Raw genomic sequence first — 72,089 nt, 5'->3', positions numbered from 1 at the left:
GTATAAGTACTTCTACATTTATTACTACACTTATTAAAAGCCATGTTTATTTACAACAGAATCTAGCATATTTTATGGTTTTTAGATATTAATAATTACATAGTGGGAAATTGCCAGGGGAAGGGGGTAAGATTGGCAGTAGTGGGAAACTGCCAGGCAAGAGGGGGTGCACACCTCATCAACAAGGGTAACTGCATAATGAACATTTGTATACCTAATCCTGAATTATGTCCCACATCTTTAAAATAAAAATTTTAAATTACATAGTTGCTTTTGTTTCTTAAATTGATACTTATAAAATGTTATATGTACTCAGTACTTAGTCATCTATCCTTTCCACCTAAGAAAAAATATAAATAAATTGAAACATATAAGCAGACCTTTTTTAGTAAAAATTCACACACACACACCTATATATTGCTTCCTTAAAACTAGAGACACTATTTTATTATTCCTAGGACCTATTACAGTACCTGCCCACTTAGGTTTGTTTTAAATAAATAACACCCATATTATGATGAGGAGGGTTTTCTCACACTGTGTCCTTCTCAGTTCCTCTGAAGATACCCTACTGGTACACAGGAGCCCAGTGATCTAGAGTTCACAGCACTAACTTAGAGGTTTTGAAGATACTGTAAACCTAAAACAAGGCAAAGAGTGGGTGGGGGTTTCCATTCTCTTTTTCCAAAGAGTTTTACTTGGTCTATCCATTGGGTGAAGGCAGGAAAAATAACACATCCAGAGCTGTCATCTATTTCTCCTGCCACCAACTTCCTCTGACACAAGGGATAAGGAAATGTTGGGGTAAGGAGCAAAGAAATAATGGGGAAAATATTCACAAATCCAATTATCCAGGTCCATCACAATAAGCTATGAAGTCAAGTGCCTGTAGGTGTCCTTTGCCCTGGGACAGGTAGAACTAGGACTACTCACTGTGAAATGGCATCTGTCTATATAATCTAGACCAGCTATGGCACCTAGCTGTTTCCTTGGCAGGGGCCTAGGAAAAAAAATAATTAGGAGGTGTTCAGATCAAGTTTTTCGTGCAGAACAATCTGAGAACTCGCTGGCGGATCTGCTGTGTCTTCACCCCATAGACTAGAGGATTGAGCACAGGAGGCACAAGGAGATAGAGTGTGGCCAGAAGAACATGGACATGATGGGGTACATGGTGGCCAAACCGGTGAGTGAGGAAGGAGAATAGTCCAGGGACATAGAAGACCAGGATAACACAAACATGAGACCCACATGTGCTAAAGGCCTTAAGTCGGGCCTCACCCCCTGGTACCTTCAGCACCGCCCGGAGGATGTGGGCATAGGAAATAGCAATGGCCATAACATCCAATCCAATCACAAGCAGTGCCACAGCCAGCCCATAAGTTCGGTTCACTGTGGTTTCTGAGCAGGAGAGTTTTACCACAGCCATATGTTCACAATAGGTATGGCCTATGACCATGACCTGACAGAAGATAAGGTTTTGCAACAGGATAGGGAAGGGGACAAGAAGGAGTATTCCCCGCACAAACACTGTCATTCCAATACGTCCTATGACCCCTGGATGCAAGATGGTGGAATGCTGTAGGGGGTAACAAATGGCTACATAGCGATCCAGAGCCATGGCCACAAGTACACCTGACTCCATGGAGGAGAATGCATGGATGAAGAACATCTGGATCAGACAGACAGTGTACCCAATTTCATGGGCATTATCCAGGAGCACTGCAAGGGCTTTGGGTGCAGTGGAAGTGGCCAGGACCAGGTCAATGGCAGCTAGCATGGCCAGGAAGAAGTACATAGGCTGGTGCAAGGATGGATCCATACAGATGATGATGAGAATAGTAACATTGCCCACTAGAGCAAGGAGGTAAAGGATACCCAGGGGCAATGCTATCCAGTGCTGACTTTCCTCTAAACCTGGAATACCTACCAGGAAAAAAGAAGCCTGGGGTAGCCTCCAGCTGGAATTGCTAAGCGCCATCATCAATGATTGAAAAGGAAAAACAGAAAGGAAATCAAAGGCATGATTTCTCCATTCCTGGTATTTCATCACGTTGTCCAGATCTGTCTACCATCTCCATGAGACGAATAAAGAGAATTGAACTGCAACACAAGGGAATAAAGTTAGATTAGATAGATAGATGGTAGAAAAGAGAAAGAGAGAGAGAGAGAGAAAGAGAGAGAGAGAGGAGTTGGGGTCTTGTTCTGTCAACAGGCTGAGGGGCAATGGCATGATCACAGCTCACCACAGCCTTGACCTCCTGCACTCAAGTGATTCTACCACCTTACCCTCCTGAGTAACTGGGACTACATGTGCCACCAAGCCCGGCTAGTTTTTTTAAAAATCTTTTGTAGAGATGAGGTCTTGCTATATTGCCCAGGGTGATCTCAAATTCCTGGGCTCAAGCAATTCTTTCATACCATGGCCTCCCAAAGTGCTGGGATTACAGGTTGAGCCACTGTGCCCGGCTTGGATAAATTTTTTACAGGTGTTTGATCCTGTGGTTTTTTATCCACATGTTTGAATTAATATTGGTTTAATATATTTAGAGATAAGAGTGAACATGCTGCTTTTGGAGAGATGCTTAACTCTAGCATTCAATTACTTATGTTTGGAACTATCAACTTAAAAGAATTCTCTTTATTGAACTCTTGGCATACTGAACACTATAAACCAATCTGTTGTTTTCGAAATTAGTTTCCCTTGGTTTCCATGACATAGTCTTCTGCAGTTGTTCCTCCTGTAGCCCTAGTCCCACCATTTTCTCCATCTCATTATGTTGTTGATTCTAGGGTTTCATCCTCTCCTCTTCTCTCCATTTTTTACATTATCTTATAATTGAATTTATCCATTCCCATGGTTATAACTATTTATATAATTTTATTCCTTCCAATCCAAGTTGCTTTGTCAAATGCATTTCTAAAACACAAATCCATTTTTCCACTTATTTCCTGAACATCTATACCACACCCTCAGCATATTCAAATCTGCATTAATTTACTTATCCTTTGCAAATGTGCTCCACCTACTTTTGGCAATATTTTTGTAAATTATATCACTATCTACCTACCCAATCCAATCTAGAATCTTAGAAGCTCTCCTTATTCATTATCTCTTATCCCTTTTATCCATTACCAATTCCAACTGACTTATTTTTCAACCTGTCTTATAACCACTCTTTTTTTTCCCAGCCCCCAATGCCATTGCCTTAGTCATACTCCTACCTTCTCTCACCTGGACTGTTTCATGACATCTCCAAGTCTTTGCTATAGACTATTCCCAATTCACTCTTAATTCTGAAGTTAGAGGGAGTTTTGTTGTGGTTGTTTCAACTTTGTGAGACCTCATCTCTACAATAAATCACAAAAACTAGCCAGATGTGGTTGCGTGAATCTGTAGTTCCAGTTACTTGGAAGGCTGAGGCAGAAGGTCCGCCTAAGCCCAGCAGGTCTAGGCTGCGATGGTCATGATCATGCTACTGCACTCCAGCCTGGGCAATAAGAGTGAGATTCTAACTTAAAAATATATGTATACAGATGCCATCATGTCACTCCTATGTTTAAAATCCTTCAGTGACTCTATTGCATGAAATAAAATCATTCTCTTAATGCTGGCATAAAAGACCTTCAAAGATTATATTTTGTGGATTACTTTTTTCTTACAGGTAACACGTTTCTACATGTAAATGTTACTTTAACCATTCCAACATTCCTGGAATAATATGAGTTTACCATCCTATATCACCTTTTATGTATTCTTACTTACTCTTCTTTTATTTGAATTGGTTCTTCTCATCCTTCAAGATTCAGAGTTCACCATCTCCCCTTGAGAGCACTCATCGGGTCAACACTGATTATATTAGGAGTACTTTATGCTCTTCCTCTGTTCCTCCATAACTTTCTGAATTATCTCTATCATAGAAATCTTGTCAGTGTCTTAATGGTTTGTTTTTTTAAAAAAGGAACCAATCTAGTTAAACTTCCTAATTATAAGCTAATACAGTGAATGTTTCACAACGTAGTGTGATAAATACAAGCTATGGAGACAGACAGACTTGGTTTAATTGCTGTCCATTTCATACTTTAGGAACAAAACCTTGAAGACTACTAAAAGTTTTGAAGTCTTAATTTCTTAATCTGATAGTAGAATAAATAATATCAAGCTTACAGGGTTTTTTTTGATAAATACTAATTAAATGATATGTGTTAGGTCTTGATATATAGATTATTTTATAAACTATAGTGATTGTTATTTTTAACATTAATAAAAAAGATGACTGAGTATATGATCATAAACCTCTTTCCTTTTTTCTTCGTCTCCATGACACTGCTTCTCTGTTTAGAATTTTTGGTATGGCTATTTTTATCATGACGATGCAATAATTTAATATCTGTGATACTCACATGTTACCATAAAGTACCAAATAAATAGGTGCTCTTTTTAACCTTCTCTATGAGCCTCACACATCAGGTGTTAAAAGAAAAAAATTCGAAACTGAATCTATTTGTATCTACATGTTTGTTATAAAACATAGATACGGTCCAAAATAATTGTATTTTTCTATGTGGTATTGGTGGTACAAATGTATGTAAAAATGAAGAGTCAAGAATGACTCAATTTTTGTAAATAAGGCATCTATAGATCATTAGCAGTACCTTTTTTTATAAACTTAAGTGTGACTATAATATTGCTCCAAAACTCTGAATATGAGAGCTATAAAGACTGAAATGCCTGATGAACACGTATCTCCCAGTCTTGCTTTTCTTCCAGAGTCAACTTAAAATAACAGTGACATTTTTATTGAGGACTTCAGGGGGCTCTCATAATCTTACAAAAATTTACCTTTCAGGGTTTGATATTCCACATAGTGAGAAAGTTGATTCTCTTTTTAGCTACACCCCTTCTGTTGCAAAGTTTCAGCCTATTTCTCATTGTTTAGTTGAGAAGTCAGAGAGCAGCTGTGCATTTGTGGACAACACCCACAGCTTCAATAAGAACAGCATCAGTGGGGCATTGAGGCTGTATCCCACGTATCTATTTTTTAAAAAGAAAGAAACAGAAGAGCAGACACACATGCTTGAGGACAACATACCTCTTCTATGTGCTGCATAACCAGTCAGCCTAGAGCAAAAGCCTGGAGCTGCTTGTTAAGTAGTTACCTAAGTAAATAGGAAATCCCACTGTGATTCTTAGAGGAAAAGCAGAAGAGACTTTATTCCCTGGAACCTGAAGATGAAGCTGCATTTAGTTCTCTTACCATGAAATAGAAGACAATTAGCAAGGAACTGATGTTAACTCCTACTTAATCAAGTAAATTCAATCCAAGCAACCAATCCTGTGTGAATCTATGCTTGAATGCTGTAAGGCAACCTATCCTGTCTCCTTTTCTTCTCTAACATAATGCCTTTAATATCTTGCTCTTTGCATTGATGACCTTGTACTCAGTGGCTCAAGCCTGTAATCCCAGCACTTTGGGAAGCCAAGGCAAGAGGATTGCCTGAGCCCAGGGGTTCAAGGCCAACCTGGGCAATTTGGTAAGCCCTCATCTCTATGGTATATTAAAAAATTAACCAGGTGTGGTAGTGCATGCCTATAGTTCTGGCTACTTGGAAGGCTAAGGCAGAGGAATCGCCTGAGCCCAGCAGGTTGACACTGGGGTGGCTGTGAGTGTGCCACTGCACTCCAGCCTGGGTGACAGAGTGGGACTCACTCAAAAAAAAGAAACCAAACAAACAAAAAAGAATAGGGACTGTGCTTTGCTTATCGCAGCAGCCCCAGGACCAGCTCCAGAAGACCTGGCATCTGGTCAGTACTCAGTAATGTTGGCTGAATAAATAAACATCTGTAAGATTAAATAAGACAATAGATAAATTTGTGTTTGAGTGTCTGTAAAAATAGGGAATTGTGAGAACTTGACAAGGCAGAGATTGAATTTAAGGATAGGAATAACGTAGCAGAGAGTAGAGTGTCTTTTGAGGGGGCTACTGATGAACCTCAATAGTCCTCCTCGTAAGTGATGTGCTGAGCACTGCATGGCAAAAATAGCCCTGCTGAATCTCTTGCCATAAGAAACAAATTCTAGATGTATGTCAGAAATAAAGGGATTCCTATGGTCCTAAGTAGACACTTGTGCCACTGCCTTTAGTGGGCAGGGAAGCTTCTTTGTGGGATATGACTTGTCTCTCTCTCTCTCTCTCGCTTTAGTCTTCTTTTTAACAGTGACCTGGACTCTATGATAGTGGGGTGTGGGGAAGGGGAATGAGAGGCAAAAACTGAGACAGAGAAAGGGTAGGAGAAGTCACAGAAATAGTGGGTCCATGATAATGACCTAATAAAAGACAAAGATACAGACATCAAACACTCAGAGGAAGAGCTCCAGTCAACAGATCTGAGACTCATAGATCAACAACAAAATAATTCTAACTGTTCTTCTGGTCTCTGTGCTGTCTTTGAGGATACACACTTTCAAGTCTTGTCAGCTCTGAGGGAGACTCAGCCACAGATAGAGAACTAGGCAAAAGAGATATTCCCAGACTCAAGAACGTTCCATGGCAGCCCTCCCTGCTCAGCTCCAGGAACACCCTGAGTCTCCAGTTCAACCTCCACAATGACTTTCAGCCCTGACTTGGCAATAACAATGAAGGGAATTTTTTCCTTGGAAGAGCTATACAGCAGTCTCTGAATGCCAAAGAGGAAAACAAATGTATCACTTGAGATCTGTGCAGTTATTTTCCAAAGATATGAAGCATGGATACCAACTCTGGTAAGACTTGAGTTAGGGAGGTCAATCAGCTATATCCACATGCACTATATGTGATGGCAAGAATGCAACCACCTAGGACCATACAAAATGCCCCATGTGAATGCTTCAGGTTGACCATGAAGGTTTAATCAGATTGGTAGATGTCTGCAAACTTGCAGGTTAACTTGCAGCAATATGTCCTCCCCTAATCTCTGTTTGTTTATGTTTTTTATCTCTCTCCTATTCTCACTACCATACAATCCAAGTCACTGTCAAGAAAGACTAGCTGGGCATGGTGGCTCACACCTGTAACCCTAGCACTTTGGGAGGATAAATCAAGAGGATTGCTTGAGCCCAGGAGTTTTAGATCAGGTAATCAACATAATGAGATCTTGTTTCTACAAAAATAAAGAAAATTAGCTGGCACACCCTTGTAGTCCCAGCTACTTGGGAGGCTTAGACAGAAGAATCTCCTAGCCCAGGAGTTTGAGGCTATAGTGAACCATGATTGTGCCACTGTATTGCAGCCTGGGTGACAGAGTGAGACCCTGACTCAAAAAAAAAAAAGGAAGAGAGAGAGAGAGATCACAGCCCACAGCACATGGGAGACCCCTCCCTGTCCACTAGGAAATAAATGATAGAAGCTAGAAAGAGAGAGTTGGTTTTGAGGAGTCAGATCTGGAGAAAACAACTACTCTTGACTTGGGGAGAAACAAACTAAAGACTACTGTCAGACCACAAGTATTGGGAGACTCAGAGCCATACTAACCAAGCCAAGAAATTACCATCTCACAAGAGCTATGGGAAAGACAGAAGTCAGTTGTCAACAGTCTTCCCCCAACCACAAGCCCCAAACCTGACCTCATTTTCCACTGCTGAATTTTTGTGCACTAACTCATCTCTGGTTCTTTGTGAAAGTTCATTCTTGATATTTTCCCATAGAGGGATGGTGCCTGTGAACAAGGCACTGGGCAGGCAAAATGTTATAAACAATTGGCAAATCCCAGAGGACTCACAGACACCTGAACAAAGCCAGAGTTAGCCTCCAGGTCGGCAGGCGGCACCCAGAGTTAATGATCCAGCCCACAAGGGTGGATGTTGGGCAGAGAGGCAGAACAGGGAGTGGCACCTACACCTAACCAGTTGGCCCCATGTCTGTACAGTGTTAGCCTTTACTCCCAACACGCACATCATGGTGGTGTGCTAGGAAACAATGCTATGAGCTGGGAAATTTCACATTGCTCTGTGAGTTCAAACTCCTCGTTCTCACAACAACAATCTTGGATCTCAGTAAACTCTTCAGTGGTTGCTGCAATTAAATGTGCTTATCTCTCCAGGTGCTATAATTGTTGGCTGCTAGACGTTCATAACTCTCCTTTGGCCAAAAAGAGCATCCTCATCCAAGGTTACTTTTCCTTCTCCAATTCACACACATTGGTGACATAAAAATACTAACACCTAGTCCCCTTTCTTCTATCTTAAACAACACTGAAAGGTCATACCAGATCAGGAGGTCCCTGTGGGCTAGCTGAGGCATCTGAGACAACTGGATCATAGTATATCTTCTCCTTCTGCCCCATGTTATTTTTCTCACTCCCTGACAGTCCTGTGTATAATTCACAATGCATTTCCTGCATGCAAATCCCTGCTACCTACCTCAGGTGAGTTGAGTGTTTTGCATCTCCTCTGCAGAATTGTGACAGACCCAAGGACTTCAACCCCATTGCAATGGCAATTATGAGACAAGTCGAACTTTAGGCAGTCTAGTCTGTGAAGTTCCCAATGAGACGTACTGAGTCCTCCTTTATCATACTTTTCCATCACAAGCAGACCCTTCCCTTTGTCCCATCTCTTACCAAGTAGCTGCCCGCTCCACTCAGAAATCACAGTCTTCTCTTGTATGCTTCAAGCATACAGCCCTTTCATTCATCCATTCAACAAGCATTTCATTCAAAGTTGGTGAGAAGCCCCTTTTATTTATTTATTTAATAAATAAGAAATACATACTAATTCCACATATTCTATCTACTAGATGTTGGAAAAAAACAAACAGTATGATGAATTGGTCCTCATGGGTCACAGGATGATATATGTTAGGTAAATGATCACAAGTAATTAATGACAGTTATAAGTGTTATATCAATTAAAACTGCAGTGTTTTAAAGTGTATAACAAAAGGACTTTTCCAGACTGGAGAATTCAGGAAAATCCTCCCTAATTCAAGTTAATGACTGGAAGAATCAGTTAAAAGTAAAGGAAGGTGTGGCAGTAGGCTAAAGGTACAAAATCTATGAGGCAGGAGGGAAGGGAAATTGGTATTTTCAAAGACTTTTTAAAAGGTTTAAAATTCAGCATTGTAGTATTCAGGAACTAAACCTAGGGTATAAGCAGAAACCTGAGAATGTAGGATCTTTTACACCATGTTAAAGGACCATAAAAAACCATAAAAACTTTGAAGGGGAGGATTGAGACATGATAAAAATCTCATTAGCAAAATATTATCCTAGAAGAATAGACAGGGAGGGACTAAACATAGCTGATGTGAGATCTCTTGGGAAGCAAATGCAGTAATCTCTAGAGAAGCTTAAGGATATGTCATGGGGATGGGTAGATGAGGTAAGTATTTTCGGGGATAAATAAATCAAGAATATGGAAAACCAGAGTATTCAATAGGTTACTGACATGAATACTGATGTCTCCCACCAGGATCATGGGTGGTTAAAAAAAAAAAAATTAACACAATTTTGACTATGTCATCACTTAATGAAGAAGAATAAAGAGAAAAGATAATATTTACTGGGAGTGGTACAGAATGATATATGTGAATGGCATGAATCTCAAAGAAGCACCTGTCTGTGCTTGTTTTTATAGGAAAGAACTGCAACTTGTATTTGAGAACAAAGAAACTAATCTCACCACCAAGTCAAAGGTAGTGGGAGTATTGAAAAAATAAGTGGTCCTCATTTAGTGGAAAGTATAACATTTTATCAGACATAAAAATTAGAATATCAATAGTACCAGGTTCATTTGCATTTGGGAGCATTAAATGAAAGTGTGTGTGCAAAGTTTTTATTTCAAAGACTCAAGGTACTATGGAGTAAAAGTTGAACACACAACAGCTGGCCTTGTTTCAAGAGTTCTCATTAATACAACACATTCAGGGTAGGATTCTTCAAAACGAGTTTGCCCATAACACTTAGAGATCTCTAAGCCCTCATAGCAGTGAATCTGTCTTGTGACAGTAATCATGTCCTTCATTTTGGACACTCTGCACAGTGTTCAAAATACCACCATTTGAAATTACAACCTTTGAAAAGACTAAATTTTGATTATATTAGTTATGATGATTGGTAGTCAAGAAGCTGTCATGAAAATTTATGTATTCATTTATTCAAAAACACACATATATTAATATAGCCAACGGAGAAGTATGCTAATAGTCACACAGTTCATTAAAATAATGAGATTTATTTATTAAGCAAGCATTGTGAACATATCACATGCCAAGAACCATGCTAAAAATACAATAGAAATCACAATCTAGTAGGGATAGGGAACAGATTTCATTCTTCAAATAAAAAAGTTTGTGTATAATTATAAATAATAATAAATAATACAATAAACACCACACAGTACTTTGAGACTTAAAAAAATGATTTGGTATAGTTAGAAGAATATTTAAAAAATGATTTGGTGTAGTTAAATCTCTGAGGAGTGGAGGTTTGAACTGAGTTTCAAGAGTAGTAACAATAATGACAAGAACAGGGAAATGCACTCCCTTTAGGAGGAGCCTGGACAACCCTGGCTGGAGGAAACATACACATTTAAGGAGCTAAAGGAGAACATTTATGTATATTAGGAATCTATAACATTCAAACAACAATACATATATTTTAAGGATTGTGAATATGTAAGAACTATCACAAACACATTAAATGGTAGGAACTGGAAAAGGAACGGGCAAGAGAGTTAGAAATGACAAAAAATAAACAAACAGAACAAGAATCAGAACACTGGTTATTGAATACAATAAGCTTATGGTATGATTAACTCAGATCTCTGCGGCTGAAACTAAATATGAAGAAATAATATTACAGGAGTCCTAGAGGGTCATTCATCTCAAAAATAGATGGGAAAAGTACATAGAATAAAGAAAACAAGCTTTATCTGCAATTCTGGAGTCAGATGGAATATAAATATTTTAGAGTTTCTTTCATAAACGAACTCTAATTTATCTCCAGCTTGCCAACACGTCCCCCCCACCCACCCTCACCACCCCCAACAGCCTTTCTCTGAAGCTGAAATTTCTCTGGTAGAGAGGCCTACACACTTCCATGGACTGGCTGTGCATGAGTGCTGTGGTGTTTAAAATATTTTTTTCATATTTTAAAACAGGTATACAGTTTACCTCTCCCTGAACTCTCAAATCACTTGAATTCAGTTTCATCAAAGTCCTATTTTTTCTTAGTTACTTGATGCATTTATCTTATCAACACAAATAAACTTTTAGAAGAAAGTGGTATCAAAAAAATATTTGCTGATTGATCTATTGAGATATTCTGGTCTTTCCTGTTCTTCTATCCCCAAATCTAAACACCATAAGGCCTCATAAAAGAGCCCTCAATGTACAAACACCCAAGATAACTTCATTTGCTTTGTCTTCACTGTCCCCTCCAGGTAAATGATCTGGGACGTGGTGCTTCCACACCATGAGGGAAGGCCACCCTAACCCCTGAGGTCTAGTTGATAAGAACTATACTCAGATGGGCTCAATCCTCTTGGGGCTCAGAATTGTAAATAGCCGCTCCCGGATCTGCTTGGTCTTGACACCATAGACAATAGGATCTAGTGCAGGGGGAAACAGCAAATAGAGATTTGCAAGGATGACCTTGGCAGCAGGGGCTGTGGGTGGCCCAAAACGCTGCATAACCACAGAAAGAAAGCCTGGTCCGTAGAAGAAGAGGATGACACAGACATGAGCCGTACATGTGCTGCCAGCTTTAGCACGTGCCTCAGGTGAAGGAAAATGCATCACAGTCCTCACAATTTGCCCATAGGAGTAGGCAATAAAGGCCACATCTCCCACACCAAGAAAGATTGCCACTGCAAAGGCATAGAGGTTGTCCACAGTGGTGGCCCTGCAGGCCAGCTTCACCACAGCCATATGCTCACAGTAGGTATAGGCAATCGTGTGTGAGGCGCAGTAGGGCAACCGATGAGCCAGGGTTGGAAAGAAGATGGTCAATCCCACGCCTCGCAGCACTACCAGGCCTCCAATCTTGGCAACAATGGCAGGGGTAAGGATGGTTGAATAACGAAGTGGGTTACATATGGCCACAAAGCGGTCCAGGGCCATAGCCACTAGCACTCCCGACTCCATGGCAGAGAATGCATGAATGAAGAACATCTGGGAAAGACAGGAGTGGGAGCTGATGGCTGTAGCACCAAACCAGAAAATGGCCAGCATCTTGGGCAGTGTGGAAAGGGAGAGGACCAGGTCGACAAAGGAAAGCATGGCAAGAAAGAAAAACATGGGCTGGTGAAGGCTGTGATGTGTCCTGATGAGAAAAAGCAGGACACCATTCCCAGTCAGTGCCAGGAAAAACATAAAGCAAAAAGGAAGTGAGATCCAAATGTGGGCAGTAGTCAATCCCGGGATGCCAGCCAAGAAGAAAGTACGTGGGAAGAGATGAGAATTATTGGAAAGAATCACGGTTATCATCTCACATGAAAGAACAAAGTGACACTGCAAAGAAAGGCAGGCAGGTGAAATTCAATGATAGGGGAGTGGAGAGCTTAGGATATGTGCTTTCACTAACATCATCACCACATCATGCTCCCCCATGGTTCTCAGAAAAGAGTCAAAAATAATTTTCAGTTTAGTCAACATTTATGCAAGGTCTTTAAACATAGGACAGGCAAGTCAGTAGGAAATACATTGGATGAGATTTGTCCAGTGGGCAACGCATTACACAAGAAGTTCAGAAACCAAGTTCCAGGATTTGATATCCTACAGTATGTGTGACTTGGAGCAATTCACATAACCAGATTTAAGTAGATCCCCAGGAATTGTTATTGATTAAAAATTTTTCCTATTGAGCTCATATTCCCATGTTCCAAATTATGGATTTAGTTAGTACTGACCTCAGACAGTCCTCTATTCTTATTCCACTATCCTTCATCTGAAACTGCCAAAAATCTTAACACCTAGGAAATCCCTTAATTTGGAGACAGCCCTCTCTTCCAAGCATCATTTGACTGTCACTGTTATAGAATAATATGTGATCCCTGATGACTCAAACATTGATCAGGCTCTTCCTTCTACTTCGCTTACTTCTTTACCCAATATCTCCATGGCTGTATGATTTTGCCACCTCCTGTATTTCCCTCTCCTTCAAGGTGGTGTTATCCAGGAGTAGACAAAAAGTTCATAATTGTGGTGGCCTGGTATAAACGGAAGCTCTTGGCAGTAACAATTATGTGAAGCCAGGTAGATCTTATAACCTTAATGATATCTATAAGAATTCTCTAAGCATGAAGAAAAAGAAAAGTCTGCCCAGAACATAGCCCAAGAAAGATGAAACAATCAAAAAAGGTTTTGCCTTTCTTTCCATGAGAATCATGTAATTATTGCCCATGCCTTCAATTGGAAAGAGACTATATCATGACAACAGAAGGTGTGAGCACTGAGAAGATGAAAAATATAAGTGAACCTATAGTTCTGTTGTCATGGAATAAACTCTAAACCAGGAGTAAGAATCTTGGTTTGGGGTACTATTTCTGCCATAATGTCTTCTGTGTGACCTTCAGCAAATCATCTAACCATTTTCAAGCCTTAATTTCCTCATGTGTAAAATGAGTTTACTAAAATCTACTTTATAGGATCATTGGGAGAATTGAATGAGTTATGTAAAAATTATTGTCAAATGCTAAAAATTTTATTGTTATTTTCACTGAATTATAAATAATAAATGGTACATTGGGAACAGTCTAATTAAGAGCAATAGACTTTTGAAACTGAGAGACAATGCACTTGATTTGGAAAAGATGACTATATAAATACATTCCATGAATGGATGATGCATGGTAGTCAACTTCAGCAACCCAGACAAAAACATTATATCCTTCCCTACGTTTCTCCCTTCTTTCTTCCCAATACATATTATTTCCCTCAGCAATCCCAGAGTGTGGTGTTGGGAAGAGGATGGAAGTGTCAAGAAATGTGGCTCTGATCACCTAAGCATCTGCTTCAAGTTACCCTCAAGGCTACCCATCCTTAAATCTCTATCTTCAGAAAACTCGAAGAAATAATTACACCTGATGTCCCAACTACCCTCTAAGGACCCAGAAAGTGTTCCTTAATTATATCCCTGTTCCTCAAAAAAAATTCAGAGCCAGTAAGTTCAGTTCTTTTGCCTCCAGCAGGGAAGCAGGTAAAGGGAGGCAATGGATTCAGGTTCCAGAGGAATCAAGAACTCAGATTTCGAGGTGTTCATAAATGTTTTCTTATGATGACTCACCCCATGGGCTTCAAAGAGGCACAAAGTTCCAAACTGCCTGCCACTAATCCAGAACCAGAGGAGCTTTTCTTCTTTGGAGTGAGGAATTCCCACATACTCATTCCACTTTTGCAGGTTTCATACAATACCAAAAGTTAAGAAAAGCTTCTGACAGTGTATACAGTATTATTTGTATTTTTTTCCCTAGTGATATTGAGATCATGCAGTTCCACCCCAAAGAGACTATCAAATTGTCCCGATCTGGGAAGGTTGGAGAAAAGTTAATATATGGTTGTAGCCTATATGTATCTCTCCTCCTTGGCTCTACCTTTAGCCATTACTCACCAAACAGCTGTACTGATTGACCTAGAGAGGGATGAGAAGTTAAGCTACCAGTTGAGTCTCAAGAACAGGGTATTTAATGGGCATCTTTTCAAGCATTGCCTGTAGGGATCCAAGGTGACGCTCCTACCACCTAGAAACCAATTAGTACTTCTTCCTCCTCTTCAAATAAAGTTCTAACAAGATTTCTTCCTCTTATCGGGGCCTTAGGGAACAACTCCAGCAGGGGATATTTTGAACAGCATACTCTAGGTTGCCTTGTCAAGAGGAAACCAAGGCCCTGAAGCCAGAAGCAAGGAAAGGCTTCCATGGGGAATGGAAGGAAAGGCTTCCATGGGGAATGGAACCAACTAGCTTGATAGCCTGTAAAGATCTGATCTAGGGAGGGTGAGTAGGAAGGTAGGGAGATGGAGAGAGGGGCACACCAGACCCCTTCTTCCCACAGGACAAGCATAGAACATTACCTAGAAGACTCCCACTGGTATAGGTAGGACCATGAGAAAAACAGGTGAATTAATAAATGGGAGACTTAAGCCGGGCTCGGTAGTTCAACCTGCAATCCCACGCCTTTGGGAGGCTGAGGTGAGTGGATTGCCTGAGTCCACGGGTTCAAGACCCGCCTGGGCAGCGAGACCTCATCTCTACAATAAATCAAAAAATCAGCCGGGCATTGTAGCACATGCCTGTAATTCTGGCTACTTGGAAGGCTGAGGCGGAAGGATCACTGGAGCCCAGCAGGTCAAGCCTGCGGTGGCCAGGAGCGGCCACTGCACTCCAGTCTGGGTGATAGAGTGAGACTCCAACTCAAAAAAATTAAAAATTAAAAATAAATGGGAGACTTTATAAGAAGGAAGAACCTGACCAGAAAATAAGACTGAAGAAAATGGCAAATGTTCCCCATGCCTAGACTTGAAATGGTAGGTACAAGGACAGACCAAGTCTTGTAAGTGTTACTCAACAACTTTAATCCTTTTTAATGAGTCTTCCTACATTTGACTCTCCTCTCAGTCACCAAAATCACTCCTGAAAATAGTGTCAGATTAATCTATGGAAGGGTATAAAGGATTTGGACATTATATTGGGTAGACAGAAATTGGAGGCTTGAGTATATTTAGCTTACATAGGAGAACTCTTCTAGTACCATGCATGATTCTTCATATAATCTTCAAATCCAGCAAGAAATTCCTGTTGGAGAAAAATTTATGTTGTATGAAGTCAAAGGAAAAAACAAAAGCAAATACATAAAAGTGTGCATGCATATATATATGTGCATGTGTGTGTGTGTGTGTGTGTGTGTGTGTGTGTGTGTGTGTGTGTGTGTATTCAAGACTCAACCAGACCTATGTGTCATCAGATTGATAATTCCTTATTAGAAAATCAGAGATCAACACAGGCTATACTGAAAGAGAACAGTACAGCATTCATTGGGAATGGTCAGTACTCACAATCAGGTCATACATTTAGGAAAACCATGTTATAAGGGTACTGACTCAGTTTCAGAAGGAATGAGAAGACATAGCAGGTGTTATTTCAAGTAGAAGCAAGATTATAAACCCTAACATGAAATATCCAGTTTTCTGACAAAGAAGTCAGGATTTGTAGCAGTGAATTTATACAGATGATGCTATGACACCACTGAGACAACAGGAGATATATATTATGAAGTAGCAAAATACCAACCCAGAAACCCGGTAGAGAAAGAAGGAATAGGCAGAACAACTAACAACTAACAAGTACAAACACAAAGACAGCCCAAGAGGAACTGAGGATATAGACAAGAACTGAGGTCCAGAAAATAAGGGAAAGTCTTAGAACAGGGATATTAGTGTGAATGTAAACCTCACGACTGAAACTCTTAATCTTCTCTGAAAGTCAGACAATATGTAAAACATAAAGCTATCAGGACAAGGCTGAAGGTCTAAACATTGTCAAGAGTCCTTGGATTAATAACATAGATCAAAAAAATATTTCCTGATTTCCTTCTCTTGCCTAATCGCTCTAGCAAGGACTTGCAGCACTATGTTGAACAGGTGGGTTGAGAATGGGTAACCTTGTCTTGTTCCCATTTTCAGGGGGAATGCTTCTAACTTCTGTCCATTGAGCAATATGTTGGCTATAGGTTAATCATAGATGGCTCTTACTGTTTTGAGAAATGTTCCTTCCATGCCTAGGTGTTCAAGAGTTTTTTTCAGGAAGGGATGCTGGGTTTTATTAAAAGGTTTTTCTGTGTCTAATGATATAATCATGTGGTTCTTGTTTTTACATCTGTTAGTATATTGAATTATGTTTATGGTCTCACAAATGTTAAACTAGCCCTGCATTGTGGGAATAAATCCTACATGGTCATGGTGGATGATTCTTGAACTGTTTTGCTGGCTCTGATTTGCTAGGATCTTATTGAGAATTTTTGCGTCTATGTTCATCAAGGAGACTGGCCTGTAATTCTCTTTCCTTGTCAGGTCTTTGCCAGATTTTAGTAGCAGAGTGATGTTTGCTTCATAAATGATTTGGGGAAAGTTCAATATTTCTCATTTGCCAGAAATAATTTTGATAAGATTGGTATCAGCTTATCCTTGTATGTTTTGCAGAATTCATCTGGAAAGCCATCTGGTCCAGGACTTTTTTTTTGTAGGTAGACTTTTTTATAACAAAGTCGATTTCCCAGATTGTTACTGGTTGGTAGAGCTTTCAACTTCTTCTTGTTTCAACCTTGGAAGATTGTGTGATGTCAGAAAGTTCTCCATTTCCTTCAGGTTTTCTTTTCTTTTCTTTTCTTCATTAAATTTCTTTTTTCCCCCCTCTCTTTTAATTTTTATTTTGAAATTGTGGGGTACAATTCAGGGTTAGGTATACAAATGTTCCTTGTGCAGGTAACCTTATTGATGAGGTGTGCCCCCCCTTCCCCAGGCGGATATCTACTACAGTCAATGCCAGTTCCCCATCCCCCCACCTCCCCTCCCGCAGTTGCCTGCTACTTTCAACCCCTTTTCTACAGTAATACAGTAGTTGTTCAAGGTCCACTTATGAGTGAGAACATATGGCACTCAGCTCTTTGTTTCTGTGAGAGATCACTCAGTATTATAAACTCTAATTCTTTCCAGGTTGCTGCGAATTTCATGATTTTGTTCTTCTTTATGGCTGCATAATATTCCATTGTATATATGTACCACATTTTTTTTATCCAGTCCTCTTTTGATGGGCAGCAAAGTTGGTTCCATGTTCTTGTTATTGTGAACAATGCTATGATAAACATACATATGCAGGTATCTTTTTTATAGAGTAACCCGAGTTCTTCTGGGTATATTCCCAGTAGGGGGATTGTGGGGTCATATAGAAGGTCAATTTTTAGAATTTTTAGGACTTGCCACACTGATTTCCACAGAGGCTGTACTAGTTTACACTCCCACCAACAGTGTAGAAGTGTTCCCTTTTCATCACATCCTTTCCAGCATCTGTTATTTTTTGAGTTATTGATGATGGCCATTCTGACTGGAGTTAGGTGGTATCTCAGTGTAGTTTTAATTTGCATCTCCTTGATGACTAGTGAGGCTGAACATTTTTTCATGTGTCTGTTGGCTGCTTGTATGTCTTCTTTTGAGAAGTGTCTATTCATATCTTTAGTCCACTTTGTTTGTTTGCTGTTTGTTTTTTCTTTTCAGCATATTTGAGTTCCTTATAGATCCTTGATATTAGGCCTTTGTCAGACACGGAGTTGGCAAATACTTTTTCCCAGTCTGTAGACTGTCTCTCTGCTCTCTTGATGGTTTCTTTGGCTTTGCAGAAGCTTGTCAGTTTAATGAGGTCCCACTTGTCTATCTTATCTCTTATGGCCTGGGCCATACAGATATGTAATTTCCATACAGGTGTTCATAGTAATCTGATAATTTTTAAAATTTCTACCGGGTAGGTTGTGACATCGTCTTTTGCATTTCTAATTGTATTTATTTGGATTTTCTCCTTCTCTTTTTCTTAGTCAATCTGGCAAGGGGTTCATCAATCTTATTTATCCTCTCAATGAACTAGCTTTTTGTCTTGTTGGTTTTTTCTAATGTAGTTTTGTCTTCTATGCCCTGCAGTTGCAATTTTATTTTGGTGACCCAAATCCTTCTGTTGAAGTTAGGATTTTGGTGGTCTTGCCTTTCTATCTCCTTTAGGTGTGATGTTAGATTGTATACTTGTGATCTTTCAGTTTTCTTGATGCGTGTGTGTAGAGCTATAAATTTTCCTATTAATACTGCTTTTGTGGCATACTAGAGAATCTAATAAAATGTCTTTGTTTTCATTTGTTTCCAGTAATTTTTAAATTTCTGTCTTGATTTCCATGTTGACCCAGGAGTCATTCAGCAGTATGTTGTTTAGTGTCCATATCTTTGTATAATTTGAAGTGATCTTATTGGTGGCAATTTTTATTTTTATTCCACTGTGATCTGAGAAGATGCATGGTATTATTTCAACTTTTTGAAATTTGTCTGTGCTTGATTTATGTCCAAGGGTGTGGTTGATCTTGGAGTATGTTCCATGTGCTAACAAGTAGAATGTATACTCTGTAGTTGCTGGGTGAAGTGTTCTGTAGATGTCTATTAAGTTCAATTGGTCTAGTGTCAAGTTGAGGCTTCAGATCTGCTTATTGATTTTTTGCCTCAATGTTCTATCTAGGGTTGTTAGTGGGGTATTTAAGTCTCCAGTTATGATTGTATGTGAGTCAAATGTCCTCTTTTAGTTTACTTAGTAGTTGATTTATAAAATCTGGTGTATCTGTGTTGAGTGCATATATGTTAAGGATGGATATTTCTTACTGGTGGATTGAATCTTTTATAATTATATAGTGCCCTTCTGTATCCTTTTTAATTTTTGATAACTTGAAAGTTGTTTTATCTGATATTAGAAAAGCTATTCCTGCTTTCTTCTGTTTTCCATTCACCTGAAAGTTCATTATCCAGCCTCCAATATTGAGTCTACGGGTTTCCTTTGTAGTGAGATAGTTTTCCTGAAGGCAGTAGAGATTATTGGATTGTGGGGTTTTTGCCCAATTTTCCACCCTGTGTCTTTTCAGCGGTGCATTTTAGTCTATTCACATTCAGGATGATTATTTAAATGTGAGTTGATCCCTGTCATAGGACTCTTAGGGTGATATTTTGGGTTTTTTAACTTTTGCATTATATACGTGTGCTTTTTTATTTTTGTAGGTGCACTGTATGCTCTGTTGACTCTGTGCTTGCTTGTACTCCTATGAAGTCCATGGTAGTTCTTTTTTTTTTCTGTACTCAATTCCTTCTTAAGCATCTCCTGTAGAGTTGGTCTGGCAGCAGCATATTCTCTTAAAGACTGGGTGCCTGAGAAGGATTTTAATTCTCCATCACTGATTTCAAAGGAAGTGTGGTCCTAGAAATCCTGAACTTGTTCTAAAAAATTTTTTAAAGTAAATAAATGGAAGGAAGTTTGGAACAGAGTGTGAGAGGTCTAAAGTGCTCTTCCAAAGAGCACTACATGTTAAATAAGAGGTCAAGGAAAGCAACAAAGCAGGTAAAGTTGTTTAAGTAGGGCAGAGACATTACTATGTTAGTGCTTTAATAGATTTCTTTCGTTGTATTCTAGGCATAGGAATAAGGAGGTGCTATTAAGGGGAAAGTTTTGGGAATATTCTGGAATAAAGCAGTAGCAATGGGATGAAAAGCATTGAGAATTTACTGATAAATTCCATCAAATATTTAAGAAATAAATAATAAAAATGATATGCACATTTTTAAAAAATAGGGGTTAAAAAAACACATCCCAATGCATTTTAGGAGGCCATTATTAATCTTATAACAAAATCAGATAAAGACATTAAAGATAGAAAAACTCTGCCTGATATCCCTCATGAACAGAGACTTAAAAATTCTTAACAAATTATTTGCAAATCAAATTCAGCAATATATAAAAGGATAATATATCAGAAGTTAGTGGGGCTTGTACCAAGAATGCAAGACAACGTATCATTCAAAAGTAAATCAATTTAATTTACCATATTAACAACATGAAGGAGAAATCCCGTACATCTTATTCAATAGAGGCAAGAAAACCCATACTTCTTACTCAATAGAGGCAAAAGTAAAGCATTATACAAAAGTCAGCATTCAAGATTTAAAACAAAACAAAACTCTTAGCATATAATAGAGAACTTTCCAAACATGATAAAGAGCATCTATGTGAAACAGGCAGCCAACATTATATATATAATGGTAAGACTGAAGACTTTCCCCCCTAAATCAGGATTAAGGCAAGGATACGCATCCTCATCACTTCATTCAACATGGTACCAGAGATTCTAATCACTGAAACAAGACAAGAAAAAATAAAATCATACAGATTGAGAAAAAAAAGTAAATGGTTACCATTTGCAGAAAACATGTTTGTATGTACAAAAGCCTAAAATATGACTAATAAGTGGAATTAGTACAGGCACGGGATACAAAGTCAAAACAAAATTAATTGTATTTCTACTTTCTAGCCAAATGGAAAATTCAATTTATAAATGTATTATTTATGCAATAGTATAAAAATAAATAAAATATGCCAGGCACAGTGGATTGCACCTGCAATCCTAGCACTTTGGGATGCTGAGACAGGAGGATTGCTTGAACCAAAAGTTTGAGACCAACCTGAGCAACACAGTGAGATCTCGTCTACACAAAAAAAAATCAACAAATCATCTGGGCATGGTGGCACACATCTGCAATCCCAGCTACTCAGGAGGCTGAGGCAGAAGAATCACCTGAGCCCAGAAGGCCAAAGCTGCTGTGAGTCCTGGTCATGCCACTGCATTTCAGACTAAGTGACAGAGTGAGAGCCTGACTCAAAATATGTATATAAATATAGATATGTAGATATATAAGTATATAAAATATAGATATATAGATATATAGATATATAATATAGACATTTTATATATGATATATGATAAAATATAGATGTATCAACATATATATGTAATACTCAGGGGTCGTTTGATAAAATATATGTGTCCCCACTCTGAAAATTTAAAAGCATCACTGAGAGAGATTACAGAAGATTTAAATTAATTGAAAGAAATGCTATGTTCAAGTATTGGAAAACTCAATATTATTGAGACGTCAAGTCTTCTCAAATTGATCTATAGATTTGATGCAATCTCACTTAAAATCCCAGAAAATTCTAAAATTTAATTAGCTCTAAAATTTGTATATAATGCATAGATTCTAAAACAGCCAAAACAATTTGGAAATAACAAAATCTGGGGGACTTACATTATCTGATTTTCATACTTACTATAAATCAGTAATAATCAAGACAGCATAATATTGACATAAAGATAGATATATATTTGGAACAGAAGAGAGTTCAGAAATATATGCACACATATAGAGTTCAGTGATTTTTTTTGTATTACTAAAGTCTCAAAGTAAAATGGGAAAAAGATACATTATTTAATAAGTAGTGCTGAAATAATTTGATATCCATATACAAAAAACAAACTCTTACCTATGCCACACAAAAATTGATTTGAAATGGATCTTAGACCTAATGTAAAAGCTAGAACTATAAACTTTAAGGAAAAAAGTCGAATAAAATCTTTGCAAAGATTTGGCAGAGATTTCCACAGTAAAACACAAAAAGTATGAACCATAAAATAAAAAATGTTTAATTAAAGTTCACCAATTTTTTAAAGTATGATCTTCAAAAGACACCATTAAGAGAATGAAAAGGCATGCTGCAGACTGGGTAAAAATACTTGCACATGTCTGAGAAAAGACTTGATCTAGATTATATAAAGAACTTTTGTAAAACAATATGAGAAACACTCCAGCTAAAAATGGTAAAAATATTTGAAAAGACATTTATCAAGGGAATATATTTGAGTGGCCGACAAACCAAAAGGCATGCAAAAAGATGCTCAATATCATTAGTCATCAAATAAATGCAAATGAAAACCACAATTATTTACAGTAACAGACAAATCAGAATGGTTAAAATTAATAACACTCACAATACCAAGTGCTGATGAGGATGCAAAGCAACTAGAAATCTCATGCATTTCATGTGGAAATGTAAAATTCTACAACCACTCTGGAAGGCAATTTGGCAGATTTGTTTTAATAAAACTACTACTATAGATCCAGCAACTTCATACCTGGGTGTTTACCCAAAAGAAATGAAAGTTTTTAATTGAAAAATAACTGGCCAGGCACAGTAGTTCATGCCTGTAATCCTACCACTTTAGGAGACCAAGGCAAGAGGATCACTTGAACCCAGGAGTTCAAGACTAGCTTAGACAATATAGGGTAAAATTGTCTCCACAAAAATTAAAAATTAGCCAGTTGTGGTGGCTCACATCTGTAGTCCCAGCTACTCAGTAGGCTAAGGTGGGAGGATCACTTAAGTCCAAGAGTTCGTGACTGCAGTGAGCTATAATGGTGCCACTGCACTCCAGCCTGGGTGACAGAGTGAGATCCTAACTCAACAACAGCAAAAAAATCCAGTTATCAATACTTTCTTTTTATATTTAATTCTTTTTTATGTCTTATTTAAGAAAGTTTTGTCAACCTCACAGTCATGAAAATATTCTCCTATGCTAACATATAGAAGCTTTATTGTTTTTAACCTTCCACATACAGTTTCAAAAAGATTTTTGTGTATGTGTGAGGGATCAAGATTCCTTTTTTCCATGTGGTTAGCCTACTGGCCTAGTAACTTTTACCAAAAAGACCATCTTTCCTCCCACTGCTCTGTGGTTTTGTTTGTCATAAGTCAAGTGTCCATACACATGTAGGTTTATCTTTTGACTACTCATTTGCATTAATCTTTATTCAGTTTTTGTCAATGTCACACTGTATTACTATAGCCTCATAATATATCTTACTTGCATGGTGTAAATTCTTCAGTCTTGTTTTTCTTCAGGTATTTTTCTTAAGAAAATAGATTTAGGAGTACCAACTTTAAAGATTAGATCAAGTACTATATCAGAATATACAGAAAAATTATTTTTCCTGGTTGTTCTATGTCATCAAAGACTCATGGATTCCAATAAACAAAAGTATAGTGTAGTAATCACCAAGAAGGGTCAACATTTTTAGTCTATGATAACAAGTCTTGAAAACACGACCCAACTGACTACATCAGAAGGTCCAGAAAAAGCAATGAAGAGACTAGCTACCATGAGAGTGTTTTCTCATTACTATGCACTAATGACCACAATGTATTTTGTTAAGCAGACCTCTTCCTTAATAGAGGAAAAATCACTAGACGTATAACACCATATAGCCATATAGCACTTTTATTGTAGGATAGGGCAAATAAATAATTATTATCAGGGAAAAGGAGATTAAGTAAACTCTGACAAAGGAAGAATTATCAGTATCTTGCTTGAAAGTTTGGCCTAGGTGGGCATGGTGGCATGCACCTGTAATCCCAGCTACTCAAGATGCGGAGAGGAAGGGTCACTAGAGCTCAGTAGTTCAAGGTTGCATTGAGCTATGATCGCACCACTGCACTCCAGCCTGGGAGATGGTGAGGGACTCCATCTCTTAAAAGAAAAAAAAGATGTAAGCTATTGACTCTGTTTAAATGTGTCCAAAACTATACTTTGCTTGAAGGGCAAATTATAACACTAGATGGGTTCAGATGAACTATTTCCTCATCTAGATCAGTGACCCTGTGACATATTGCTCAGGCTTACTGCCTGGTGAAGTAAGGTAGAATTCCCTTAAAGCAGTGCCCTTAAAGCAAAACCTCCTTAAAACAACCAATTAGCAACAGACTTTAGATAAGATCTAAGAAGCATCAGCTTAAAGTTTTTGAGAACCAAAGTACAGCATGGCAACTGTAGTCAACAATATTATATTGTTCAATTGAAATTTGCTGAGAGAATAAAACTTGTGTCCTCAAAAAACACACATACAAATAAATTGTAACTATATGTGATGATGGATGTGTTAATTAGACTATAGGAATCATTTTGCAATGTATATATATGTCAAATTATCATGCTGTATACCTTGAAAATACAAAATTTTTATTTGTCAATTATACCTCAGTAAAGCAGAAAAATATAATTTTTAGTTTGATCCATGTAGTCATGGGACTTCGAGTATGGACCAACAGTCTGGCAAGTAAAAAGTGTGCCATCAATATCTGTGTCTATGAAAATGACATAATTCATGTATCAGATTTTGCTAAGTATGTGAGGCTGATATATTCCGACAGTAATATGCATGGTACCAGTCTTAAGGCTGCACACTTGACAGCAGTATTGTAGTTAAGTTGACTTGGAATCTTAACAAAGTTCAACTGGTATCTTCCTTTGATGAACTTAAATGTGAATCCAGTCATCAGGCTGTATATAATAGGACTGCTTTTCCAGACACATCAGTAGGGTTTTTCAACTTGTGAACTAAATGTCTTGCAATAATTTCATTAAAAATTATAAAATTTATGAAACTTTGCTGGTGGAGATAATTTATGGCACATTCTTTCAGGATTTATGTCACATTCTTAATCTCCACCATCCAGTCTGGGTTTGGAATCTCAAATGCCCTTAACACCCACATATGTATAAGTTTTAGTAGCTGATTTCCAGTCTCAGGAAACAAATTTGAGCCCTTCAAAGAACAAATAAGCAAGCCCACTTTTTGATAAAAGAGCGAGAGTACAAAGCAAACTGGTGTACACATACATCTCCAAAAAATTTTTAAATTATGATTTTTGGTTGATGTCCAGTGGCAAAACCATTGTAGTGGATATTACCCAAGAAAATAATGTGGACTGAGAAGAGATAAGGTTGAACAAAAAACATTGGGTGGCACTAGCATTTAAGAGATGACTAGAAAACAAAATAATTAAGGACCCTAAAAATATGCAGCACTCAATTTGGTAGTATTAATAAGAGAGTTGATTAGAGTAGTTGGACTCAATACCAGTTTTATTTTTACTATATGTTAATGGAGGATGAGGATATGGTGTTATGATAGCAAAGAGAAAATATGATTTCAAGTTAATATTTATTGAACATCTATTATCAGTTTGCTACCCTATGAGAAACTAGGATTAAAAAATTAATAAAATGGGCAGACTGCTGCTATCTGAAAGATTAAAGTAATGGGGAAAAGAAACACATAATGGCAATCACAATTCCATTCAATAATTGATAAAAGGGGAAGTATATTGTGTCACAGTAGCAAATAGGAGTGACATCTAAATATGTCTTGAGAAATCAAGGAAGGCTTCTTAGAAGTAATGTCTAGGTTGAGATGCAAAAAACTAGTAGAAGTTACCCAAATGAACGTAAAAAGTGTTTCATGAAAAAAAAAAAAACACGTCTTTGAAAGCCTAAAGGTAAGGGTTTAAAGAAAGTACTTGAGAAACCAAGATTAAGAAAAAGAAGTACTAGGAGCTTCCCATTTGATTTAATAATATGAAGTATTATAGATATGGAGATGCACCACCAAATCTTTCCTAAAGGAAGGACTTTCTGTCAACTTGTAGAGAGCAAACATCCTCCAGTAGTCAGTTCTTTAAGAGCTGTGTTAGTTAAAATAAACAAACAGAAAGTCTAAAGGCTGGGAAGCCTCCACCCAGTGACAGTGTGAAGTGGAGGCATAAGGGCTGATCCATTTTGGTCTGATATGGGAAAATTCTGAAAGGTAACATTCCCTCCAGAGCTCAGTGTCAGGTTGATTGAGGTTTTGTCACGCCTGCATCACAGTTTGATTTCTCCTTCTACCTAATCTTTCTTCCGCCTAGCTTTTTCTCCAAGTTTTGATTTCTAACTGGAATCCTAGACTCTGTCTCATCACGTGTCTCCAGTTAGCCTAACCTGAGGCATGAAGTGAATTCATTTTGGTTCAATAGGGAAATTAAAAATCTCAAGTGGACTGAGAAGACTATGGGAGGTAAGGAATTGGGAACTATATATTGAGAGAGATACTTCAAGACGTTTGTGGAAAAAAAAAAAGGAAAAATAAGGAGCAAATCCAGAAGTAGGGAGAAGAGGGTGAGATAATTGAGATCAGAAGATATAATGGTCAAAGTCCCAGCAGACACATGCAAAAGAGTGACTGAAGAGAGTATAATGAAGTGACTATTACAAAGATATGGGCAGAGTCTAAAAAATAATAATGAAACAGGGATGGTGAGATATACCAGTGCTGGCAATATCAAAAGTCATTATTTCAAAAGTCAAATAAGCCAGACACAGAAAGGAAAATACTGCATGATCTCATTTATTTATGGAAACTTTTAAAAAGAGAAAAATGTTGAATACATAGAAACAGAGTAGAACTGTGGTTACCTGGGGCAGAGTGGGGAGGGGAGAAAGGAAATGAAAAGATGTAGGTTGAAGGGTACAAAGTTGCAGTCATGTAGGATAAATAAGTTTAGAGTCTAATGTACAACATGAGGACTACAGTTAATAATATTTTACTGCATACTGAGTAGATATAGAGAGTAGCTTTTGAATACTTTTACCACCAAAAATTTAAAAAGGAAAAAGAAAGGTAGCTATCTATATAAGATGTTAGATACATTAATTTGCCTGACTTAATAACCACTTCGCTATGTATATATATGTCAAAATATTATGTTGTACACCTCAAATATATAAAGTAAAATTTTTTTTTATTATGAAGTTGTGGGGTACAGTTAAGGGTTAGGTATACAATTGCGTTTCATTTTAAAACAGGCATTACCATCTTCAAGCCTGAGATAAAATGAGAGAAAACAGCTATTAATATTGAGGGACTATCTGAGAAGATCAATGACCTTTAGTAGAAAAACACAGGCACTGCCAACAAAAGAATTAGAGAAATAGATTCCTCAACTTGTCTGCTGCCTTCTGATTTTTTGCCAGTGCCACCCATTGGCCAAATCCAACCATAAACCAGAGGCCATAGACTTTATTCTCTCTGCGTACAGAGCAGCGTGGAAAATAGATCTAGAGGGACAAGTAGGAGATATCCATCAGAGGAAGCATCTGCATTTTCATGTATGTTTATATATGGGAGAGAAAACCCAAGAAAAAGAGAAGTGGTAAAAGATAAAGCATTGAACATAATGTATGTGTTGGAAAGTGATCCCTGAAGAGGCTGAAGGAGTAGTGCATGCATTGGAGGAGAAAAGCAGGAATTCAGGGATTCACACAGGAGGGAAACTTCTTCCTAAGCCTTGATCAAGACAGAGACAATCTACTAGTGCTTCCTATGAGACTGGGAGCTGAGTAATTCTCTTCCACTAAGTTGAATTTGATACCTCTCTGAGATCATTTGCTTCCACCTGGGACAATGGTGAAAAAACACCAAGTCCTGGGCCACACAGGAAGAAAATTAGAGGAAGCCTCATGAAGGACTTAGGGAGTAGCAGAAAAGATCCAAGACATCTTGGGGCTTCAATTTGTATAACAACCCAAGCCCCAGGGGAGAGGAAGAGAGATACTTTCAGCAACAAAGGCATACAAGAGAGGTGTAGCCAAGAACAGAAGCAACTATAGGAGAGCATGTCTTCTGGTCCTGCTAACAGAGAGTAACCAAGAGGCCAGAGGTGAGGGGGAGAAGCAGTTTTCTTTCTATGTTTCTAGGTCTTTGCCCTGGTCACCTCTCTTTCTCCTTTCTCCCTGACTTTCTCCGTTTGCTTCCTTAGTTTGATCCTCTCAACTCTGTCCCTCTTTTCCATCAAGATCCTCACCTGTGCACAAATGCCTGAGATCTGGAGAACAAGTGAGAAAAATGACCCTGAACTCTCTTCTTGACATGCTGAAGGGAGTAGAAATCCCTACCAGTGAAAGAACAAACATACTTCAACTTCATGGAGTCTGACACAGTGGAGAGGCTCTGTAAACACCGACAGAATGGTAAAAGCAGAGATCCTGCCATTTAAATCAAACCTAAATCTCCTGAGAAGTAACAACCACAAAGGCATACAAGAGTTCACCAAGTCTTGATTTTTTTTCAAAGAAAAATCAAGAACTAGAAATAATATCAAATCACCTAACTAGTAAAGACCATTTATCAGAAAGGCATTAGCTAGCACCATACTGAAGAGAGAGCTCTAGAGACATTTTCTTCAACGTTTAGAGATAGACAAGGATGTTGACTATCACCACTTCTTTTATATTGCTTTGAAAATTCTAAATGTTTTGAATAATATGCAAAATACAAATAGAAGCTTGCATTATTCAAAATTATCCTAATAATAGGTAATACATTTTCTGTCCAAAAAAATAAAGAAACTCAAGAAACCAAATTTACAAGGAAACTTTCAGCTTTGGAAATTAGTACTACAAAATCACTATATACTGAAAAAAACATTTTTTTAAAAAGTAAAATTCAGAAGTTTCTTAGATAACAATAGCCAATTAGGAAACAAAAAAATGAAAAAAAGCAACAATAATGGGAAAAGATTTCTGTGACAGAAAGGAAAAATATAAGACTCCTAAATGAAAAATTCAATGGGATAAGGATATCACTTCTTCCATAATGTATATGTCTTAATTTTTTACCCAAAAAATTACAACATGTCTTTTCTTAATTTAAAAACAGTTATCCAAAGCTATAGTAAGAATCTCTTCTACCAGATAGCAAATAAACTAATTCAGTTGATACTGGCACTTCAATTGGTACTTCTCTGTTTTCAGAGAAGATTGCCCAGACAAGCAGTTATCTTTGAGTTTATGCTTAAACTTAATATTTGACTTAAAAAGGCATTGCAAACTAATAGGGAAGGTTGGCACTAGAACAATTGTTTAGCTATTGAAGGGAATTAATTTAGGGGTTTTCTCATTTCATTGGTTTAAAAAATATTTTAAGTAAATTTGTGTAAAGAAATGCAAGTAAATGTTTATTAAAATACTAACTCTACATTATTAAAAGTTTAAAAGTCATGAAATAATTTATTTTTAAAAGCTCAATTGTTATAACTACATGAAATTTTAAATGTATGCATGTGCATAATTTTTTTAAAAGGATAAGTACGACTTAGTGGAAAATGAATTGGAAGAAACATTTCCAGAAAATCCAACAGAGAGAAGTAACATCCTTAATATGTAGTGAAACTCATACACGTTAATAAGGCTGTGCTGCCATACTCCATACTAAGCACTATAAAAACATTTTATTTAATACTACAAGACAGGTTGGACATAGATAAATTGACAATAGACAATAATAAGTAGAAAAATAAATAATAAATGGACAATAAGATAAAATAGAAAATAAATGATTAAGCAAGGAGGGGAAACTAACCAAAATTGAAATATCAACTTTTTATTTTCCTATGAAGAAATATTTTTCCACTAAAATTTCAGATATCGACATGGAGATGATGAAATAGACACAGTCATGAACAAATTCTGAGTGTATAAAGCACTACGATGTATCTATGAAGCAATATTTTAGCATATATTAAGAGCATTCAAAATGTCTATACTCTTATGCACGACCAGAATAATCTCTCTAAAAGACAATTTGGCAATATCAATCAAAATCATTTTTTCCATTTGACCCAGCAATTCAGTTCTTGGAAATTATTCTATGAAAATATACTCATAAAAATATAAGAACAACTATATCTATTGAATCATTTCCATAGTAGTAAAATACAAGAAACAGATTAAATGCCCATCAAAATTCTCATTAGGTTTACATCAAGTTAAAAAGCTTCTGCACAACAAAGGAGACAATTAACAAAGTGAAGAGACAATCTACAGAATGAGAGGGATTTTGACAAGGGATTAATAACCAGACTATTTAGGGAACTCAAACAACTCAATAGCAAAAATAATAATCTGATCAAAAAGCGGGCGTACAAATAGCTGACAGGTTTATGAAAAAATGTTCAGCATCATTTATCATCAGGGAAATGCAAATCAAAACCACAAGAAATATGCCCCATTTAGAAAGACCCAAAAAAATAACGAATGCAGGTAAGGACACAGTAAAAGGTTCCTCAAAAAACTAAAAATAAACTGCCTTAAAATCTAGCAATCCCACTGCTGGATTTATATCCAAAAGAAAGAAAATAAGTATTTAAAATAAAAAAGAAAGACAATAAGTATATCAAAGAGATATCTGAACTCCCATATTTATTGCAGCACTATTCACAATAGCCACCATATGGAAGCAAGATAAGTGCTCATCAATGGATTCATGAACAAAGAAAACATGGTATATATACACAATGGGGTATTATTCAGCCATGGAAAGAATAAAATCCATTCATGCAGCAACATGGATGGAACTGGAGGTCATTATGTTAAGAGAAATAAACCAGACACAGAAAGGCAAATATCACATGTTCTCACTCACATGTGAGCTAAAATAATGAATCTCACTAAGGTAGAAGAGTAGGGTGGTGGTTCCAGAGGCTGAAAAAAGAAAGGGGAAGGGGAGGGTAAGAGAAGTTGGTTAATGGATAACAAATACAGTTAGGTTTAAGAAATAAGTTTCAGTGTTTGATAGCACAGAGGAAAATTATAGTTAAGAATTTATTGTATATTTCAGAATAGCTAGAAGAGAAGAATTGTTCTCAAAATGTAGAAAAGATCTGTATTTGAGGTGATGGATATGCCAGTTATCCTGTTTGATCATTAAACATTGTATACATGTATCGAACTATAACTTGTACCCTCAAAATATATACAATGATGATCTATCAACTATAAATACAAAAAAATTCTCAAAAATTATGTAACAGCCAGGTGGTAGAAAATGACACAACTTAACAACAAGGAGGCATATACATATGGTGATATGGTCTCCAAAATATTAAGTTAAAAAGAAAATGAAAGGAAAGAGAAGGAAATTATTAACATACTAACATTTGTTTTTGTATTTTATGGAAATAACTGTATATATATATATTCTTACCCATGTATAGACTATCTTTAGAATTCCCAAGAAGAGGCCCAAGAATGAGAGTCTTACTTCTTATTGTTTAAATTTTTTATTTTAATTTTTGCCATAAGTACATATTATATCTTAAAATAAAATAAAAATTCTATCAAAAATAAAATTTTGAGATAATTAGACCCGTGTATGCATCAGTTTTGTATCACTTTTGAAATTCTACTCAGAGAAAATAATCTTAAAGATAAAATACTGATTAGTAAATTATGGTATAGCCAAATACAAAAATTTGAAGTATTCATTAAAATTAACTTTATGCATTTTAATTATATAGAAAAATTTGGGGATCATTTACTCATCCATAAAATAATTTTTTAATGAGTGCTTATATTATGCCTTGGAACATACTTCTAAAAGACAAAAGCAAGATATAAAGCTATCTCTGTATAATGATGTAAACTGTTTAAAAATAAGACAGAAAAATGAAAGTAAGCTAAATATTAATATTTGTTATCTGTGAATAATAGTATTATTGTTGCTATATTTGGACATGCTTATTAGACTTACAAGTGATTATAGCAAATAGTTATTTCAGCTTTTCTATTTAAAATGTGTTTTAGCTTTCTATTTGCTTCTTTGTGGAATATTCCCAGAAGCAAAAAAAAGTTGAAGGTTATTTATGAATAAAAGGAGCTGGGTCACTGTTAAGGAGCTCTTATCAGGACCCCAGCTGAACTTTTAAACACAATGTTTTCCTATTTCAGTTTTACAGATGAACACTGACACTGGGACATCTGTGCAATGGATATTTCCACCACTATTACCAACAATTCCAGCCTCCGGGTTTCCCAGTTCATGCTGATGGGGCTCCCAGGCATTCATGAGTGGCAGCACTGGCTCTCCCTGCCCCTGGCTCTGCTCTACCTCTTAGCTCTTGGTGCCAATCTTCTCATCATGATCACCATTCAACATGATCCCATGCTACATGAGCCCATGTATCATTTACTGGGCGTATTGGCAGTGGTGGACATTGGCCTGGCCACCACCGTCATGCCCAAGATCCTGGCCATCTTCTGGCTTGATGCCAAAGTCATCAGCCTCCCTGAGTGTTTTGCTCAGATCTATGCCATCCACTGTTTCTTTGCCATGGAGTCTAGTCTCTTTCTCTGCATGGCAGTGGACAGATACATAGCCATCTGTCACCCCCTTCAGTACCCCTCCATAGTCACTGAAGATTTTGTCATCAAAGCCACAGGATTCATGGTACTCAGGAATGGACTGTTGACCATCCCAGTTCCTGTACTGGCTTCCCAGAGACACTACTGCTCTAGAAATGAAATTGAGCACTGTCTCTGCTCTAACTTGGGAGTTATCAGCCTGGCTTGTGACGACATCACTGTGAACAAATTTTACCAACTGATACTAGCATGGATCCTGTTGGGGAGTGATATGGCTCTGGTGTTTTCTTCTTATGTTCTAATCCTTCGCTCTGTGTTAAGGCTGAACTCAGCAGAAGCAATGTCCAAGGCTCTGAGCACCTGTAGCTCCCACCTCATCCTCATCCTTTTCTTCTATACAGGGATCATTGTGCTGTCTGTCACACACCTTGTAGAGAAAAATATTCCCCTTATCCCTGTATTCTTTAACATTCTACACAATGTTATCCCCCCTGCACTCAACTCCATGGTCTATGCACTCAGAATGCATGAGCTCAGACTGGCCTTTCAGAGACTGCTTCGTGACTGCTGAGTGAAGATGTGTCCAAGTAACTCCAACTGCAGGAAATCATTAAGGTGTTAGCAAGGACAGAGGTTTTAGCTTTCAATAGACCTGGGTTGTAATTTGCATTTACCACTCACTAGGGAGAAAATGGCCAATAAAATCATGAAAACTGCCAACCTCACTAATCAAAATATGTGTATTAATATTATAATAAATTTTCCTATTACTTATAAAATAAGTAAGAATAGAAAAGTGAAGTCTTCCTAACTATCATGTCATCCCAAGATTGATACCCTTTTACATGGCTGGTAAAACTGTAAATTGGCCCAAATACACCAAAAAGAAATTTGGCAAAATTTATCAAAATGTTTATAAATGCTTCAATTCTTTTTCCCAGTAATTCTATTCTTAGAAAATGTTCCCAAAAAAGTATAAATGCAAACAAGGAAATGTTCATTTAAAAATTCATTGTAATATTGTAATAGCACAGCCTTTAACCACAGGATGAAGAATAACTGGGTGGCATGTATTAGACCAAGTTTTTCACCATTCTTATGGACAAAACTTACTCTTGGTGTCATAAATAAAGCATTGTATATAACTTTTATGTTTCTTAGACTTCTCATAAAATTACAATAAAGCACCAAAAAAACCATAGCCTTTAAAAATAATGTTTACAAGAATTTACTTTTTGCTGTTTTGTTTTTAAGAATATTCTTTCCTCTCTCTCTCTCTCTCTCTCTCTCTCTCTCTCTCTCTCTCTCTCTCTCTTTCTCTCTCTCTCTCCATCTCTCTCTCTCATTTCTCTCCCCGTGCCTCCCTCCCTCCATCTGTGTCTCTCTATTTCAATAGCTTTAGGGGGTATAAGTAGTTTTTGGCCTCATGGATGCATTGTATAGTGGTGAGGAAGACTGGGCTTTAAGTGTACCCACCAACCCACCTGTACCCAATAGGTAACTTTTCATCCCTCCACCCCTTCCCAGCCTCCTCCTTCTGAGTCTCCAATGTCCATTATATCATTCTCTATGCCTTAGTAAATCCTTAGTTTAGCTCTCACTTACAAGTGAGAACATGGGGTGTTTAGTTTTCTGGTCTTACATTAGTTCACTTAGGATGATGTACTTCAATTCCATCTATGTTGTTACAAAATACATTATTTCATTCTGTATTTCATTATTAGATGACTGAATAGTATTCCATGGCATATGTATGTCACATCTTCATTAGCCGTTGATCAGTTAATGAGCATTTAGGCTAATCTTTGCAATTGTGAATTGTACTGTGATGAACATGCAAGTGCAAGTGTCATTTATGTATATGACCTCTATTCCTTTGGGTAGATATATCTTCTTTTGAGATGTCTGCTCATGTCATTTGCCCACTTTTTAAGGGGGTCATTTGCTTTATTCTTGCTGATTCCTTTGAGTTCTTTGTAGATTCTGGATAATAGTTCTTTGTCAGATGTATAGTTTGTGAATATCTTCTCCAATTCTGTAGGTTGTCTATTTTCTCAGTTGATTATTTATTTTGCTGTGCAGAACTAAACTAAACTTTCTTTCTAGTTTAGTTAAACTAAACTAAACTTTCTAGTTTAGTTAAGCTCTACTTATTTATTTTTGTTTTTGTTGCATTTGTTTTGGCCTAGGCCAAATATCCTGAAGAGTTTCCTTAGGTTTTCTCCCAGAATTTTTATGGTTTCAGGTCTAATATTTAATTCTTTAATCTATCTTGAGTTAATTTTTATATATGGTGGAAAAATAGTGATTATGTTTTATTTCTCTGCATGTAGCTATCCAATTTTTCCAGCACCATATGCTGTATAGGATATCCTTTTCCTGTGTATGGTTTTGCCTGCTTTGTAAAAGATCAGCTGGTTGTAGTATTTGGACTTTTTTCTAAACCGTCTATTCTGTGTCATTGGTCCATGTGTCTGCTCTTGTACCAGCATCATGCTGTTTTGGTTACTACAGCCTTAGAGTATAACTGGAATTCAGGTAATGTGATGCTTCCAGCTTTGTTCTTTTTGCTTAGGATTGCTTTGGCTATTCTGGCTCCTTTTTGGTTCCATATGAATTTTAGGATTGTTTTTTCTAATTCTGTGAAAACGACATTGGTAACTTGGTAGGAATTGCATTGAATCTGTAGTTTATTGGGGTAATATAGTCATTTTAACAATGTTGATTATTCTAATTCATGAGTAAGGAATGTTTTCCATTGGTGTCCTCAAGAGTTTTTTTCATACATGTTTTTTAGTTCTCCTTGTAGAGATCTTTCAGTCCCTTGATTAAATACATTCTTAGGTATTTTAGTTTTTTGGCTGCTATTGTGAATGGAATTGAGTTCTTGATTTGATTCTCAGCTTGGTAGCTATTGTTATATAGCAGTGTTGATTTGTGTGAATGATTTTTTTATCCTGAAACTTTACCAAATTCATTTATCAAGTCCAAAAGTCTTTTGGAGGAGTCTTTAGAATTCTTTAGGTATAAGATTATATCATCAGTATAGAGATAGTTTGATTTTTTTTTCTTTTCCAGTTTGGTTGTACTTTATTTCTTTTTCTTGACTGATTACTCTGGCTAAGACTTCCAGTAATATGTTGAATAGGAGTGGTGAAAGTAGGTAGCTTTGCCGTGTTCCAGTTCTAAGGGAGAATGCATTCGACTTTTCTTCGCTCATAATGACATTGGCTGTGGCCTTGTCATATACAGCTTTTATTATTTTGAGGAATGGTCTATGCCTAGTTTGCTGAGAAGTTTTATCATAAAGGAATGTTAAATTTTATCAAATATTTTCTGCATCTATTTAACTGATCATATAATTTTTGCTTTTAATTCTGTTTATGTGATGGATCACATTTATTGACTTGTGTTGAGTTTGCTTTAACTCTTACAAATTTATGTGCTTTCCATATGTAATAGTTATAATCAAAAAGTTTCATTTTGTACCACAAAAACTTAATAATTAATAGTTAATGATTAACAAGTACTTCTTATAGGCCAGAAACTTTGATGATACATACATATTATATATATAATTCTCACAACAACCCCTTGAGGGAGGTGCAATATTATTCTCAATTTGCAGGTAAGGGAACTGAGGAACTGGGGATTATAGAATTTGCCCCTGACAGCACAGCTGTTAAGTTAGAGAGCTGGGATTCAAGTCCTTGAAAGTCTGATTCTAAGATGCTCTGTCCCAGAATTTCTGTGTGAACTTGAACAACGTATGAAACCTCCCTATGCTTCAATTCTTCAAGTTAAACATAGTAATAATATTTTGGTAAGTCACAAGCATAGTTTGACAATCAAAGAGATAAACTAAATATGCTTTGAAATATGGCATACATATGGAAAAATTTATCTAACTTTAGCAAAGTTTTCTTGCTAAGAAAAAAAGAAAATAGGTCCTAGAAAATGCCCTAGAAAAATAGTTCCAAGCAACCAATTAATTACATCCAAATGAGTTTTGGCTGTTTGCTCACCTAACAAAAATACGCACTTTTTAAATACAAGAAACACTCATTTGTACCTTCTCTGAGCCTAAAACAGAACTCTGTACACAATGGTTGCTTAATAAATGCTTTTATGATGTAAGCACTCAGGGAGCATCACATGATCAGTCCATGATCTGAATAATGACCTCAGAAAGTTTGCATATGAGTCCACCTTGGAAAATAACTTCTTGGAATTGGGACTGATGAAACATCAGAAACCATGAGCTCGTCGTGCCGGGATAGTAGATACTGGGCAGCATAGTAGAGCTACAGGAAGTCAAGCTATGTTGTGAAGCAGGTCCTCCTAAGAGTTATGCTTGGAAATTTACCCAGGAAGAAATGGTAAACTTCCTCCAAAATGAGTGGTTGCTTCATTCACCCTTCCTCAACAATATCCACTGATTCAAACAGAAACGATCATCCAGTAATAAGAGGCAAGAGACAAAAAAATCACAGAAAGAGGATTTAACTTAACCCAACCTCCTGCAGTTCCTACTCTCAAAGATGATCAAGGGCAATACCAGCATCTAAACCTGCAGAGTTTTTACAGTTTGCAAAACAATTTCCCACGTTGGAAAGACTAGTTTCATGTGATCTTCGAAGCAGTCCTGTTAGTTAAAAAATTGTTAAAAGATTACTGTTAATTCTTTTCTACAAAGAAACAAGTATGGATGATTATAGAAATTTATAAGTAGCAAGATTGAGGCTCAGGCAGTTTAGGTAACTCTGGTAGATGATGATGCTGAGCCATCCCCAAAACTGCCTTCAAACTTTAATTCATTCGTGTCTTTATTTTTTTATTTATTGATTCATTCAGAAATACCTAGCATGAGTTTATGTGTAGCACTCCAGATTGTAGGCCACTCTCAACAGCTTCTCTATAGACGTGTCTTTTAGTTCTTTCAAAAGTACATGAACACCTGACATCCATCTTGAAGTCTCTGCAAAAATTCTGACACAACAGAAAGATTTGTATGGTTAATTACTCTCTCCTCTCTATGTGCCATGAGTATAAAAAGGATTATGCACTGTTTTATTTTTATGAGCTATTTCTCTTTGTCATGTGTGTTATATTTGCCTATATGTCTTGCTTTATGTGACTTCAATACTGTCACACTACTTTATTTTCATTTGCCTATTTGTCTTTTCTCATTCATTTCCATGTTCCTTTGACATTTTAATTTCAGTCTGTCTTTTGGAAACAGCATCAGTTGGGTCTTTATTTTTTCATCAAATATGAGGAACTTACTCATTAAATAGAAGGATTAAGTCACCCACATTTATCATAATTCCTATGTTTATTTTCGCACCTACGATCTTATTTATTTTTATTATAGTTTCTGGTAGTTTTTTTCTATTCCTGACTTTTACTGAATTGATCTCTTTCACAATCTCCCACACTCCCAGTTTATTAATTTGCAAGCTTTATTAAATGTCTATTTGACAGACTGTTGTATTCATAACTTTATGAACACTTTCAAACTTATACCTCTTTATAAAAATGCCCAAATAATGTAATAGTTATGCAGTATTTTCTCCTTCCAATTCCAGGCTCCAGATAAGAACTTTAGAATTGTTTGTCCCTTTTATTCTCCATTAAGCATCTTACTATGCTTGACATATTCCAAAGATGGCCATAATATCTCCCAGCTCACATTCTCTTTTGCAATGTAGAATTAACAATTCACTATCAAAAGTTGAATCTAATTCCCCTCCCCTTGAATCTGACCCTTAGTGACTTACTTTTAACCAAAAGAAGTCCAATCCAGAAAAAAGTCATTTAACATGACTTGTGTCTTTTGGAATATTTGCTCCGCGGATGCTCTCTCCAGGATGCTTTTCCTATTAATCCATCTGCTATACAGTGAGAAGTCCAAGTCACATGAGGAGGCCATGTATAGATAGCTACTCTAGTAGCCCAGTCTTGGGATTGTGCCAGCCCAGGAAGCCAGACATTGAGTGAAGATGCCTTCAAATGATTCCAACTTCTAACAATTTGATTACCTCTAGCTATTACAGGCTTTTGAGCTGAGGATGCAGACATTGTGGAGTAGAAGTAAGCCATCCCTACAGAATTCCTGACACACAGAATCTGTTAACATGATTTTTAAAAAGTGTTGTTTGATGCCAGTAAGTTTAGAGTGGTTTGTTAAAAAGCATAGATAACTAGAATACTGAATTTTACTGAAATAATTTGTAATTTTAGTTCCAAGCCATTGTTAATTTGTAAGGTATGTCATTTCTATTTCAAAAATATCTTAGAACTTTTCATATTCACAACTACATTATCAAAATGCATTGTTTTTTGACTAAGAAGATTTATGAAATTCATTGCTTATAGTAACTTCTAGTATGCTTCATTTCTCCAATATATTATTTTAGATCTAATCAGCAGAGAAACAACATGGTAACTGAAACAGCTAAAAATTAATATAAATAATTACTAACTATAACAAGGGATTGGAATATCAAGGAATTGACTAGCAAATAGAGAAAACTTTAAAGAATATCAGAATAGTAGAAGTAAGAAACAGCCACTGCCACTAGAGATGAAATAGATTACCTAAGAGGCCTCTGGTAAGAGATCTTGGTCTTAATGGAGAGAGCAGACAGTGGAGAGAAAATGCTCTCATGCTGTGCCAATAACTTGCAGGAAATTCGCATTCTAGGGTGCTGGGTGAGGTTGTTTGCAAGGAGGCATCTCACTAGAGACTATCTGCTACAAAACAACACCAGGGAGCTACTGGGGGAGCTGCTGGCCATTGGATGGTGCTGCCTGCTGTGTGCTCCAGGAGCTGGGCACTGGAGAAGCTATACATGCAATAGCCAAGCTTGGCAGACAAACACATCAGAACCAAGAAGTAAAACCCTCCACAGTGACTTCAGGGAAAATAATGAATTAAGAAACTCCAAGGGCCTGTCCCTCCACCAAAATAGCAAATAAACTGGCACAAATTGTCAGAATCAACTTTATTGAAACTAGACAAAAGTTTGCAGTCAAAGGTTTGAGATGAACCCTTGATTTTTAAAAAATTAAAAAGATAACTGGATCTCAATAAGAGACCTTTGTGGCATTTCAACTCACTCTGGCCCTACTTCTCCCTCTCCAGTTTGGTAATGATCTTCAAAACAGCAGTCTATGTTCTCCATATGAGTTCATGCTGCCAGAGGAGCAGAGTGGACCTTGTTCTAAAAGAACTTTTGTGGTTGTTTTTACCTGGCTGGTGGTTCACTGAAGGACAGAGACAAAGAGCTTGCCTTTATTTCACATAACTCAAAGTTCTTCCAGGGTAGAGTGGCAGCTAACTAGGGGCCTTTGTCAAAAACATTTATATCTGGGGATGGGGAAATACCTCTTATCAACAGGATGCCTGAGCGAAACGTATTTGTATACCTAGCCCTTAACTGTACCCCACAATACAATAATAAAAAATATTGATAAAAAATTTTTTAAAAAAACATTTATAGACAAATGTATTAACCTCGCCACCAGAGGCAAGGAATGACAACTGGGGAAATAACAGACACACTGAAAATCTTAAAAGGAAAGACGAGGAGAGTGAGATGCCCTAGAGAATAAGGGCTTTGAAAAGCTCTCATGTATTTCTGTGAAACAAGTATGTCCAGGGCTGGATACTCCTCAGAAAGCAGCTGAGAAGGCCCTTCATTCTCACCTCTGGCTGATATTCATATTCTGTGCGGGTAAAAAATAAAGATTAAGGTAGAGTTGTAAGCTGCCTGGTTGAATGTTGAAGGTACCCTTCAACACACACACAGAGCCCATCTACAAAGACTGAAAGGAACTGCAACAATTATGTATATTTATGCACCAAACAACAGAGTCTCAAAATAGATAAAGCTAAAACTTACAGAATTGAAGGGAGAATTAGACAGTAATGCTCAGAGATTTTAATATCCCACTTTCAATAGTGGATAGAACAACTAGATAGAAGATCAATATGGAAATAGAAAATATCAATAAACTATAAACCAACTAGACCTAAGAGGCATACATAGAATACTCTATCCAACAACACCAGAATACACATTCTTCTCAAGAGCATTTGGGACATTCTCCAAGGTAGACCATTTGCCAAGCCATAAACAAGATTTCATAAATTTTAAAATATTGAAATCATACAAAGTGCCTTATGTCACCATATGAAATAATGAAATTAAATAAAATTAGAAATTACAGAAGGAAAACTGGAAAATGGAAAAATATGTAAAAATTAAACAATATACTTTTTTTAAAAATGGGTCAAAATATAAAACAAAAGGGAAATTATGAAATACTTTGACAGAAATGAAAATGCAATATAACAAAATATATGGGATACATCAAAAGCAGTGCTCTGAGGGAAATACATACTTATAATGCCTACATTTAAGAAGAAAAAAGATCTCAAATCAAAACCTAATCTTTTACCTTTAGCAACTAGAAAAATAAATGAAAACTATACTCAAAACAAAAGCAAAGATCAAAATAAAGGCTAGAGTGGAGATTTTAAAAAATAGAGAACAGAGAAAAAATAGAGGATCAAGAGCTGATTTTTCTAAAAGATTGACAAAATTTTGCTAGGTTGACCAGGGCAATTAAACAATAAAAATAAATAAAAATTATGCAAATTATAAAGGAAGAAGTACAACTATTCTTACCCACACATGACATAATCTTACATATAGAAAATCTTTAAAGAATTCACACACAAGAATAGAACTAATAAACAAGTTAAGCAATGTACAGATATAACACTAACATGCAAAATCAGTGATAACTTCTACACACTAGCAAGAAAAAATTTAAAAATTAAATTAAGAAAACAATTCCATTTATAATAGCATCAGCAATACAAAAATGTAGGAGTGCATTTAACCAAGGAGATGTAAGACATGTGCAGGGAAAACTTCAAAACATTTCTCAAAGAAATTAAGACCTAAAAAAAATGGAAAAACATCTGCATTCGTGACTGGGAGAATTAATATGGTTCTGATGGCAATACCCCCCAAATTTCTGTAAATTCAATTCAATCCCTATCAACACATCGACTGCCATTTTTGCAGAAACAGGCAGGTCAATCCTAAAATTTATGTAAAATTGCAAGAGACTTTAAATAGACAAAACAAACTTGAAAAAGAAGAACACAATTAGAGGACACACTTCCCAATTTCAAAATTTGTAGTAAATTTTGAATTTGTAGCAATGGTCATCTAAATAATGTAAGACTGACATAAAAATAGACAAGTTAAAGGGAATATAATTAAGAGTCCAGAATATACCCATACATCTGTGGTCAACTGACTTGCAACAATGATGCCAAGATCATTTGACAAGGATAGAAAAGTTTTTTCAGCAAATGTTACAGGAAACACTGAATATTCCCAGCCAAAAAATAAAGCTGAGCCCTTCCTCAAACCATATATAAAAATTAATTCTATATGGGTCATGGACTTAAATATTGAAACTAAAGCTATCAAACTTTTAAAAGAAAATGTAGGAGTAAATCTTCATGACCTTGAGTTAGCCAAAGCCTTCCTAGATACGACACCAGAAGCACAAGATGAAGAAAAAACAGATAAATTTGGCTTCATCAAAATTTAAAATGTTGTGCTTCTAAGGGCATCATCAAGAAAGACAACAACACAGAGGAGAAGAAAAATTTCTGCAAATCATATATCTGATAAGAAATTTGTATCTAGAATATTTATACATTATATATAGAGAGAGAGAACACTTACAAATCAATAATAAAAAGACAAACAACCAAATGAAACAAATAAGTAAGCCCAATTTTAAATGAGCAAAAAAGTGAGTAAACATTTCTCCAAAATATATATGCAATTACTCAATAAGCACACAAAAACATGTTCAACACATTTAGTCATCAAGGAAATGCAACTCAAAATTACAATGAGATACCACTTAATATCTTTTAGGATGTCTATAACTAAAAAATAGATAATAACAAGCCAGGCACAGTGGCTCACATCTGTAATCCTAGTTCTTTGGGAAGCCAAGACTAGAGGATTGCTTGAGGCCAGGAGTTAAAGAGCAGCCTAGACAACATAGTGAGACCTCATTTCTACAAAAAATTAGCCAGGCATTATGGCATTTGCCAATCCCAGCTACTCAGGAGGCTAAGACACATGGATCACCTGGGCCCAGAAGGCACAGGTTGCGGTAAACCATGATGGTGCCACTGCAACTCCAGTCTGGGTGACAGAGTGAGATCCTGACTCAAAAAAATAAAAAGATTAATAACAAATGCCAGTAAAGATAAGCAATTAAAGCTCTTAATTTTTAATTAAGTATATTTCTGAACTCTTAAACACTGCTGGTGGCATTGTTAAATATGTAGCTGCTTTGAAAAACAGTCTTTCAGTTCCTCAAATGACTAAATATAGAGTCATTGCATAAGCCAGCAATTCCACTCCTAAGTGTATACCTAAAAGATTTGAAAAATATCAGCACACAAAAATTTGTACATAAAGGTTCAAAGTTGTGTTATCCATAATAGCAAAAAGATGAAAATAATCCAAATGTCCAGCAATCAATGAATGCATAAACAAAATTGGGTATATTCATACAATGAAGTATTATTCAGAAATCTGTAAGCCTCCAATATACACAATAAACTTTGTTTTTAAATAAATAAAGGAAGAAATGGTGTATTGATGTGTGCTACAACATGGATGAACCTGAAAAACATTATGTTAAGTGAAATAAGACAGAAAGAAAAAGCCACATATTATATGACTCTATTCATCTTAAATGTCCAAAATATGCAAATACATTGAGACAGAAAGCAGATTAGTGGTTTACAGGGGCTGGAGGAAAGAGAAATTGCAGAATGACTGTTAAATACAGTTTCTTTTTTTTTCTTTTCTTTTTCTTTCTTTCTTTCTTTTTTTTTTTTTTTTTTTTGAGTCAGTGTCTCACTCTGTCGCCCAGGCTGGAGTGCAGTGGCACGCTTATGGCCACCATAGCCTCGATCTGCTGAGCTTAGGTGATCCTTCTGCCTTGGCTTTCCAAGTATCTTGGACCACAGGTGTGCGCCAACATGCCCGGCAAATTTTTTTTATTTATCGTAGAGACGAGGTCTCACCAAGTTGCCCAGCCTAGTCTCGAACCCTTGGACTCACGCAATCCTCTCACCTCCGGCTCCCAAAGTGCTGGGATTACAGACATGTGCCAACATACACATCTATTAAAGTTTATTTATGAGTGATGGAAATATACTAGAATTAGGGGTTATGGTTGCACAGTGTTGTAAAATGTACTGGAATCCACTAAAGTGAATACTTTAAAATGGTTAAAATGTGAATTTCATGTTTTGTGAATTTTACTTCCACTGGAAAAAGAAAATGTTCTTCCTACAATAACTCTCCAGTGCACTCTACTAGCAAAGGTTAGCATGAAGCCAGTTGGCAAGAGAGTAATATTTAAAGGGCTCATATCTATTTTCATAGAGCAGGTAGAAAGGATGAATTTGTAGTTGAGATGCACTAAATCAATTACCCACACAGTTTATACCCTTAACTACTCAGCTTCCATATGCACCCTTTTACACACATTTAAAATCCCATGCAACAAAAAACAACTTGATACTTCTTAGAAGTAAAGGAATTCACACACTGTCCCCAAAGTAACAAGAGGCACAGCCCCAAGTGTCATTGTATGCATTGCTGAATATGTTAATTATGATTCAAATTCAGAGTCCCATTGAATATTCTGTTGCCTAAAGACTAAATTGTAAAGTTAACTTCCAATAACTTGTATATAAAATAAAAATGGACAGGAGAGAGAAGACTAGAAGACTAACGTGGACTGACTAACATATGGAAATAAAAGCATACATATAAAAAGCAAATAAAAATATTCAAAATTACTACAGTTATTTCTATAATTGGTCTCAAAGCCACAAATGTTATCTACCATATTTCCCCCACCTCTGCCAGAACCTGCTTGAGTGACCAAAACCTTCATTCCCTAAGGGTCTGAATCTCCAGTCACTCTATCTTGTTTTGGTGGTTCCATTAACTTTTACTGTTGGACATGGAATTATTAACAGGCACCTCAGAGAATCCCCTGGGCCTCCAACAGGGTCTACTTGCCTCCATTTTATGGAAGCGGAATAATTTCCTCTTGGTAATTGGACTCAATCATTTCAACTAATAGATTAACCCCCTTTTTTCTGTTAGTTTTGTGGAATAAGGCAGTAAAATGAGCCCTTTGATATGAAAATATATAAACAGAGAGTCCAAATTAAGATATTTTCTGTTCTAATCCTTTGATGGTATTTGAAGTATTTTCTTCATTACCATGTATGCAAATTGAAATCCAAAATATGTGGTTATCCCAGTCAAGAACAATCAGTAACCTCCTAGATACAATAAAATTCACTTGCTAGCTATATGTAAGTTTAAATAATATCCCATAGTGACCTTAAGTATCTCATTGTCACTGTTGACAAACAGAACAATTGAGCTTCAGAGGGATTCAGGGGATTAGGCCTAAATATCTGTCTGTCTATTTCTCTATTTACTTACTTCCCATCATAGTATCACTAGAATATATCCTCATGACCACTTATCTCAGAAATCCCAAAAGACTCCAGGAAGCATTCACTTATTGATTCTATTCCTTATGGATTCTAATCCATAATTCTTCTGAATTATGAATTCAGAAGAATGGTTTTCTGATGGACACCAACATGCTCTTTTATAAATTCTCCCTTTCCAAGCTCATAAAGTTTTTCATAATATAACATGCCATACTGCGGTTCCTGTTATTATTCGAAGTTCATTTCGGACCCTATCACCAGTTCATTGTCTGTGAGTCAAGAATGGGTCTAATTTTATCCCAGTCTCGTGTTATCTTTTAATTCCTCTAATGCTATGAAGAAACCCACTAATCAGATTTGTCTTTTCTTTGGGTAAACTGCTCAGTAAAAACTATCACAGAGAACAGTTTTTCCCAGGGCAGACTGGCATTTTTATCAAGAAAGATAATTTTATCACTCTTTTGTTTCAGTTTAATTAACACTAAATTTGATGTCATGAATGACAAGAGATGCAAGTGATTTTAACAGAAGGAACTGATCAACATGAACAAATACTGAAGAGAATTCTAGTAAGGATAAGTTCTAAAATATATCCATTATTTTTGGAATTTATGGTCATTAGCAAGAGTAATTTATGTGATGTTGAGACAAAAGTAAATTGCAGCGACATAAAAATTATCCAGGAGGTGAAAAGAGTAAACAAAATAAAGAGGTTACTCATAAGGTTTGTGAAGCAGGAAGTAGCTAGAAGCAAGCTCTGGAAGGAATGTGAAGTAAAGATATATTTGGCATGGAGAAACTTCAGAACCTTCCTGTAATGAAGGACACTATTCATCAGACAGGGGTGAAACAATGCCTGAGCATCCTAGAGTGAGAAACTGTCTGTTTGGCAAGCTTCCCCTGGGACTAGGGCTGAAGTAGTATGCTCCCAGAAATTACTTGGCTAACCCCAAAGTTAAAATAGGACATGGGTCCTATTCCCATTGCAATATTAAAAGCTTCAGGCCCTCGAGGATGTCAATTGAGTAGGGAGGGCCTAGAGAGTAGCACACCCAGGACCAGGCGTCTCTATGATCTGATTTATACTCAAACCACCACAGACTCTAGTTTTGTCAAGCAAAGACAGGGATCTGTTCTGAACAACAAAAGCCTGAATGAACACGGGTAGGTGTGGCCAGAAAAGTAGAAGCAGTTACAGAAGAGCCCCTTCATAGCCTCTCCAGAAGTAGTAAGTAAACTTAGTCAAAAGGCCTGAATTTGAGAAGGGAATAGACGTGATTCCTAATTTCTGAATGTGATTACATGGTTTGTCTTTAACTTCCTTGGCCAACTTTCCTTGTTTGATTCTTTACCTTCAGTGCCTTCCTTCTCTCAGGCTCGTCACTCTTGTAAGGAGTGTATTGAAGTTATGAATACACAGACTATGAAGATCTGAATTTTGACTCCTATATAGTCCCTACAACAGACCTCAAACCAGGAGAACTTCGATTACTAGAAGTTGATAACAGCGTAGTTCTACCCATAGAAGTGCCAATTCGAATATTAATCTCATCTTGTAAGGACTAAGTTCTGTGATAATGAAATAGGAGAGAGATGAGGTTGAATGCTAAGATGATTGGTGAATCAATGATAACTCAAGGGATCTAGAATAATAAATCCTATATGCAAAGTTAGCAGACCAAAAAGTAATTCCAAACAGACTATTTTATTGTATGTTATACAGGACATGTAAGTTCAATAACAAAAGACATTTAATGTAAATTTCAACTGAATTGCCCATTAAATTCAACCAAAAAGTCGAGACGTTTGCCACCATAATTATTTTACATTAATCATACATTTCCAACCATTTCATTGAGACTTGAAACAAAAATTAAGAGATATCAATATTTGTAATGAAGGAAATATTGTTTGCAAACAATCTTTTAAGAAAGTTATTTTGAAAATCAATGAGAAAATTTTAAGAATTGGCAATATATAAAAGACAAAATAACAAAACAAATGCAATTGCAATCTATACAATAATAAAGATAAGGTGTTTACTAGCAATAATAAAGACAAAATGGTTGATATACAAAAAAAAAAAAATTTTAAAGTGGCATACATTTAACAAAGAGAGTAAATGCAAGTTGGTAAATGCAGGGGAAAATAAAAAATTAATATAATAACACTAACAAAGATAAATTCAATGGATTTCTATATGCCAGAAATATACAAGGCAATACATAATGCAGAAAAACATACTCACTAAAAACATTCAAAAATATTAATGATAATGCAAACATTCCAGATCAAATTTTAATGAGATTTTTAATTTTTTAAGGAAAGGCAGAGAGGATATATATTTATGACACAGAAGACTTGATAATATAAAGATGTCAACCTTTTTTTTCAAAATTAATCTTCAGGTTTAACATACTCCAAATCAAAACCATGTTATTTTAGAACTCAACAGGAATTCTAAAGTTTGTCTGGAGAATAAATGCAATAAAATGTTTTAAAGTTGAAGAGAACAATAAGAGGAAAATAGTCCTACTGTGTATTAAATTTACTATAAAGCTAATTTGTTTAACTTGGTTTGATATTAACACAAAAATGACCAGAAAAAAATAGAAACAATAAATTTCCAGAAATTGAATTTTATATATTAAAAAATATACTATGTGTCAAATAAGGCATAATAGTCTCTTGGTGGGAGGTGGAGTAACCATTTTTAGTTACTTGAAATCTATTTATTTACATATCTCTCACTAACAGCAAAATTAATTCCATGTAAATAGATTGTGCCACAAAACCAAAAAGTCAACCATTAAAAATTAGAAACCGCCGGGCTCGGTGGTTCAGCCTGTAATCCCGCACCTTTGGGAGGCTGAGGTGAGTGGATTGCCTGAGCCCGCGGGTTCGAGACCCGCCTGGGCAGCGAGACCTCATCTCTACAATAAACCAACAACAAAAAAAAATCAGCCGGGCGTGGTAGCGCATGCCTGTAATTCCGGCTACTTGGAAGGCTGAGGCGGAAGGATCTCCGGAGCCCAGTGGGTCGAGGTTGCGGTAGCCGGGAGCGGCCACTGCACTCCAGTCTGGGTGACAGAGTGAGACTCTAACTAAAAAAAATTAGAAACCATAAGGAAGTGAAAATTGGTCAAATTTTAACAAAGAATTATATTCTACAGTTGTGTCTTATTTGGATAATGGAATGTTTTAAGAATTTAGTGAAAGCTAAACAGATCCTCTTCCAGAAAGATGTGAATATAAAAAAAATGTTTCAACATAACTTTAGGAAGTACACAAACTTCCATGAGACTATCTACAAATTCTTGCTTAAAGAGTCCTATTTTAAACTTAAAAGATAGAAAAAGTATAAAAGGAAAATAGTATATGATTTCCAAAGGTAAAATACACATATGTATTTGCAGCACATAAAACCAAACAAAAATTGGGGAAAATGCTATAAAACCATTTGATAACATTTAATAGTCAAAGAAAATATGTTTATAAACATTTTAAATGTTGATAGAGTTTATTAGTGAATTGAAAAATGTATAGATACTATGTTAAGAAAAAACACGGGGTGAAAAATTCTATTTACATGAAACATCAACTGTTTTAGAAGACTGCAAAGAAGAATGCTGAAAATTAAATACTTTAAATGTTAGACCTTTGGTTACTGAGATTTGGACTTCAAGTTATTTTTTTCATTTTTCTTTCTAAAAGTGTTATTGTTTTATTTTTTAGCAACTTCATGATAATATATGCTTATAATCAATAAATGGCACAGTCATCTATTCTTCTCAGTGGTAGTAATAAAAATAGCTTTGATCTTGCACTTCATGCCACAAAATGAAGCGAAGGCAGAGATTTGGGAAAGATAATATTGATACCTAAAGCGATAATACCTTAAGAGCTTATTTGGAGGTTCTATCAGGAGAGCTCAGCCACCTGTATCCCCTTGACCAAAGAAAGGTCCTCCTCTAGCAGGGATGGTTGTCCTCTTCCACTGAGAGTGCAGCTTCAGAAGAAACACACAAGGAGTGGTGAGGAAGGAAGGGGACACCCTCCTAGCCAGCCAGATCAGCTGAATCAACCCTGGCAATCAAAGGGGTGTCAGATGCTGCAACCAGATCACCCTCACACCCTAAATTAATAACATCTTGACAAGACAAAGTATTATTCATGAATTAAGGTGATAAAAAGAATTATCAGTATTTGAGGATTACCAAAGCATAATACCAAGTACACTCTTTGATACAATTATTTGGAAATGTTCTCCAACAATTCAAGAATGAACAAAATCAAGAATGAAGAGAACCAAGTTAAAGGGCCAAGAATGAACCATGAAATGACTTAAAAAGTTTAAATGTGTGCAATAAATGCCTGTTATACTTCCAAACTATTCCACAGAAAAATCTTGAAGTGGTTACAAGTTTTCTGGTAATTATTTCCCTTCTTATGTCTTTTATTAATAAAATTGATTATTTTTAAATGTAGCTTTAAGTATGTCTAACATTACTTTCATAATCAGAAGAGAAAACAAATGATATTCCTAAAGGGTGTGGACCCATTGGTTATAATTTGATAGAGCAAATGCTAGAATTAAATGCAAAAATTAACAGTTTTGCTATAGTCACTCACTAGTGTTTTCAATGTACAATTCTTGTCTAGACAATTCATTCAACATGTTTCCTCACATATGAATAACAACACCTACATGGTAAAGATTAAATGAGTCAGATTGTGTCAGAAATCATTTGCCAACCACAGACACTGTTTAAAAGAAAAGCATGGTCAGAGTTTCCATTATAACTACTTAGTCTCTACCTGAAGATCCCCAAGAATAAATACCTCTGCTCTCTAACTTTACTTGCTAAATCTCAGCTTCTTTCTAATGCCTATATATTTTTCTTTGTATCCATGTTCTCCATATAAAAACTCCATTCAGAATTTCAGGAAAATAAAGCTAGTAAATCTTCACTTGTATTCTGCCAAATATTCTACTAAAATCATTATCATTGAATCTATTTGTGCCCTTCTGTTCTTATCTGAAATTTTTGCAAGGGTCTAAATGGGGTAGCGTACGCATTTTGTTAAAAAAGGATCAAGTTTCCGGGCTCGGTGGCTCAGCCTGTAATCCCGCGCTTTGGGAGGCTGAGGTGAGTGGATTGCCTGAGCTCGCGTGTTCGAGACCCGCCTGGGCAACTTGGCGAGACCTCATCTCTACAATAAATAAATAAATAAATTAGCCGGGCATGGTAGCACGCTCCTGTAGTTCCAGCTACTTGGAAGGCTGAGGTGGGAGGATCCCTGGAGTCCAGCAGGGCGAGGCTGTAGTGACCAGGAGCAGCCACTGCACTCCAGTCTGGGCGACAGAGTGAGACTCCGACTCAAAAAAAAAAAAAAAGGATCAAGTAATTGTAGGTTAGCCTTATTCCTCTATAGAAATTTTAGCCCTCAACTGAACTAAGCACTGTCTTAATTTGTTATCCCTTAATTCACAGATGCTGAGAACAAGACATCTCATGATATGGATATTGACTTGAATATAATCAATAGCTCAGGATTTCAAGTAACTGAGTTCATTCTTATGGGATTCCCTGGCATTCATGAGTGGCAGCACTGGCTCTCCCTGCCCCTGGCTCTGCTCTACCTCTTAGCTCTTGGTGCCAATCTTCTCATCATGATCACCATTCAACATGATACCATGCTACATGAGCCCATGTATCACTTACTGGGCATATTGGCAATAGTGGATATCGGCCTGGCCACCACCATTATGCCCAAGATCCTGGCCATCTTCTGGTTTGATGCCAAGGCCATCAGCCTCCCTGAGTGTTTTGCTCAGATCTATGCCATTCACTTTTTCATGTGCATGGAGTCGGGCATCTTCCTATGTATGGCAGTAGATAGATATGTAGCCATTTGTTATCCCCTTCGGTATCCTTCCATAGTCACTGAAGCTTTAGTGGTCAAAGCTACACTGTCCATGGTGCTCAGGAATGGCCTATTGACCATCCCAGTCCCTGTACTGGCCACCCAGAGACACTACTGCTCCAGGAATGAGATTAACCACTGCCTGTGCTCTAACTTGGGGGTCACCAGTCTGGCCTGTGATGACATTACCATTAACAGATTTTACCAGTTGGCCTTGGTCTGGGTTGTGGTTGGGAGTGATATGGGCCTTGTCTTTGCTTCTTATGCTTTGATTATTTGCTCAGTGCTGAGGTTGAACTCTGCTGAAGCAACATCTAAGGCCCTGAGTACCTGCAGCTCCCACCTCATCCTCATTCTCTTTTTCTACACAGCTATTATTGTAGTCTCTGTTACTCACCTGGCAGGAAGAAGGATTCCCCTTATCCCGGTTTTCCTCAATGTGCTGCATATTGTCATCCCCCCAGCTCTTAACCCCATGGTATATGCCCTTAGGACACAGGAGCTGAGAATGAGCTTTGAAAAGCTGCTTGAGCATGTGTCCAGGAAGTAAGCAAACTTTAAATGGAAAAATATTATAAGCGTAACTGCAGAAAAAGCACAGGCTTTGGAGCCCTACATTCCTTCATTAAAATTCCATCTCTCCCAATTGCTGAAAACATCAATTGAAATTAATTCACCTATTTTTATAGCATGTAGTATTGAGAGGCACCACTCAAAGCATTTCACACATATTAAATCTATTGATTTCTGTAATTACTCTATGAAGCAAGCAAGATTGTTATTTATACATTTCACAGATGAGGAAACTGAGTTGAGAAACTTGCCCAAGGTCACATAGGAAGTTGCAGCATGAGGTTTGAGCGGAAGCAGCCAGGTTTCAGAGTCCCTGATCTTAACTTTTTCTCTCTATTCAATCCCACTACTAATTTTTTCAAATTCAAATTAGGATGAAAAAACAAGGAGAATAGCTATCATTTCTTTTTTAATAAAAGAAAATTCCATTTTAAAGCTGGCCACAATTTTCCTGCCTAATGGTAAAGACAGTAAACTTAAAATTATCTAGAGTCATTCTAGAGGACCTGCCTCATTATACAAATGTAATTCAATAATTTGCAGCAGGCCGGTCTTGGTGGCTCAGCCTGTAATCCCAGTGCCTCGGGTTCGAGACATCCCCAGGCAACTTGGTGAGACCTCATCTCTACAATAAATCAAAAATTAGCCGGGCATGGTTGCGTGTCTGTAGTTCCAGCTACTTGGAAGGCTGAGGCGGAAGTATCGCTGGAGCCCAGCAGGTCGAGGCTGCAGTGGCCAGGAGTGTGCCACTGCACTCCTGTCTGGGTGACAGAGTGAGACACCAACTCAAAAAATAAATAAATAAATAAATAATTTGCAGCAACATGAATGGAGCTGGAGATCCTTACTGAGAAACAAAAAACCAAATACCATATATTCTCACTTATGTGTGGGAGCTAAATGGTCACAAAGATGGAAAAAATAGACACCAGGGACACCAACAAGGGAAGAGGAGGGCTAGGGTTCGGAAACTATCTATAGGGGTACAACGTTCACTATCCTGGGAATGGACCAACTAAGACCCAATCCCCACCACTACACAATATGCCCATGCAATGAACATGCTTGAGTACTCCCTGAAAATAAAATAAAAACAAAACAAACTTTTAAAAAGAATTTGACAAAAATTATTCTGTCACTTCACAAACTCTTCACTAACTCTTGAGTTCATTTGCACTAGAACCCTAAAAGGAATATTCCAGCCACTTTTTTTTCAAACAGGCAACACCCAATTGAACATATGTAATGAATTAAGAAAATCCCAATGAAGTCTTATAGTTAGTTGGCAGTATAAAAGACAGTAAATGTCTTTGAAGGGGAACTTTGTCCATAAGAAAAAATGACATATGTTTAGTGACAAAGAGAAAGAAAAGTTAGTAAAAAAATTTTTTGGCCAGGCTTGGTGGCTCAGCCTGTAAACCCAGCACTTTGGGAGGTCAAGGCGAGTGGATTGCCTGAGCCTGCGGGTTCGAGACCAGCCCAGACAACTTGGCGAGACTTCATATCTACAATAAATAAAAAATTAGCCAGGCGTGGTAATGCGCACCTGTAGTTCCGGCTACTTGGAAGGCTGAGGCAGAAGGATTGCCAGAGCCCAGCAGGTCGACGCTGGGGTGGCCTTGAGTATGCCACTGCACTCCAGCCTGGGCGGCAGAGACTCTAACTCAAAAAAAAGTTTTTTAAAATTTATTTCAACACCACAATATGGATCAGCAAAGGGTGGAATACTGTCTCCAGGATGACACATAGGTAAGGTTGGAAGACTGTCACAACCCAAACACATGGTATTACAGAAAACTTGGAAAACAGAAGCCTAGCTTGTGCCAGTAAATTTGAAAGTCTGAGTATGAAAACCTTAGGCCATTAAAACTTTAGCACTTGAAGCATCTTCCCTCTAATACAGAGATAGCAAGAACATTATTATATCTATGGACAAGATAGAATTGGACCATGTGTTTCACCTGTTTTTAGCAGTGATCCCATATATCAAGGACAGAAGCATTGATAGCTAGAAATCAGTAGCACACTAATGAATGGATAAAATTTCCTCTTTTTCTTTCTATATAGTGTTTGGACTAAGTACTTGAGATCTTTTGTCATTTCAGAAAGAAAAAAAAAGTAAGATTCCAGAAAAGAATACTGCAATTTTTTCTAATCTAGGAGATTTTCACTTCTAGAAATGCCTTGACAACCAAAAAGGTGTATTAAGCCAACTTTAGGGCACATGCGGGAGAAACACGAGTAACAGACATATATGTGGCTGTTTTTCTGAAGAGAATTTCAGGAGGTTTAGTGTTTATACATTTCCTTAAAAAGGGGGGAAGGCATGTAGGAAGAGAGGCAGGTAGATGGTAAGGCGAAGGGTTATATTCCTATAAGACTTTAGAAAATACCCAGTAAATTCACATTTTACATAAGATAAGGTGAATATTTGAAGAGAAAAGGGGAATAGAGGAAGAGTCGTTTATGTAGATATCTCTGGGAAGGTGAAGGAATGACAGATAGGTCTCCTTTCTTCTGCACCTAGGAAGATAAGCTTGTAATCAACATTACAATTTGGAATTGAACAGACTTTACTTTTAGAAACTAGACTTAAATTGTAGACCTAAAGTTACAATTGGCATGCCCTTGTTTATGGGAGGCCGGCAAAAAAAATTTTTTATAAATGATCTGTGGGAGCAATCTTTTGTAGATACCTGAGGTCATTTATCTTTCTGTGGGGATCTGACTGATGTATAACACTAGTAAAAAGGTATTCATTTGGAAGAGGGAGTTACATGACTCAGCCTCCAGGCTTAACCTTCCCTTCTGCATAAGGAGTTTGAAGGTCCTGAGATGTTTTATTTTCCTGTACAATAACATGCTGCAACGCAAATGCAGAATCATTCATGAAACAGAAAATATGAAGACTCTCCAAAAGATGAAAGGCAATTTTGATGGGATTATGAAAAAGAAGGAGACCACACTCGGTGGCTCAGCCTGTAACCCCAGCACTTTGGGAGGCCGAGGCAAGTGGATTGCCTGAGCCCATGGACTCTAGACCAGACTGCGCAACTTGGCAAAACCTCGTCTCTACAATAAATAAATTTTAAAGAATTAGCCAGGCGTGGTAGTACACTCCTGTAGTTCTGGCTACTTGGAAGGCTGAGGCTGCAGGATCACTGGAGCCCAGCAGGTCGATGCTGGGGTGGCCGTGAGTGTGTCACTGCACTCCAGCCTGGGCGGCAGAGTGAGACTCTAACTCAAAAAACAAAAAAAAAAAAAATGAAAGAAATGAAAAAAAAGGAAAGCTCAAAATGTGAAGGTGCATGAGAACTGCCACAAAAATAATGTTGATTCAAACTCAGAAATGTTTAATACTAAGAGAAGCAGGGGGCCCTGAGAAAATCTGGTGATTAATGGGATGGCACAGTAGAAATAACCAGGCAGACCTAACCTTCTGTACATATACTCTTGGACCAAGTGGTCCAAAGTCAAGCACAGGGGTGGGTACTCCCAGAATATTGGAGATGGAGTCCGAAAACAGAACAGTAACCCAAATGACTACAAATCATCATGCCCCATAAGGCATGTGGAACAAACTCAAACATAAATTAAGCTATTTGCATTTCCCATACGTCCCTACAACAAGTTGCATCAAAGACAGCAGCATTCCATGATTGCCTACTAGAAAGAAAAACAAGCACACAACCAATAAACAAGATGACCTAAACATTGCCCTCAGTTTGACTAAACATTAGATGTGTTTCTTCCTAACTATGGGCCTCTGACTTACCTTTTCTTAAAGCATTTATTTCAGAAAACTTGCTAATTCTTTCTCTTTTCCTTTGAAATATATATAATTCTTCTACTAACCCCTTATCCACTTTATAATCCAGAAAATGTCTTTCTCAAGGGCCTGGCAAACATCTCTTGAAATGTAAACACTGAAAGGAGATAGCACCCAAATTTGCCACTATCTGTGGGAAGGTAGGAGACTAACTTCAGTAGGCACCAATTAGCAAACACAGATGGTCTAATCACAGGGAAAAACATTTGCAAACTTCTGTATAACTCAATGTACTCGACACATTCCATCAATCAACATTCCCACTAAATTCATCCAGTACTTTTCCACTAGCTCACCCCAGTGCTTAACCTCACTGTCCCCCACTCCACACCTTTTGTTTTAGCAGAGCAGTTTCCAGACTTGGTCTCTTCTGTCTTCCCTATTGATGGCAATAGTATCCAAATAAAATGAACTTATATTTACTTTCCTGTCCAATGTGATTCTTTCATACCAAATCCAACAGATATTTGAGCAAAATCATGCCTGAAGAGATAGAATAAATTCAACATCATTAACCAGAACAGCTCCTCTCAAGGTGACCTTCTCTATGTCAGCTCTCCAACTCAGAATTCCAATCACTCATCCCCTCATGTATAGGAGTAATGACAAGTACTGTTACTAGCCCTGAGTAATTTCAGTCTATCACCTAGGATCTTTTACTGACTATACGTTTATAAATATGTTTGTATGTATATCCTCCTCAAAAAATTACTCAAATTTGAATGGGTTACCTGTTTCCTAATGAGACTAAAACAATGCTCATTCAATTTGGGAGTATGGAGGTCATTAGAAAGAACAGTTTCAACATAGTAATAGAGCAGATTGTAGATGACTAGTTATGCATTTAAAAGATAAGGAAGTGCAGACAATACACAATGATGTTTCTTACAAAAGAATGGGACAGTGAAAGGCAGACCTTAGGGATATAGGGGTGAGACTAGAAATGCCATAGAAAGATCGAAGAAGAAGTATGGGGAATCTAGATATTTTTTGAAGTTGGTATTCCTTAGAATATTCAGATACCAAGTAGCATGATACAGGAGAAAGAAAAAGACCCTCGAAAGAGAAAAGAGGGCATATATCCATTTCTGTTGTGTCACTTATTGTGAACACACAAATATGTTACAACACTATTGATACATTAGGAAACAATTTGAGCCTAATTAAACTTCACATTTGCTTACGTGCAATTTCATCCACTAGAAATACTGACTGAATGCAGTGTAAAAAAAACAAAGCTACAACAAATTTAAGTAAAGATATAATTGGCCTTTATTTATGATATTAAAATCAGGCAATACCTCATTCCATAAAACAGAATGAGTGTTCTGAAGAGCCAAGTTTACAGGGCTTCAAGAATGGAGCAATCTTTCAGCTTTATAGGCAGAAAAGAGCTGATGAAAGCAGAAACAGAGAACAAAAAGCAGACTGGTCATTTCAAAGTTGCTTTCCTTATAGGGTCAAAAAAAAAAAGAGGAGTCTTCTTAATACACTGATTCAAGCTGACTGAAAGCTTTTGTTTTGGAAAACTGGCCCATCTCAAAGTTCAGTTTGATGACCTGGCACTTAGCATGACTAACTCTATTCTGGTTAGATCTGGTGTGCTAGAGCCTGGTACAGGAGGCTAGTCCAAAACAATGCCCTCCCATAAACTTTTTATAACCATTTCTCCCGAGGTAAGAGTATGCCCAAAACTTATTCTCAGTCACCATCATTTGGGATTTCAGTCTCAACACGTCATTTATAAGTTACAATGTCTTTGGTACCATATGTGCATTGTCTGGAGTTTGCCATTCTAGCCAGAGAGAGACATTTAGCATTCAGCAGATGGCTGCATGTAGATATTTATGAGTTTTTAAGATGCTACAGTGTACCAGGAAGACTACTACTAGTACTTTCATGACTTTAAGGGGAATAATATCAAAAGTTTGAAAACGTCCCTTGGCCAGTGTTCCCATGAACAAAATCAGTTAAAATTGAAAAGATCAAAGAATCAACCAGTGAGGAATCTACCTACTTTAACCAACTAGCCTGTTCATTAATTTTTTGCAATTTAATTTCTGCAATATCCAATGTATTTATCCATGTTCAACAAAATGTATTACCATCTGCACAGATTCCCCCTTGTTCTGCTAATAGATAGCAATTCTATTACCTAGTATCCCATAACTAGGTTAAATAAAAGAAGAGAGTGAGACAATGTGAATTTCGAAGTCTGACTCTATAATAGAGAACACTAGTATAATTTGAATGAACAGTTCTGTTAGGGTTGTTGCCAAAGTTAGTCACTGGGTAAACTAAAAACTCTCTGAGGTCATGTAAAGATCTGGATTTAGCATGATAGATTTAACATTGTGTCATGTTACCCATAGAAGCTACTGATTGTGAAATTCTAACTACAGTATTATTTGTGAAAGAAGTAGGCATAAGCGAGAAAAAAAAGAGTAAGGAAGGGTCAAGTGGCTCATGCCTGTAATCCCAGCACTTTTAGGGACTGAGGTGTGAGGATTGCTTGAGGCCAAGAGTTCAAGACTAGCCTGGATAACCACCTGTCTCTACAACTTTTTTTTTTTTAAATTAGCCAGATAGAGTGGCATACCCCTGTATCCCCAGCTTGTCAGGAGACTGAGTTGAGAGAATTTTCTGAGCCTATGAATTCAAGGCTACAGTGAGCTATAATGACACCACTACACTCCAGCCTGGACGACAGAGCAAGACCCTGTCTCTTAAAAAAAAAAAGAAGAAGAAGAAGAAGTAAAAGAGGGTAAGACTCTCATTACATAGGAAGCCTTGTCCTGATGTCTTGGGAAAAGCTATTCACAGAATGAAGTTATCAACTTCCTATACCAATTTGCAGTTTAAACATTTCTGGTTATGGAATTAGGCATTTTGGTGGTCTTACTGAGTAGCCCACATTTTTTTCCTTGAAATTTACATCTAGTTGTCCAGCTTCAGCTTACAGGGCTTCAAGAATGGAGCAATTTTTATTCTTAGTTGGAGAGTTGTAGCCAGATAATGGATAAAATTAGAACTCAGGATCCAGAATAGTCTCAGGTAGAAAATAAGAACTCAAAATCAATGAACAGGGCTGCAATCTAATTATAGATGTACTATAGTTTTTCTTCAAAAACATAATTGTTCTTTCTAAAATCACACCCATTTCTATCAAAGATCGTTAGACTACTTTATTTGTAAGACAAGTTTAATCTCATCAAACTTGGCCTGATTATTTATGTAAGCACGACAAAACTCGTGACCGGCCACATGAGCTTTTTTTTAAGTTTGCTTTGCTGGAATTTTAGTAATCTTAAATTGCACTTTTAAAAACCCCATGGATAAGAAGCCAAACCAAGGAAGACTTCAGACTTTGCCTGCAGTACCTATAGATTCATTCTATATACATTCCCAAATTATGACGTCCCAGTCAAAGCATTGGTAAAATAACCAATATTTTCAGTTGTGTACCTTGTAAGGAGAGAAGATTTTATTAAAGTTATACAAATAACTATATTATCATAAAAATAAGACTACTTGTGAGTAGCGTCCAAATTCTGGAAAGATCAGCTTGGGAAAACATCAATGTTTCAAATTTGGTTTACAAAACTATACTTTACCAAATTGCTATAAGCTATAAATAGCTTAAAAGAAAAAGTTTCCTTACATCTGGAAAACAAAACATTAAAAGAATCAGTAAAATTCCAAATGCAATTAATTATCATTCTGCTTGATCTTGGTTATCAGTTTCATGAAGCCATCAGTTTCCACATTAGAGTTCTGGAAATTCTTACTCGGTCCAATGATATGAGCTGAATGTCTTCAGGACCCTGTTCTAGTCAGAGTTATTTCCATGAGTCTTCTTGAAAATAAAGCACTTTAGGATTATAGTTGCTTACAAAAATAAAAAGATAAAACTTTCAGAAAAGTATCAGAATAAAGCAATTAACTGTCATTTTAAGTAAACAAGACTTAAAATGGTCATGGTTAAAGATCTGACGAGAACTCATTATGATAGTAACACAATTGACAAAGAGATTTGAGTATTTTTGTGGCATACAACTTTTTTTTAACATTTTATTTTAAAGTTGTGGGGTACAATAAAGGATTAGGTATACAAGTGGACATCACACTTTTTTTTTTTTAATATGTTTTGGCATACAACATTTGAACACAATCAAAGTTATGATGAATAGCATTATACCAAGACATCAGATTTCTAGGAATTTCATTGTTTTGGAACAGATATTAATAACACATCCATGCAAAGAAAGCTAAATATAATTTCTTATTTAATAATGCTTCCTATATATTTTAATATATCAAATCAATTGAGGTGTGAATACTTAATTTAAAATTAGATTTTAGAAGGTTTGTCAAAACTGCCAAAAGATTTGAAACAGGATTAGAAGGAATTATCTGTCATTATGAAACAATTAAAGACAAATACAGAAAAGTTGCATAGTGCAAAAAAAAGAAAGCTCTTTCAGTCTTAGGAAGACTCAATTTTTTAAGCAATCAGAAGATCTAATAAAAGAAAACATAATGCATAAGAAAACATCTTGGTAAAACACTGAATTTCTTCTTTATTTTTTTCTTAGGCAGATCAGTTAAAGGGTAAAGAAAACTTTTTATAGTCTCTTATAAACACTCCAAGAAAACCCTGGAGATTTGTGTGTGTGTGTGTGTGTGTGTGCGCGCGTGCGCACGCACATGTGTCTGCATGGGCACATATGTGTATTTAAGAAAAGACCAGATTCTAATTTTGCATCAGTTAGCTTTTACTAAGGCTCATTTTCAAAATTCTTATAACAAATTCATTCTATTTTAGCCTGCTTGACCACACATGAAATTCTTTTCTCTTCACAACCCTTCTACACACAATGGGAAAGGATAGTTTCTTTAATAAATAGTGCTGAGAAAACTGCACCATTTTGTATTTCAAGTACAAAAGAATGAAAGTGAAACCTTATTTTACACCACACTCAGATCAACTCAAAATGGATAAAATACCTAAATGTAACACCTGAAGCCATAAAACTTCTATGAATTAGGTGGAAAGCTCCTTGACATAGCCTTGGCAATAATTATTTGAATATCATACCAAAATCCCAGACTACAAAAGCAAAAATAAATAAATAAAATTGCACCAAACTAAAAATCTTCTGCAGAGCAAAGAAGTTCCATAAATTCCAAATAAGATGAACCCCTGGAGACCAACACCAAGACATACCATAAGCAAACTTTCTAAAACCAAAGATAATGAGAGATCTAGAAAGCAGCAAGAAAGGAGCAACTCATAACATTAAAGTGATCTAAATAAAATTATCAGCAGACTTCGAATCAGAAACATTGGAGGCTAGAAAGCATTGGGCCAATATATTCAAAGTGGGGGGGGGGAGCTGTCAACCAAAAATCCTATGCCCAGCAAAATGTACTTCAAAGGTGAAAGAGAAATTAAGGCATTCCCAGATGCACCATTATCCCTGCCCTGTAAAACATGTTGGCTTCACTGGTTAACTCACCAAACATTTAAATAACTACCATCAATTTTTCTCAAATTCCCAAAAAAATTGAAAAGGAGGAAATAGTTCCAAATTCATTTTACAAGACCAGCATTAGCCTGACACCCAAGCAGACAAACACATTATATAAGAAAAGAAAACTACAGACCAATATCCCTTATGAATGTTGATGCAAAAAATCTTCAACAAATTACTAGCAAGCCAAACTCAGCAGCATACATACTAAAAGGATTATACACCCTAAGTGTGATGTATTACCAGGAAACAAAAAATAGTTTAACATATAATTATCAAATAATAAAATAAAACAAATTACAGAATGAAGAAAAAATAATAATCTCAACTGATGCAGAAAACTTTAACTCTCTTTTGTGATTTAAAAAAAACTCAACTAAGCTGGGCTCGGTGACTCAGCCTGTAATCCTGCGCCTTTGGGAGGCTGAGGTTCGAGACTCGCCTGGACAGGCAAGACCTCATCTCTACAATAAATCAAAAAATTAGATGGGCGTGGTAGCGCACCTGTAGTTCCAGCTACTTGGAAGGCTGAGGCGGAAGGATCGCCAGAGCCCAGTGGGTCGAGGCTGCGGTGGCCGGGAGTGGCCACTGCATGCCAGTCTGGGTGACAGAGTGAGACTCCAACTCAAAAAAAAATTAAAATTAATTAATTAATCAATTAATTAATTTAATTTAATTTAATTTAATAACTAGGAATAGAAAGCCATATGTGAAAAACTGACAAGTGAGCAGGCCACAGTTGTTCGCACTTGTAATACCAGCACTTTGGAAGACCAAGGCAGGAGACTCACTTGAGGCCAGGAGTTCAAGACCAGCCTGGAAAACATAAGAAGATCCTGTCTTAGATCCTTAGGCAAGTGTGATGGTGCACACCTGTAGTCCCAACTACTTGGAAGGCTGAAACAGGAGGATCTCTTGAGCCCAAGAGTTTGAGGATGCAGTGAACTATGACTGCACCACTACACTCCAGCCTTGGAGACAGATTGAGACCCTACTTTTAAATAAAAAAACTCCCTCAGTAAACATCAATGGTGAAATATTAGAAACATACTGTAAGATCAAACAAGCAAGGAAGCTCACTTTCTCCACTTCTATTCAACATAGTACTGAAAGTTTTATCCAGAGAAATTAGACAAGGTAAAAAAAAAAAAAAAAAGCCATTTCAATTAGAAAGGAAGAAGTAAAATCATCTTTGGAGATGATATGATCTTACATGCAGAAAACCCTAAACATGCCACACACAAAAATTGTTATAGCTAAAAAATAAATTCAGCAAAGTAGCAGGATACCATCAACACAAAAAAATCAGTTGTATTTTTATCCACAAACAATGAACGATCTGAAAAATAAATTAAGAATACCTAACCCTGAATTGTACCACACATCTTTAAAATAAAATTAAATTTTAAAAAAGAAATTAAGAAAAAAATCCTTTTAAATAGCATCAAAAAGAATAAAATACTTAGAAATTAACTTAGTTGAGGAGATAAAAAAAATCATACAAAGGAAAATTATAAAACATTACTGAAATAAACTAAGATGTAACTAAATGGAAATAATTCTATGTTTATGAATTGAAACACAAAATTATTGAGACGTCAAACTACACAAAGCAATCTACACAGTTAATGCAATTCCTATCAAAATCACAATGTTTTTTTTGCAGAAATTTAAAAAAAAACCAACCCTGACATGATTGTATACCTAGAAAACCCTAAAGACTCCTCCAAGAAGCTCCTAGACTTTCATCAAAGTCTCAGGATACAAAATTAGTGTACAAAAATGTATAGCATTTCTATACACTAACAATGATCAATACAAGAACCAAATCAGGAACTCAATTCCATAAGCGGATCTTGAACAGTTATCATAATACTATAAGAAAGGGATTGGCAGTAGTGGGAAACTGTCAGGGAAGGGGATGGAAACTGGCAGCTGAGGGAAAGTGCTAGGGGAGGGAGAGGCACACCTCATCAAAAAGGGTCCCTGCATAATTAACGTTTGTATACCTAACCCTGAATTGTACCCCATATCTTTAAAAAATAATAAAATAAAAATAGAGGAAAAAAATTCTAAAGGACAGAATTACTGAAAAATAAAATTGACTTCATCATGACTGAGAAAATAAATATATTTACTCTTCTAAATATTATACCTACTTCCACTATTGTGCACTATAAGCAAAATAACTATCGCAAGAAGGTGAGAGTTGAAGAGAGAATGTTTAAATTCAGAATTAAATTAAGAGTTTGGAAAATCTTCAAATTCCTTAACAGAAACCTAAGAATATATAAACCTAAGAATATGGTGAACAGTTTATTTGCTTTAAACAAATTTGGAAATAGTACACATATTGCATTCTTCCTGAGGCACATAACTACTGTGGTTTCTTGGAGAAGGACTACAATTTGGAAAAGAAAATAAAATCTTTTTCAAATACAAAAAAAAAGAGAAAGAACTCAATTCCATTCAGACTAGCCACAAAATAATAATAATAATAAAGAATTTCACCTAACTAAGAAGGTGAAAGATCTCTACAAGAATAAATACAAAACACCAATGAAAAAAATTATAGAAAACATAAAGAATGGAAGAACATCCCATGTTCATGAATTAGAAGAATCAATATTGTTAAATGGCTATACTTCCCAAAGCAATCTACAGATTCAATCCAATGCAATCCTCGTCAAAAACCAACTTTGCTCTTCACAGAAATAGAAAAAAAATCTTAAAATTTAAATGGAACCAAAAAAGAGCCCAAACAGTCAAAGTCTTTTTTTTTTTTTTTTAAAGATGTGGAGGTCAGAAGTCTGAAATGGGTTTCACAGAGCTAAAATCAAAGTGTCAGCAGAGCTGCTCCTTTCTGAAGGCTCTGGGAGAATCTGCTTTCTTGCCTTTTCAGGATTAGGTATACAAGTAGACATCATACAGGTAAAGTTTGGACCTCCCTTTGGTCCCCACTTTGCCTGGTTTGAGGTCAGGTACATGTATTGATATTGTGTCCTCGCCCACACTCCAGCAGTATCCTACTATTGCCAATTCCTTTTTTACAGTATTATGGTAAATTCTCAGGGTTGGCTTATGAGTGTGAACACATGATACTCTGCTCTTTGTTTCTGTGATAGATCACTGAGTAGTATAGATTCTAAATCCATCCAAGTTGCTGCAAAGTCCATATGGTTGTGTAATATATGGCTGTGTAATATTCCATCGTGTATATGTACCACATTTTTTTTCCTGTCCAGTTTCAACGGGCAGCACAGTTGGTTCCATGTTTTTGCTATTGTGAATAGCAATAAACATGTGTGTGCAGGTATCATTTTGCAGAATGATTTGAGTTCCTCCAGGTATATTCACAGTAGGGGGATTGCTGGGTCGTATGGAAGGTCAATTTCTAGTTCTTTTAGAAATCGCTACACTAGCCAGGCTTGGTGGCTCAGCCTATAATCCCGTGCCTTTGGGAAGCTGAGGTGAGTGGATTGCCTGAGCCCGTGGGTTCGAGACCCACCTGGGCAACTTGGTGAGACCTCCTCTCTACAATAAATCAAAAATTAGTCGGGCGTGGTAGCGTGCGCCTGTAGTTCCAGTTACTTGGAAGGCTGAGGCAGAAGGATCGCTGGAGCCCAGCAGGTGGAGGCTGCGGTGGCCAGGAGCGGCCACTGCACTCCAGTCTGGGCGACAGAGTGAGACTCCAACTCAAAAAAAAAAGAAATCGCTACACTGTTTTCCATAGAGGTTGAATTAGTTTGCATCCCCACCAACAGTGCAGAAACATTCCCTTTTCTCCTCATCCTTGCCAGCATCTGTTGTTGTTTGTTTTATTAATGATGACCTAGCTCCCCATCCTCCACCTTATTCGACTCTCAAAATTACAAGAGACAGTAAAGCTTTCCACCCACAGCCCTGCTTAAAAATAGAACAAATTCAGAGCCCCAGTCAGGGAAGAATAGAGAGCAGAAGGATCTCCTGAGCCCAGAAGGTTGAGGCCTCAGTGAGCAGTAGTCATGCCACTGCACTCCATCCTAGGTGACAGAGTAGTCTCTATCTTGTTAGCTACTTCTCAGGAGCAGCCTTATCCTATGGAAGGTTCAATTTTTCTTATGTGTTACCGCATCATAGCCCAGTTGACTGCTGGAGATCATGTGACTGATTTATACCAATGAGAATATGATTGGCAGTGGACTATGAGTTCTCCACCCTAACTCAGTAACTCTGAAATAAGAGAATAACAAGATGGGTGCAGAATTTTAATAGAAGCCTGGTAGAAAAGAATCTGATAACAGACATTTAAAAGATAGTGATCGGTGCTATGCAATGCAAAAATAGTTGGTACACCTGCAGCCTTGTAGCTCTAGCAGAAGAGATACTGGAAAATACAGTGTTGGTACTACGTGTCAGCTATATTTAGCAAGGTAGTCAAATTGAAAGAATTGAAAAGAAAAAAATAGAAATAATTGGCCACTTTGCAAGAAGAAAAGCATAGGAATGGAGAGTGTATTAGTTTACTATTGCTGCTGCAACAAATTACTACAAACCTAGTGGCTTAAAAGAACAAATTCATTTTCTTCCCGTTCTGGAGGTCAAAAGTCTGAAATGGGTTTCACAAGGTTAAAAATCAAAGTGTCAGCAGAGCTGCACTCCTTTCTGAAGGTTCTGGGGGAATCTGCTTTCTTGCCTTTTCCAACTTCAGAGGCTGGCCTACAATTCTTAGCTCATGGCCCCATTCCATCTTCAAAACTGTCAATGACCAGTTGAGTTTTTTTGTTTGTTGTTTTTTTGAGTTAGAGTCTTATCCGGTCGCCCAGGCTAGAGTGCAGTGGCACACTCACAGTCACCCCAGCTTCAACCCGCTGGGCTCCAGCCATCCTTCCGCTTCAGTCTTCCAAATAGCCGGAACTACAGGCGCGCACTACCACGCCCAGCTTTGTTGTTGTTGTTTTTTTAATTGTAAAGACCAGGTCTCGGCAAGTTGCCTGGTCTGGTCTCCAACCCACGGGCTCAGGCAATCCACTGTCTTGGCTTCCCAAAGTGCTGGGGTTACAGGCTGAGCCACCACGCCTGGCCCAGTTGAGTCTTGACCAATCACATCATTCCAATATTGACTCTTCTGCCTCCCTCTTTCATTTATAAGGACCCTTGTGATTAAATTGACCCTACTCTCAGAATCTAAGCTAATATCCCTTTATTAAAGTCTGGTGGGCCGGGCTCGGTGGCTCAGCCTGTAAACCCAGCACTTTGGGAGCCCGAGGGTACGAGACCAGTTTGGGCAACTTGGCGAGAGCTCGTCTCTACAATAAATCAAAAATTAGCCGGGCTCGGTAGCACGCCTCTAGTTCCGGCTGCTTGGGAGGCTGAGGCGGAAGAATCGCCAGAGCCCAGCAGGTCGAGGCTGCGATGGCTGGGAGCGTGCCACTGTGCTCCAGCCTGGGCGAGGGAGTGAGACTCCAACTCAAAAAACAAAATAAATAAAGTCTGATGATTAACACTCTTAACTCCTTCTCTTTTTTTTTTTTTTTTTTTTTACGATTTTCGCCGACTTTATTAGCTCCGAACCCCGACAGGACCCTCGGAGCCCACCTCCCCAGCTAGATCGCACCAGTCAACCGTAACATGCAGCACTTTCAAAACCACTGCGAGAAGGCTATGAAAAGCGCCTGGCCTGGGAAGCCAGGTCCCCTATGGTGGCGTCGGGGCCACTTGCTCTTCGCCTTCTGACTCTCCGTCTTCTTGGGCAGCAGCACGGCCTGGATGTTGGGCAGGACGCCGCCCTGGGTGGTGGTCACTTTCCCCAGCAGCTGACTTAGCTCTTCGTCGTTGCGAAGGGCCAAGTGTAGGTGCCGAGGAATTAGCCTTGTCTTGCCACGGGCCGCGTTGCCAGCCAACTCCAAGATCTCCGCGGTCAGGTACTCCAGCGCCACCACCGCGTGGTTGCCCTCGAGCAGCTGTCTGTAAGCTCAGACTCCCCAGGAACTGCAGACGACTTCGCCTTTGCCCGCACTTTGCTGCCCTGTTGCTGGCGACCAGGCATGCTTGCCTCTCGTCTAAATTCCGGAGACTAAGAGACAGTGTTTCCTTCTACAATCATAATTCTCTTTGGCCATATAACCTAACATAGACCCATGTTCCACAGATTAGGATATAGATATCTTCCGTGGGAGGAGAGGGTATTATTCTGCCTACCACAGAAGGCTTTTAGAAACAAAAACAAAAACAAAAAAAAGAATTTCAGAACTTTGTAAAGATGGAAAAAAAGAATTGCTTCTAAACTCCAAACAAAAAGAGATGATTTTGTAAAGCTTCAGGCAAAATTCTCCCAGTAAATTTACTCAGGTAAGTGCTCAAAGATAAAGATCATGTTATGCGTGTGATAAGCACCTCAGATGGATAAAGCAACTGACAGCAAAGATCAAATTAAAGGTAAGATCTTCCCATTAAAGACTCCAGAGAGATGTACATGAAAGTGATGAAAGGAAAATAGAAAACTTGAGAATCATGTCTTTAAAATATTTGGGGGTATGTTTACTGGCACTAAAGTGGAACCAAATAGATGAGAAACCCACTAAGACTTTAAAAAGCATATATGGTATTGCCAAAGAAACCTAGAGCTCAAATAAAAAAAGATTTGACTATTCAAGAGTTAATGTAACTCTTGGTCCTTAACCTTTTAGCACCAGGGAGTAGACTGAGAAGGCTGTGCCATTCCCAAGAAAGACATATTCCCCAGTGGCCATTTTAAATGTGGCCTAGTAAGAAAAGAAAGAAGAAAAGTTTCCATGAACCACGGAAACAAACCACGTGCTAAAGGTCTAATCAAGAAACTTCTCTCAAACCCAAGATATGGAGCCTTCCCAATGTCTTCCTGGTGGGAATTTCAAAATGCCTATGAATTAGTAACCATTGTATGTTTCATATTTTTCACCTTTCCAATTGGTTTTTATATGCCCTTGCATTTTTTAAGTGAATGGAGAGCACAAGTAGATACATTTCCTGTTAAATTATAGTCTTTAGACCAATACAAGCCCCAACCAAATCTGATGAAAAGATTCTTTTATATCACCTGAATCGACACTTGGAGGTGGATGGAGTTCTTAGATGGGCCTTTAGGGTCTCTTTGAAGAAATAATTTGAGTGTTGTCTATACATTGAGAAAAGGGAGCAAAGAAATATGAAGTAACCAAAAGTACAGTTGATAACAGGGACAATTAATATTCACTGCACATACATAAATGTTCTTACATTTCCAAGCTTTCCTTGCAGTTGAGTTGGAGCCATGAGATTACATGCCCATCAATGAAAATATGAACAAAACCGATGAACTGTTTCAAGACTAAGGCAATTAATAATTGCTGTACTTCACCCTTCTCTCCCTTTTCCTACTTTAGAATCTCTAAAAAATGTATGTTGATAACATCACAAGATGAAGGGATCCAGGATTCCAAAGCCACCAAATGGATAATAGATTCTACTGACAAACACTGCAATTGAAATGAGATAAAAAATGAACTTTTTTTGTGAATTCATCAACATGATTTGTTACTGCAGGCATAGCCTAAACTATCCTTTCTAATACAGATATGTTTATTGTGAGATACCTACTAGACATACAGTTGGAAATATCAAGAAATAGTTGAATATATGTGTTCATCTCAAGGGAAAACATAAGACGGCTGTGCTGTCCCCAAGAAAGGCATATTCCCCAATGCTCATGAGCTGAAAATATCAATTTGAAAGTCATCATAATTTACAAATGGAATTTAAAACTGATTCTGATTAGAGAAAAAGGCATCGAGAAGAGGATATTACAGATTCATAGAACATTCACTTGCCTCATCTTTCCAATATTTGAATATTTTTGTGATAAAGCATTTCTCTATTATTCATGTAGGTAATGTGTTTCCTTGTTCAAGTGTTCAGCTCAGACACTCAGTTCTCTATGGATAATGCCTGAATTTGTATTACTTGGCCCATTTCCTGAATGAGTAAAGGAATTTCTTAAATATATCAATGGTGATAGTTCCTTACATATAAAATGTAATCAATACAAACCTTAATCTTTGTTAAACTGCTTGGTGATTTTTTAAAGCACTCTTTTATATGTATTATATAATTTGTGATCATGACAGCAATGATTTTGGAGATGATGATGGTCATGATACAATCTTGAAAGGTAAGCAGAAGAAGGCAGAGGAGACTTCTCTTCTCTATTAGAAATTTCATGTATATCAAATTTAAGACATCTTCCTTAGGCAACAAACTTCAAGTTAGAATTACAGCTAACATTGAGATCCCACATAATGCTAGGCAATGTGCCAAGTAATTTACCTATTTAATTTAATCCTTACAAAAACTTTAGAGTATAGGTATGAGTATTTAAATTTCACAAAGATTTTATAATTTTTATAGGTAAAAACTAAATTTCCAAAATCATGAGAACCTTCCCATGATTTTCAAAAGTCAGAAAGCAGAGGAGCCATTATTTAAATCCAAATATATTTTATTTCAAAGGCCGTGTGTTTTCTGCTACAACACATTATGGTGCCTAAAGTTAGGAACTTGGTTAGCAAGTTTTATTTTCTCCTATTGATAAGAGAAAACTATGAAGGAACCATAAGTTGTCTCAAGACTTGCCCATAGTAGATAACATGTGAACCATACCGTCCCTGATTTGTTTGGTCTTTGCTCCATAAATGATGGGGTTAAGCAATGGGGGGAACTAACACATAAAGATTTGCCAGAAGGATATGAACATGATGAGGGATATTCTTACCAAAGTGGTGGGTCAAGAAAGTAAAAAAGGATGGGATGAAGAGAAGGAGAATAAATTCAATGTGAGAACCACAGGTATTAAGAGCCTTGTGCCGGGCATCCTGGGAAGGAAGTTTAAACACAGCTTGGAGAATCAAAGCACAGGAAACACCAATGAGTGCAACATCTACCAAAACTGATGCCATTGGTACTGAGAAGCCATACCAGACATTTACAGTGATGTCTGCACAGGCCAATCGGGCTACCCCAATGTGCTCACAGTATGAATGAGGGATGATATTGGTCCGGCAGTATGGCAGCCTCTTCAGCAGAAATGTGATAGGAAAAATGGTTCCAATGCTCCGTCCCCAGATGGCTAGGGTCATTTTTCCAATTGCCATAGGAGTTAAGATGGCAGTGTATCTCAAGGGAGTACAAATGGCCACATAGCGGTCAAATGCCATGACCAACAGGATTCCTGACTCAGCCACAAAGGCAACATGAATGGAAAAACATCTGAGTAACGCAAGCATCAAAGGCTATCTCCCCGGCATGGAACCAGAAGATACCCAGGGTCTTGGGCACAGTGGTGGTGGACAGCAGGATGTCGGTGCCAGCCAGCATGGATAGGAAGACATACATAGGTTCATGGAGAGTGTGTTCACTGAGGACAACAAGGATGAGGGCTCCATTTCCCAAGACCGCAGTGATGTACATGAGGCAGAAGGGAATGGAAAGCCAGGAGTGGTGTTGCTCCAGTCCTGGGGTGCCAAGTAGAATGAACACAGTGGGATGAAAGATGGTGAGATTAGCACCAAACATGCCTTCTTTTGAAATCTCTCTGTGAAGACTAAAGAAAATGAAAGTAAGTAGAACCAGTTGTAAGTTCTGCTAAAAATTGAACATTAGATCATGGAATCAATCACTAATACCTTGACTGAGAATATGCATTATTCCTTCACTTCTCACATTATCATTGCAAACATAAATGTAAAAAGGTTTTGGATCACATCTCAACAATGTCTAAAACCCATATATACCTCCCCTTTCTCACATGCATGCTCTTGCTCAGGCTTTGATCATCATTCACCTGTTCTGTTACAATAGCATCCTAAACTAATCTGGTCTCCCTGTCTCCCAGCTACCCATCCTAAATCCCTTCACGTTCATCAGCTATGTTGCAGTTTGTGTGGTATGCCCAAAATTAAAATCTTACTGTGTTTTCACTTGTGCTCCTTATATAGTGATTTATTCACTTAAAAAGCCCAAAGTTCTCAAGCATGCAAAGCCCTCCACAATCCCACCATTACTCCCTTCTCCAGCTTTAGTCAACTTTAGGCACTCCGACAAAGGTAAATTAGATTATCTGTGCCAGCTATTCTCCACTCAAAACGTGATGTTTCCAACTTTCATAACCAATCCCCTTTTTTTTAACCTTAACTTGAAACATACTTTTCTTCCTTTGGTATTTGTTGAAGTCCTGCTGATCTTCCAATTCACAGTTTTTAAGTGTGTATTTATCTTCCGGCAAGGCTTCCCTATATTTAAACCCTGGGCCTCTGACTTTCTGATTGTTGACAAAAGGCAATTTTTTTTTCAAACTGTTCACATCTGAGAAATTTAGCCTGATCTGTGAAATTAAACTATGCATACTTATTTTGCAAGAATTAAATGCTTTCTGTAAACTGCATAACAGTGCCTGGCAAAGCAACACTAAAAAATGCTAGTTTTAATTTGAACAATTACAATTCTTAATAGCTACTGTCAAATAACTTTCTAAAATGGTAATAGCATGGATTAGTAAAACAACAGAAATCTCAGAAACTAATAAAAATATATTTGGAATTCAAAATGTGATAAAGTAGCATTTCAACTTAGTGGAGAAAAGAAAGACCTATTTAGTTAGGGCATCAAGACATTGGATTAAGTTATTTTTACAAGAGAATAAAATTAGTTTTCATCTCAATCAGTAAATAAAAAATTCCAGATAAATTAAAGATGTACATTTAAAAAATAAAACTATAAAAATATTGTTTAAATGTAAATGAGGATCTTAGGAGAAAACATGGGAAAATATTCAAGTGGTTGGAAAGATCTGAGTAAGGTAAGAAAGCAAAATTTCACAGAAAGTAGCATTGCAAGATGCAATGATGTAAAAATAAAGTCAGGATAAATAAAAATTCTAGGAGAAAAAATTATAAAACATTTAATAGACAAAAGGTTAATATTCTTATAAATACCAAAAGCTGGCATAAGTGGAAAAGGAAAAT

At 37.0% G+C, this 72,089-nt stretch overlaps 4 protein-coding genes and 2 pseudogenes across 4 annotated transcripts; 2 read left to right on the top strand and 4 right to left on the bottom strand.

Annotated features, from left to right (window-relative positions):
- Positions 1–1,027: 1,027 nt before the first annotated feature.
- Positions 1,028–2,067, bottom strand: LOC103267041 (putative olfactory receptor 52L2). The gene has a single exon (XM_008064647.1). The coding sequence runs from the start codon at positions 2,045–2,047 to the stop codon at positions 1,028–1,030; it is 1,020 nt and encodes a 339-aa protein (XP_008062838.1). The 5' UTR covers positions 2,048–2,067.
- Positions 2,068–11,499: 9,432 nt separating this feature from the next.
- On the bottom strand, positions 11,500–12,462 carry LOC103267052 (olfactory receptor 52K1-like). Its single transcript, XM_008064657.1, has one exon. The coding sequence runs from the start codon at positions 12,460–12,462 to the stop codon at positions 11,500–11,502; it is 963 nt and encodes a 320-aa protein (XP_008062848.1).
- A 19,699-nt stretch (positions 12,463–32,161) lies between these two features.
- LOC103267040 (olfactory receptor 56B4) lies at positions 32,162–33,288 on the top strand. The gene has a single exon (XM_008064646.1). It carries the CDS (start codon positions 32,233–32,235, stop codon positions 33,178–33,180), a length of 948 nt encoding a protein of 315 aa, XP_008062837.1. The 5' UTR covers positions 32,162–32,232; the 3' UTR covers positions 33,181–33,288.
- Positions 33,289–50,731: 17,443 nt separating this feature from the next.
- LOC103267051 (olfactory receptor 688-like) lies at positions 50,732–51,688 on the top strand. The gene has a single exon (XM_008064656.1). The coding sequence runs from the start codon at positions 50,732–50,734 to the stop codon at positions 51,686–51,688; it is 957 nt and encodes a 318-aa protein (XP_008062847.1).
- Positions 51,689–66,695: 15,007 nt separating this feature from the next.
- On the bottom strand, positions 66,696–67,102 carry LOC103267049 (annotated as a pseudogene).
- A 2,589-nt stretch (positions 67,103–69,691) lies between these two features.
- On the bottom strand, positions 69,692–70,641 carry LOC103267038 (annotated as a pseudogene).
- Positions 70,642–72,089: the final 1,448 nt, after the last annotated feature.

Source organism: Carlito syrichta, unplaced genomic scaffold, assembly GCF_000164805.1.
Source record: "Carlito syrichta isolate Samal-C Ts95f unplaced genomic scaffold, Tarsius_syrichta-2.0.1 Scaffold307833, whole genome shotgun sequence".
NCBI classification, from domain to species: Eukaryota; Metazoa; Chordata; class Mammalia; order Primates; family Tarsiidae; genus Carlito; species Carlito syrichta.
The sequence above is the reverse complement of the archived record's forward strand: the minus strand, read 5'-3'. Positions and strand labels throughout refer to the sequence as shown.

Coding starts and splice junctions, on each gene's coding strand:
- LOC103267041 (XM_008064647.1), bottom strand. CDS start 2,047: ATGAAATACCAGGAATGGAGAAATCATGCCTTTGATTTCCTTTCTGTT.
- LOC103267052 (XM_008064657.1), bottom strand. CDS start 12,462: ATGATAACCGTGATTCTTTCCAATAATTCTCATCTCTTCCCACGTACT.
- LOC103267040 (XM_008064646.1), top strand. CDS start 32,233: ATGGATATTTCCACCACTATTACCAACAATTCCAGCCTCCGGGTTTCC.
- LOC103267051 (XM_008064656.1), top strand. CDS start 50,732: ATGGATATTGACTTGAATATAATCAATAGCTCAGGATTTCAAGTAACT.